Source organism: Scomber japonicus, chromosome 8, assembly GCF_027409825.1.
Source record: "Scomber japonicus isolate fScoJap1 chromosome 8, fScoJap1.pri, whole genome shotgun sequence".
Lineage (NCBI taxonomy): Eukaryota > Metazoa > Chordata > Actinopteri > Scombriformes > Scombridae > Scomber > Scomber japonicus.
The window spans coordinates 4,800,613-4,861,560 of NC_070585.1; the positions used below are offsets into that span (position 1 = coordinate 4,800,613).

Sequence of the window (60,948 nt, forward strand, 5' to 3'; positions counted from 1 at the left end):
CGCAACAAGCTCAACAGAGCAGATTGCATAAAACAGTCAGATAAAGACTCCATCTAGCTACGTAGCCTACTGACAGATGGGATAAGCACAAAAATCAAAGAAAATTACCAAATCAACCAAAATTGAGCAAGTTAACAAAACCGGGCCATTTAGTTGTGCTGCTACTACAGTAATTACTGTAGACTAAAGGCACTCGTTCGGGTTTGATTGGGCTGCCGTAATTACTGTATTAACAGTGCAACGTCATTTTAAAAGGCAGCTTTCTCTCCCAGAGCATGCTCCAGTCCGCTGCTGTAACGCTCCCGGTGTGAGTTGACGCCGGGCAGAGGACGGAGCTAAACCGTAGCACAGCTGTTCCGCGCCGCTGACGGACCCAGTGGAAATCCCCAGTAAGGGCGTATTCACACCTGCCTTGTTTGGTTCGGACCAAACCAAAAAAATCGCTGGTGCGGACCTTTTGGGCTGGTGTGAACACAAACCATTGAACTCTGGAGCGGACCAAACAGTCGGACCGAGACCCAGTCGGAGAGGTGGTCTCGGTTCGCTTCCAAACGGACCCTGGAACGGTTTGCTTGATATGTGAATGCGACCGTGCTCGGTCCGACCCAGTTATAAATAATCACATGCCTTTTTGGACGCAACAGGCTCTCGTAGCCGACCGCATTATGGGAAATAATTGTTTGATTAGCGCCTTAGCAACTCCAAACTTGATTAGCAAACCGGCAGCTGAAAATGAGTCGTGGCTCAACGTGGGGAGAAGAGGAGACGGAATGTTTACTGGATATTTGGGCAGACGCAAACATCAAAACTATGCTAGAAAGCACACATAAGAATGCCGATGCATTTCAAATATTCAGCAATAAGATGAGGGAGAAGGACTTCGACCGGTCCGCAGAACAATGTCGCTTGAAAGTAAAGAAACTCCGACAGAGCTACATGAAGGTGCGGGATGCCCTGCACAAAAGTGGTAGTTCTGCGGATGTTAAAAAGAAATGCAAGTGGTATGACAAACTAGACGAGATACTTGGGACAAGGCCAATCGTTTCACCGGTCGAAATCATCGAGAGCAATACACCCGAGACCTCTGCTGGCCAAAGGGCTCTATCCCCTTCAAGCAGCTTCTCTGGAGATGTCGATATTGAGGAAAATGGTGAGTGACATAGGCCCACATCAGTGCCTATAGTATGTATAATAATTATAACAGCTATTACTATTAACCATTTAAAGCACGCTGTTCCGTCTACGGAACGGGACGGATGTTAGGAGGTAGCCACAAGTTCTTCTGGATGTTTTAAACACCAACCCTTAAACATATATACTCATGCCGTACATCGTTGGAAAGCTTAGATTGTCCTGATTCATTCAAGACCACTGACGACTTATATGGTTGCTCACAGCCGTACTAGTATTAGCGATTAGCTCGGCTAGCCCCTGAGCTAAGTAAGAAAAGCTATAATGCCTACATACCTTCAAAGTCTTCCCTTTATCCACAACGATCATCTTATGACTCAGGACTTTCTGTACAGCTCGCCAAGTATCCATTCTTGTGAAATATGAAATCCGTTTCCATAAAACCGAAATACTTTCCTCAATATGTCCATGTATTTAGTCCAACACGTAACGTAATAACACAAATAACAAACCATATACGGTCCGTTTACGTCATTTCCTGACCTGCACGTCCATCTCAGAGTACACGTGACTAGATGTTTACGACCGTGAGCCTCTTCTGCTTCTGACGACACCACACACAAGCCAATCGGTGTTTAGGATTAGGCAGTACATGTCTCCAAAGCCAATGAGGACATGTGACCGACAACAATGACGACATGGCTTTGATTGACTGCTGTTCTAGCCTATGGAAATATTCGGTGAAATGAAGTTGATAACCTTTTAGCCAATAGTCAGAGGTTTCCAACGGTGTATGACACTAAGCTATTAAGTTTGGCTGTCCATAAACAAACTCCAAGCGGAACCGGCGTGCCGCCGGTGCGTAAAAGAGTTGAACCATATATCATTACGCACACAGCATTTTGGTACACGGTTGGTTCTTCTTCGACTTAACATATGACTTATACCAAAATAAACAGATAGATAGATAGATAGATAGATAGATATGGCCAAACAAAAAAATATGGTTTTATGTAATAATAATAATAATAATAATAATAATAATAGGGTGTCAGCTTTCATTAGAGACCAAGATTTTGATTGTAGGCAAAGGGGATGTGAAGTTATAGGTGTTTGATTGCGGTTATACAGCTTTGGTAACCAAGTGTCCATTTGGAGTCTCCAAAAAGGACCTGAGGAAAACGCATGGACATACCTGTTGAAAAATAATTCTGAAAAATTCATCTTTTGGTCTTTTGACTCCAAATTTGGACTGCATGAAGCCAAGACCTGTGGCTGTGGCCTCATTGTGTCTATATCCCGCTGAGAGGTCCCTGAATGTCTGTACACATGTCATTGTAAAGGCAAACCTATAGGCGAGTAAACAACCCCATCATTGTAACCTCTTTGTCAGTAAGTCGCAGAATCACACAGACACTTTTACAAGAATCCTGAGAGTGTTTCCTTTCCAGTGATATCAGACACATCTCTGAGTCTCAAACTATGTGGGATCTGTGCTGCTCACAACTTGGGCATGTCGTTTAGGCTAACAGCATAAAAAACAGGGGCGTGTGTTAAGTGGTTAACTATTATTATTATTATTATTATCATCAGTAGTAGTTTTTTATCGTTAATACTAGCCTACTTTTTGTTGGTGTGTTTTCCTGCCACCAGAAGTGGCTTGAACATGGCTCAAATTTAGGCTATACAGACCACAGCTGAGGCATTTTGTCTCTATTTTGAGTTAATTTTAACATTGTTTACTTTTATTTTTTTATTGACAGAGGGGGTGGGTGATCCAGAAACAAACAGCCTTGCAGATTCGTCTTTCACACAATCCGTAGAAACAGAGGACAGTGATGCTTCACCCATAGGTGCTGGGCTGAGTGGACAAAGGAGAGGGAAGCTGGCCATTCCTGGAGCTCAAGCTAGGAGCCATCTGGGAAGGAAGCGTAAGGCTGAAGCTGGTCTGTCTGATAGTGGGCTGCAGGCTTATATGGATCAGCAAAACCGGCAGCTACAGGATATATATAAAGCTGAACAAGATCGCCTAACATCTTTTGAGAACCTTGTGAGGTCAAATCAGATGGCAGACGACAGACGTTTTAATGCTATGCAGGCACAGCAACATGCACAAATGCAAATGTTTAGTCAGGTTCTAAGTAATGTGGTTAATATTTTCTCTTCTGGTCTGCCACAACACCCACCATCACAGCACCCACCTCCAACCCATTGGATGCCTACAGCTCCAATGAGGTCAACCCCAACCAGCACCTGGTCCGCTCCTCATCCCCCTAGGCCTCTACCACACCAGCCAATCATCGCACCACCACCCATGCAGCCACTCGCAACTGGAGAAGATGGTGAAGACACCTCTGACACACCTCCTGTGTCTCACATTCTAAACCAATTAAATGAGAGTCAGCATTTTTTTGACTTGTAAAGTCTATCTCATAATGTTTTTCTCCGTGTTAATTGCTTGGCTGACTGTTGGTTGGCTGGTTGTTCAGGTGGTTCTAACAACGTTTGCACTAGAAGAAAAGAAAATGTGAATATTTCAACCACTGCCTTTTCATTTCAATTACATTTTATTTTCTATAATGTTTTTATTTCATAATAAGGTTCTCCATACAGAACTCAGGGACAAGTTTACAACAATGTGGAGTTTACAACAAAATGTGTGTGTAGTTACAAACCAGGAAGATTTTTCCTGAGCAAAACAAGTGGTTTTAACAAAGTTTGCACAAGATTTTGCCTTTTTATTTCAATGACATTTCAGTTGTTTACACTTTAAAATAATGTCCTCTGTTCAGAACTCAGGAACTTTACTACAAAATGTATGTGTAGTTACAAACAGAGATTTGTTCTTGTGCTGTTTCTTGTGAAAACAAACATGCCTTAATTTTAGAACCTAATAAAGGTCTTTAAGCTCAACTCAAACTCAACTGCATCTACAACCTTGAAAAATATGTACATAGTGCATTTCTAATGTCATGTGCCTGCAGGTCTCTGGCATGCACAGGATTCCGACCTTCATCCACTCCATCCATTTCATCTTCGTTCTCCTCCACAATGTTTCCCTCCTCATTGTATTCCTCATTATGTGCTTCACAAAAGTTGTGTAACACACAACAGGCTGAGATGACTTTACTGACCATAGTGATGTGTGTTTCATTTTGTTTGAGGAGACATCTCCAGCGACCTTTGAGGCGCCCAAAGGCCCTCTCCACGGTCATTCTTGCCTGGCTAAGGCGGTATTTGAATTAATTTGTTCCTGAGTTGCTCTCGTCTCCAGGAATGGCTTCATAAGCCAGGGCAGTAAAGGGTAGGCTGCATCTCCTAAAATTACTAGAGGCACATCAACACCCTCAAATGTTTCGGTCAATTGTGGAAGCAATGCACCCCTCTGGCCCCGATCAAACAAAGAGGAAAGAGCAAAAACTCGAGCATCGTGCACTCGTCCTGGCTATCCAATATTAATATCCCAGAATTTCATTTTGTGGTCTACTACACCCTGTAGGATCACAGAATAGTGGCTTTTTCTGTTGAAGTAGTCCGCTGGTGTGTCTGGTGGAGCCTTGATGCAAATGTGTGTGCCATCAATGGCTCCAGCAACTTGGGGGAATCTCCATTTATCTCTAAAGGCCTGTACTGTAGCTCTACACTCTTCAGCAGAGGGTGTTTTTAGGTACAGTGGCTTCAAGATGGCATTTATGGCAGTTATAACTTCCTGGGAGATGAGACAGCATGTGGATGTACCAACACCAAAGAGGTGGGAGAGGGACCTGAAATCCACATTAGTCGCTAGCCTCCACAGACAAATTGCAACCCTCATCTCTACAGAGAGAGGCCTTCTGTACCTGGTGTTCTCACGGGTCAAATAGGGTCGGAGGATGCCGCAGAGATGATTAAAAGTAGCTTCACGCATCCTGAAGTTCTTTAACCACTTTATGTCATTCCAATGATTGTTAATTTTTGGCCACCAATCATGGGAGCGTCCACGATCAACCCAGATTCTCCTGATAAAAAAGGAAATAGGTTGTTAATACAGGTCCATCTCTCACCTTGGTATTGCTAGACTATATTCGTGTGCTGCCTCATCATCCATTCATTTATAACAGCCATAAATGCCATAATATTCCTAAAAGTAGCATCTGCTTAAAAGTTTAGAGCTTGGGGTTCAGAGATAGCCTACACGGAGATGCCCTCTAATTGCCTGAGCCATTGATGGCGCACACATTTGCATCAGGTAGCATAGCAACTCACCGCATCCGTCTTCTAGCCAAAATCATTGCGGTAAGCGTGCCATTCGTGCTAATGGCTCTCCTTCTCAGCATCGCAGCACTTCTCCGTCGATATTGCAACATACGGAACAGCACATCGTAGAACTGACGTTGCACCAGAAGCTGGTGTTGCTCCAAATGCGCCTGAAACGTTTGCAACTGAATGACACAAATTAACATCAGCACAACGAGTGCAGCGTGCTGCTGGACGTCCATGATTGTTTACTTTAACCAGCGCTTTCCCCCCTTTTTTCCCTTACCGCTTTACCCCGACCCCAGAGCTTTTTGTCCAATGATTGAACGATCTTTGCACACATGTGGGTTTGTTGACAAATTCTGGTCCACTTGCGAAAAGCGCAATGTGAACAGGAACCGCACCAAACCAAAAAAGAAACATTGTATTTTGGTCCGGACTAAATAAGCGGACCAAAGGACTTTCCTGGTGTGAATACGCCCTTAAACATAGAGAGGGTGTCTGCCCCCCAGACCAAATCTGGAAGATGGTTCCACAGGAGAGGAGCCTGATAGCTGAAGGCTTTGCCTCCTGTTCTACTTTTAGAGATACTAGGAACCACAAGTAGACCTGCATGCTGGGAGCGCAGTGTTCTAGTAGGTACATAAGGTTCTATAAGCTCTTTAAGATATGATGGAGCCTGACCATTGAGAGCTTTGAAAGTGAGGAGAAGGATTTTAAATTCTATTCTGAATTTTACAGGAAGCCAATGCAGTGAAGCCAAGATGGGAGTAATATGATCTCTCTTTGTAGTTTCTCTCAGAACACGAGCAGCTGCATTCTGGACCAGCTGGAGAGTCTTTAGAAACTTGTTAGGATAGCCTGATAATAATGAATTACAGTAGTTCAGCCTAGAAGTAACAAATGCATGGACTAGTTTTTCAGCATCATTTTGAGACAGGATATGTCTAATTTTTTTTTTTCAAATATAACTCCTAGGTTCCTTACAGTGGTGCTGGAGGCCAGAGTAATGCCATCCAGAGTAGTTATATCATATGATAATGAATTTCTAAGATGTTTAGGACCAAGCACAATAACTTAACAGTTTTTTCTGAGTTTAATAACAGGAAGTTACAGCTCATCCAGGCCTTTATGTCCTTAATGCATGTTTGTAGTTTAGTTAATTGGTTAATTTCATTTGGCTTTATTGATAGATATAATTGAGTATCATCTGCATAACAATGAAAATGTATTGAGTGTTTCAGGATAATGTTTCCTAAAGGAAGCATATATAAGGAGAATAGTATTGGTCCAAGCACTGAGCCTTGAGGAACCCCATGTCTAACTTTTGTTTGCATGGAGGATTTATCATGAACATTTACACGTGCCCGACTATTTTCATAAACGGACATTTCACCTGCTCCGTTTACAAAAAAAAAACTGCGTGCACACCAGTCTGTTTTCAGAAAAGTTTCTGTTTACACTAACCCGTGTATATATGCCTTCTCAGCTCCTCCACATAGTACAGCACTATTTGCAAATGCAATAAAATACAAAGGGATTGCACCAGCATACATGTGACTGCTATTCTGCATGCATCCATGATCACCATAGATTATAAACATAGATGTTGCATTTAACCCAGGAGCAGTTTCCGGCTCCCCAAATCTCTGTTTTTCTCTGTTTACATGCAAACGTGCAAACAGAGTTTTCCAAAATCTCCACTCTGGCCGGAGTTTTTAAAAAGCATCGTTTTCAGGGGAAAATTCTCTGTTTGCGTCTAAACGGAGGGTGCAAACGATGGTTAATGTCTCCATTTTTAAAAATAACCGGGTACGTATAAACAGGGCCTGAGTTTGATTTTAATGTTTTAAGTTTGTATCAGCGGTAGACACAGGACTGGGCACCAGGCAGCTGCACACTACACTTAGTTTCAAATAAAAAGGTCTAAATAACACCTGTCTGTCTGTGGTAGCAACTCTGCCACACTGTGCAGCTTCTATTGTTACTTCTGTGCCTCTGTCTTTATCTCTGTGCTCCTGCCTTATTTCTATTGTAAAGCACTATGTAACATTGTAAAGAAAAGTGCTTGATAAAACAGGTTATGTGTATGTCTATATGCAGTGTCATGTGTTTAGGTATCTCTGTAGTACATGGATGCATGGATTTTTTTAAATCTCCAGTTTAATAAATCTACTTTGTTTACTTGAGTTTTTTCCAGCTCAAGGCCTGTTCAGGTGCTAATGAGCATGTTTCATCACAGCTGCTACTGTTGGAGGTCCAAGACTGTACCAGACTGACACCCACATCCTTATATGTCATCATTTTTATTAGAGAACTGTCACCTTCTCAATCAAATTTGACCCCCCCCCCCCCACACACACACACACACACTTTAACTAAAGTTAAGTATGCACACTAAAGATAGGTTTAACTGTGATTTACACCACTGCACTCTACAAATTGTATGCTGAGAAAAGCCTGAGCCTTTAAGCCCAGTCAATTATATTCACCCAGATTTGGCTGTCAATCTCAAAGTGTTTACCAACAAGCTCATTATTCACCACCATCCTTCCTTTCACTCACTCATACACACTTATACACACACATGCATATGTATACACATACATACAGTACATACACATAACCAGTTCAGCCACCTGTTTTCATCCATGAACTGTATGATGCTCTTTTCCTTTTACATTTCTAACTTTTTTCCCATCAGTTTTTCTTTTAGTTTGAATTGATCATCATGACTCACCCTTTTTTTTACCTCTCACTTCATTCTCTATTGGCTGCTCTGTCCCTGCTGTTATTGTGACATAATTGGCCTTGTTCTGTTACAGTCTTCACAGTTCTTTAATTGTGCCTGTGTTTTTGGCGTCAAACACTTTTTCCTGTGATGTTTTTGCATTGCATTTTTATGAGCTCACTCTAATAGCCTGATTTACTAAGATCCCAAAAAAGCACGTCATTGCATGTACGGCCTAACAGATTGCACATTTGGTTAGTGTACATTTGCATTGTCCAGAGTGGAGACAGTGGTATTTAAATGAGGCTTAATGGTACAGTCAGCGATGTGGGGGAAACGAGGAGAAAAGTTGTTGATATTTTGGTGAAAACCCACTGTTAACCACTGTGCAAGCTGACCAACATGGCTGAAGCGTCTGCTCCGGGATGGTAAGTTAGCTTTAGTTTGATAGCAGCATTTATTTCTCTGATAGTACAGTAGCATGTGTTTTAGTAGTTAGTATGATAATAAGCCTGGTAGTATTTAACAAGGTGTTTACACCAAATATGATTAAAGCCAAAGTCAAAGCAGAGGAGTAGCTTAGTCTATGTATAAATTACATTAGCATCATTGCTAATGCTACTAGCTTCACACTAACTAACCTCTATTCTAACACCAGTGATACATGTCACGTTAGTAATGTTGTTTATTGACATAATTAAAAGATCTGAGAAGAAAGCTTCATACAGCAGCCTACTCTGACATTATTTATATTATTAATATCAGTTAGTTTCATCCTGTTACGTAAGAAGAGAAAAGAGCAGATAGACGGGAGGAGTAACTTCACACAGTGGAGTGTTATTCAGAGGGAAATAACATGATATATGTCTCCTGTAGTAAATAACATATTTATACCAAGTTTACAGGTAATATGTCTGATATTATTTATTTGTCATTACTATCATGGTGTAGCTCTGTTCCTGGTGGGGGAGGAAGAGGCAGAGGTCAGAGGTCAACCAGTTCAATGAGCCTGAAACCAGGAGAGTTACAGGTGAGCAGACACTGAAGGCTCACAGACTTACAGCTGAGTAAGTATGTTGCTTTGCTTGCTTGTATTATTTCATAAATCCAGATTACATCAGTGTAACAGGCTCATTTCAGAATTGCGGGTACATTTCACATGGAGAAAGAAAACAAAAATTGGGAATGTTTTTTTTTTCATTAAACTTTTTTATTTCATAGAACACCCTTTAAATTGAACTTTTCTAGTATTTGCTTTAATTTGAAAAACGATGTAGTTGCAGAAAATCTGTCTATCAAATTGTGTAAAATACATAAAGTCAACTAATGTCAAACAATTTAAAAGCCTGTTTTCCCTTAGAGAAATTGTGTCTCTAAATCCATTAAGTAAACTTTTGGTCAGATAAGATAAATACTTTCTTTTTTTTGTAAAAATATCAACACATTTAATTGAAATGTTGCCACAATGTTGTGCATTTTCTGTAAAAAATACCTGTGAAACACTTTGAAATTTCATTTAGGAAGAATATTAGTTAGGACACAGCTTCTAATACATTTGTTAATAATAAAACATATTTGATTATCATTTTTTAAAGCAAAACTTTAAACAGAGTTGACATTGATGTTAACAGAGTTGACGTGAATAACAGAGTTGACCACCCATAGTTAAAACCAAAAACAATAACATTTCTGTCTGACTCTGAAACGTGTTAAAAACATTCAAAAATGTAGAGACAATTATTTAATGCCAAGAAATACATATGAATTCTAGATATTTCATGGTTTTGAATTATAACTGCATTACTGTATCTGTCTCCTCCATTTCTAATCTGGAAAGTAAAATAGCTTTCAAAACATTTTTGACTGAACATCTGGCAAAGTCGGTGGCAGGTTGCCCTGAACATAGGCAAGAACACTAAACAGCTAAAGTGTCCCACTTATTAATCAAGAGCTAGAGAGCCTACATGTCCATGGCCTTTATGCTGAACATTCAGAAAGTGTGGCTCACATGCTTCACCCAAGCAGCTCCGTCACAATCTGTTCAATCACTGGTGATTTCTGCCCATATTTCCTTGTCTATTTCAACATGACGTCCTGTCACTTGGGTTGCTTGTGGAATGATTCTGAGGACATCATCAAAGGTTATGATCACGGTTAGGCCAGAAGAACCGATTGCTCCCCACTCTGTGCATGCATGTGACTTTTGCATGTGTCTCATTGACCTTGATAATGGTCCCAGGATAAAAATCATTATCATATTTGATGATGCACCACTGTCCAATTATATCTCTGCTTTCCCACTTGATTTCATCCGTTGTCTGTGCTTGTTGCTGTTCGGTGATGTCAGAAAATATGGGCTGAACATCAAGGTCAAATTCAAAGCTTTTTGTGCTGTGACATGAGCATTCAAGAATCTGCTTAGTTGAGCAAAGACAGCTGACATCTCTGTAAATGACTTTTCCTGGTCTGAGAGTTATCATCTGATGGAGGCGCATTGTTGAAGGAACCACTGGGAGTTGTTTTGGCATCTTCTGTACAGCTTTGTCCACAGCGTCCTCATCAATGTAGAAGAGCTTTATAGAGGTCTGGGCATTCAGTAGGCTTTTATACAATTGTTTGGCATTTGGAATGTCTTTTCCTTCACTGACCAATCTGTCTGCAGTTCTTTTTAAAACCCCACCCACCCCATCTGGAGCACCTTTGCCATGGGTTGCTTCAAAGAAGCTCCAAGTGCCTTTCTTGAAGCCCTTCTTGAACAACTCTGTGCTAAACTTGTAAAAGTTGCCTTTCTGGCAGTATTGGGTGCATGGTCCATCACTAAAAAAATGAACCAAGGTTACTGATGGATAGTGAGTTTTCACATGATCTAGCACAGGGGACAGGTGTGTCCATATGGCAGGGGGACTTTTGTCTTTTGATGCTGAGATGGTCGTGAAGCACAAATGTTTGTCCACTCCACCCACATGAAGGATTCCTGTATGCAGAGATGCTTGCTGCTGAGAGGATGCAAAGTGAACTGCCTGAATTTCTGCTGACAATTTGCAAGCATAATTTTCAGAAAAATCGATGTGTATCAAACACTCATGAGATTTCATACTCTTCTTGAGCTCACGGTAGTGGATGTATTGTGTCTTAATGTTGAACTGATGCCTTGTGACTCCCAGCTGGTCCTGCAACATACTAAGCATATCTCCAAGAGAACTCTCCATCTCCTTTTTCACAGTCATTCGGACTGGTGGTATTTCTTTTTGACTTTCTTTCTGGCTTTGTTTGTTGTTTTTCTTTCTTCTTTCTCCCAGTTCAGTTGTCCACTGAATAAATCTCACTGGGGTGTCAGTATCATAGTCACCACTGAGCTGATAGACATTGCCTCTGCATTTAGTGCATTCTCCGTACATACATTCTTTGCTTTCCAAGTCACAGCATATTGAGTTTGCAAGTCAGTTGTATGAAGAAGTTGGAGGGTATGAAGCCTCTTTACAAGGAAGAATAAGTTTTCATGAACTTTACAGAGACAGGTTTCTCCAGATATGGAAGGGTGGACAACCCAGAAAGGACGCATGGAACAGAAAAGTGTATATGACAGCTGACTTGAAGGATACTCAAGACGGAATTTGCGATTTCTTCTCCTATTTCTTTTCTTGGAGCCAATTGCTAAGGCAGACCAGTCTGGTGACATTATCAGTGGACAGTGCTGCTCTCTTCTTTTGCACGATGTGACCAGAGAGTGAGAACAGTCTTTCACACGGTACCGTCGTTGCAGGTGTAGCCAGATATTGCTGTGCCAGAGGTGCCAAGCTTGTGTAGGCCCCTGCATGTCCAGACCACCATTTCAATGGACAGTCCTCTATGGAGATGCTGGGCTCCCCTCTGTACCGATCCACAGTCATGTCAGATGCTGGGTCCCCTTCTTCATCTGAATCTGATGCAGCTAACAGGAGGTTCATCTTCTTTTTAGGCGGATCTGGCTCTGTTTCTCTGTGAGGCTCAGGCTGCTGGGCACTCTGTTCTTTAATCAACTTCCAGACTTCCTCCCTTTCAGATCTGGGAAGGCATTTCAGATCCTTAAATCTGGGGTCAAGGGCCGTTGCCACTTTCAACCACTGGACATTGGTGCTTTCTTTTCGCTTTGACAGGTCAGATGTGAAGGCCGCTTTAAACCGGAGCACATAGCCTGGATCATCGTCAGAAACCTCCATCACACGGAACAAATGGCACAGTGCAGGCAGGACCACGGAGCAGGATATGTACTGTTCTCCACCCAAAAGCTCAGTCAAATACCTGCCATGAAAAATAAAGTGCAATTAATTACCAGTTATAAAAGGGAGAAAAAGAAGGAAGTCCTGCACATTGTTAAGCTCCAGAGAAATAACATTTAAAAAATATTTTTTAGAGCCTAACAGTGTGTAGGGCCTTCCTCCTTTTCATCTTGCAGTGTTTTTTTAAATTCATTATAACCACCACAACTGTTGGAACTACCAACAGCAGCATCATTTACTTTTTGCAATAAATAACCAGAGATCAAAGAGTAATAAATCACATTTTCATTTTCAACAAAATAAATTCAAAATATTTGTTGTGATTTTTTTAAGTAGCTTACCTGCACGGTTCAAGAAGTGCTTCAAGTTTTTCTATCTTTTCCAGTTCAGCATTAGTCAGCATGGCTGGTGTGCTTCTTTGCTCATGGAGCTGAAGTGTAGCTCTGACCACATCCTTGTTTTTGAGAAGCCGGGTGATCATGCTGAGAGTGGAGTTCCACCTGGTGGAAACGACTTGGATGAGAGGCTCCTGTTGCCGTCCAGACTCCCGTTGTTGTTGTCGCAGTTCTGCTGCATTTACTGGACTGTGCTTAAAATGTCCGACCAGTTTGCGGCATTTAGCCAAGACATTCTCGACACCACTGTCACGGATTGACATTGTGATCGATCTTTGTAAACTGTGCGCAATGCATGACATGTGCTCGTATGGCAGGAGTCTTGCTGCTGCTGTCATATTCCGGGCACTATCAGTGCCAATTGTCGTTACCTTACCCGCAACATCCCACTGCTCCGCAACTTCAGAAAAATGTTGGGCACATGTGTCTACGAAGTGCCGTTCTTCTGTATGTCGAACCGTTAAAGGGGCTATATACGATATACAGCTTTATTAGCTTTCAGGAATTTTATTTTTGCTATGTAAACCACTTTCTTCTCATCATCTGAGCAGCTCACACCGGCTCCTCTGAGGAGGCAGACACTCTGCAGCTGCCTCAGCAGACATGATGCTGCTGCTGCTGCCCTTAACAAAACCAAAATCAAACTATCAGTTATGAAGAGAGCAGCAACAATTATAATATAACGTTATAATTTTATAAGGAACAAACTTAGCATTAGCTACCTTAGAGACAGTTGATGAACCAGACTCTGGCTACATTACACTAGCAACACACATCTTGGTCAATATTTTCACAATTGCACAAAAACCCAAATGCCTGTTTGCCAGCAGTGCTCATAAAACCCAACAGAAATGATCAATGTGAAGTTGTTAGCTTGGCTACTATGTTCAGCTTGTTAATTTTCAACTACTAGCAGTTAGCTAACGTTAGCATCGGAAAGCTAATAACTGTTACACTACTTTAGAAATACGTTACTAATACGTTACTCTCGCTTGTATTACTTACTTCGTTACTTGACGTCACAACGGTCCGTTGTGTCCTGCGTCAGCTGTTTCATCACAGATGGAAAGTGCTTCACTGAAAACAGGCAGGTAGAGGAGGAGGAGCGGATGGAGAGCGAGGGGGAGGCGAGCGGAAAGGGGGAGGTGTACCCCTTAGCTAGTTTCGTTTTGGTTGCACGCAGTCCAACCGAAGCTGCAACGTCTAGCGGTGAAATTCAAATCGCATTTAGCCCCTTTAACGCAAACGAGTGCAATTTCCAGTCAGTGTCTATATGGTGAGCAGTAACTCCAAGATAATTTTGGTTACTCACAGACGTCCAATGATCCCCGTTAATGCCACAGCATTTGCATTTAGCAGGAGGTCCATTCTAACTTCTTTCTCAGTTTCATAAAGCTCCTGTATGCGTGTAACAATTGTTCCCCGGGACGGTAAGGTATACGTCGGGTCAGAACATGCCAACCTGATAACATCCCTTAGACCTGGGTCTTCCACGATGTTTACTGGTCTGCAAGTCAATTGCCACCCATTTCACGATTGCTTTCGTTAACTTCTTCCACAGGTCTGCTGCGACTCCCACACTCCAAAATAGTCTGTTGGTGGAGCTCGCTTGGCTGGGCTACGCCGGTTGCACCTGGGTGTTTAGCTTGGATGTGGTAGCGTAAACTCCACGTACTCTGGTGGTAGTTAAACTCTGTTTGACACAGGTTGCATTTTACCCTTGACTTGTTAACTGAGGCGTCTGGAAGTTTTTTGAAGTTAAACAAGCCGTTCAAAAGTCCAGTAGCACTCTTTCTTTCCAGCACCGCGGTAGGTTTACTGCAGGAGGCCACTTCAAAGCATGACCTGAGCATGACACTGCCACAGCTAGGACAGCCGTCTACAGGTGGATAGAAGGGACAAAAAGGCTTGCGAAATTTAAAATGCGATTAAAAAAAATAAACGCGTTATGGACTGCATTAATGTAATCGCAATTAACGCGTTAACGCTGACAGCCCTAAATAAAACACAACGGAGTAAAAACTAGCAGGAGTTAGCTGTTCAGGTTGATTTTACACAACTACAGTGACCAGAGTTGAAGTTAATGATAGCATAGCATGTTGGCCTGCATATCACTCCAAATAATCTTATTGTGTTAGCAAACCTGTGTTTATATGTCTTCATGATTGTAAACACTTTGAAAGCAGTGAACAAACACCAGATACACAGCGAGCAACTACACAGCAGCTACGTTGTAGGTGACGTTAGCTCGACGCTAACGTTAGCTGTGAAGCTAACGTGCAGAGCGTCAAACAGCTGTAGTAACAACTCTGCTACTTTACAGCTAACATCACAACAACAACATGTCCTGACTAACTAGACAGTGAGCTGAATGTCAGCATGTAGCGTTACAGTTTATGTGAAGCAGTGCTGATGTTACTCACCTGTCCAACAGAGCAGCGTCCTCCTTCCTTCTATGGTCCCCCTCCGGGTCTCCGTCTGTCCCTCCGCCACACCACACTGATGTGTCCGCGGGTCCTTGTCTGGTCAAAGTCCTTCTTTTATATGTTATGTTCTTCTAACTACCTCCTTTCTTTGTCACCTCTCCTCCACTATGTTTGTGCCATAGACTGTATGGTTTGTACCAGACGTTTCTCGCTCTGACTGGAATTAGAGGTGCTGGTGCAAGAGGTAAATAAACAAATTGTTGAGTTACTGCAAACAAAATCGACAAAAAAAACACTATATGGAAGAATATATGTAAGAAAGTTCATACTGTTAAAACAAGGAAAAAACAAGAAGAACAACAGGTGAAATTAAGGGTGGAGAACAAAAGAAAAATGGTCTTTTAATAAAACCTTTGTAAACATAGGGCCGGTGGAAGAGCAACAGGTACAACTCACCTTCTGTGATGAGCAGCTGACTGGAATACTGGAGTTTGACTCATTAGAGCTGATTGCAGAGCAAGGTAAGAGCACAATCAAACAAACACACAGAAGATGTCATTTATTGAGCAAATAAAAGATGAAGTGCCTTCTGCTACTGTTTGCTGAACATAAGCTAGTTCACACAATTTCATTTCCAAAAAAAATATTTTTGTCTTTGTTATATGTGAAGATTCTTCAGATGTTCAGCCATCCCTACCACCACAATCTCCAAATCAGCCCAAATCAGCAGACACCCCTGCAGAGCCTCAAACGCAGCCAGTTTATGAGGACATTGATAAAGAGTCTGAACAGTCTGAAGCCCTTGTAGATGTTTTGCCATCTATCACACAGGAGGTGCAAGCTGTGTCCTCTTTGGCATGGGCCATCAGACGGGACACTGGGCCAAAGCTGCACACACCAAGCAGCTGATGAGCACTGTGTCTGGTCTGACAGTGGCCAAACATTCCCTGGTGAAAGGGAACAAAGACTGCGTACCAGCAGTGATGAGGTCTCTTCATCCAAGTGGACCACTAGCAGGCCGGGAAAGACCCACAGCGGAGCAGCCAGGGACTGGGGAGGGACACCTCTCCCACGTCCTGCCCATCCTGCTGCAGTACGCTGGAATGACTCAGACACAAGGAAATGCACAGTTGCAAGAAGTTTTGTCATGGCAGGTATTGTGTGACTCTTTGTGACAGCACTCAGGATGTCCAACAGCTCAAAAACGGCAATGATATGTTTAAATTATTTTTAACTATGTCATTCCAGAAATATTAAAACAGGTGGAACAACCCCATAAAAGCTGTCTTTTATGGGGTTTTTCCACCTGATCATAACTGATCATAAGCAGCTGTATGCCAGCTCTAATGAAACCAACGGGTGACATCACACATACTACCATGTTTATATAGAAGCTAGTCTATATAAGACCACAGAGAAGTCCACCACTTCACATTAGGGCCGCGGGTGATATGGAAAATATCTAATGTCACAATGTGTTTGACCCAATACCTCAATGTTGATATTGCAACATTATTGTAAGGATGACTATCAGTGCTTTCACACAGTATTTACACAGATTTCTGATCAATAATAATCAGTAACATGGATACAATATCTAAGCAGGCAAATAATAGAACAGTTTACTGTAGTGTAGCCTTTAAAACCAGGAGAAGACAACATCACAATATTATGATATCCAAAATCTAACACATTATCTAGTCTCATATCATGATATTGATATAATATCAATATATTGCCCGGCTCTACTTCACATCATCAGAGATGAGTGATGAAGACTGCATGGTGAGGCTGAAAGCACCAGGACAAGTGAACCTTGAGGTGAGATTTGTTTTGTCAACTGCAAGTCAAAAATGAGTCGGATTCATGTATTATGTTAGATAATAATAATGATGATATATTTATTTGGAAGTAATTGTATTTGCTTTGAGAAGTTCACAAAGTAAAAAGCCAAAAAACAATTTCATTCTTGCTTTAGAATGTTTGTCTCTGTTCAACATTATTAATATGTGTAGGTTGGATGATCAATTTTTGAGTGGAATGGCTTTCTATTAAATCAGACACTTTTCTGTATGTGTGTGTGCGTGTGTGTGTGTGTATTGTTGTTGTTGTTGTTGTGAGATATGTAAACAGCGGCTGTCAGCCTGTATGAGAATGAGCTATTTAATCTCGTGAAATGCACATACCTCTAATTCACACATCGGACCATGTGACCTCACACTGTCACAGCTCATTGTCTTCACCCGGTCGTGCACTTTTCACCAATACTCCACGATTAAAAGCATCTGATGTGTGTTCAGCCATATGGCCTTTGATTCTGAATCCCTGTGAAAAGGGTACAGGAAGTGAGCACAGACTGGGAACCGGGCCAAGCACAAGAAGGACTGTGGAACAGATGCAAAGCACTGTATCTGATTGGTTCTGGTCAAGCATACAAAGGAGCCTTAACTAGATTTAGCTGCTGCCTGGAAAATGCAAATGGTCAATTTTCTAGCGATTGCTCCCATTCTGCTGCTGAAGTAAAGGAGCGGATACATTGTGACAACATGTGACTACTGAGATCCCTAATCGGCCTTCAGGGCAGAGTCAGGTTAGTTCCATCTAGACTTGTACGCACACACACACACACACACACACACAGGATAGATACAGAAGAAGTGAGATGGAAGTAATGTATATAGATAGAAGGCAGTGTGTTCATGGTATCTTGAATCCATGTCATCTGTGCACTCAGACACTATGAATATGTGTTGAGCCATTACAACTTTACATACACATTGAACCTATTTTACATAATAATGTTAGTGGCTTTTATTCTTAGAATCATGAAGTGGTTGTAAAATTGCAGATATTGAAGATATGGCCAGGTTCACATGATAGACAGATGACACATAATTTAATGACCAATAAGAAGCTACAATAGGGGTAAACATATTTTCTCATAACTTACACCTTTATTTAAAACTGTAATCAAATTGAAAATAGAAACTGAGGATGTTGTTAAGGTTTGGATTTTGGTTTAAATATTAAAGGTCTCAAAGTAAGGATATTTCAGGGATTCTTGTTCTCTATTCAAGTATTTATTAGTTCACCCGAGGCCACATGAATGGATACATTTGAATCAAAGTCAGAATCAGGTTAACGGCATGTAGGTTTGTACGTACTGTAGCAGGAATGTGCCTTAGTGCTGTGGTGCATTACAATCAAAATATACAAGAGTCAATACAAGTAGTGAAAGAGGTGAGGGGAGCGCCAGTGGATGTGGGAGGATGAGGAGGATGTGATACAGGCTGGCAGTCACAGGGGGTGCACAAAGAGACACTGAGGCTGGGGTTAAGGGTGTAGGAGGGGGCATACCAAAGCATTGAACTAAACACGAGACACACTGGAGGATCACAGAACCTAAACTAGCAATAATATTAACTTAAAAGCAAAAGATTCAAAGGGAGTCAGAATTCATATATAACTGAGGTCATAACTGTTCTCACGTTTGGAAATTGGGAAGTTAGGGAAGAGAGACAAAACAATATGACTTGAATTCATGTGACCAACATGTTTGTCTGTGTGAGCTGCACTTCTATAGGAGCAGTTCTCTATCAGAGCTCACTGAGTGCAGAAGCTGTATCTCTTCTGCAGCTGGTCTGGCCGTGGCTGAGACTGAGCCGGACCTTTTGTACAAAATAAAAGTACTTCAAGTAATCATAATAATCGTAATATGTCAAATATATTCTAATCTGAAAAGAGCTGTTAGATTAATGAATCAACTAATAGATGGTACTATTTTAGGGGTTTTGTGTTGTTTGGTAGATGGTGGATGGATAGGATTTTATAGTGAAACGTTAAAGGATGTAGTTTCATTTTAAATAATGGTGTCAGTTCAACTGTATATTTCCATAGTGGACTGTGACTTTTTTTTTTCTATTTAAAAAAGTCTGTAAAACACAGACAGAGACAGACATACATACAGAGTCTCAAACACAGAGAAGCTGGAGACACAGCAGTATAACTGATCAGAGGTCATCTAATGCCTCATGACTTGAATATGTCACTGTTTTAATGCTCCCAGTGTAAAAAACAGAGGGGGGGGGGGGTCCTCTGTGGCAGAAAACAGCTGGCTGAAAATGGGCTTCAAGCATTTCTTCTGTGCATGTTTTCAGGAGCAATGTGAACTTTTAAATACTGTAGAGAGTGATGAGCCCAGGCGTCTGTGGAAATCAGGACAAATGCTGCTGATGACTGAACTGAGATATGAGATAGATTTGAGATATTTAGATTAATTTACACTTTACTATTTTATATTAAGCAGGGCCATACATTAAATGATGGTGAAGATCATCTTCTTCTTCAAATTCAGTGATGTACTTGGTTACTTTGTATGCTACTTTGCATTAGTGAGACTGTACCACTGGCCTTTTCACCTCTCTAGTAGGGGAGACATTCAAAAGATCCTTAGGTCACATGAACCTCCACATTAAAGGAGTTCTATGTCAGGATTTTTCTAAAAAGAAGAATAAAAAAAGAATAAGTAATCATTAGGGCTGTCAGCGTTAACGCGTTAATCGTGATCAGATTAATGCAATCCATAACGCGTTTAATTTAAATTTTGCAAGCCTTTTTGTCCCTTCTACTCACCCGTAGACAGCTCCTCTAGCTGTAGTGCTATGCTTTGAAGTGGCCTCCTGCAGTAAACCTACCGCGCTGATGGAAAGTAAGAGAGCTACTGGACTTTTGAACGGCTTGTTTAACTTTAAAACACTTCGAGACGGTTCAGTTGACAAGTCAAAAGTAAAATGCAACCTGTGTCAAACGGAGTTTAACTACCACCGGAGTACGTCGAGTTTGAGTTAGCACCTCCACGCTAAACACCCAGGTGCAGCCAAACGAGCCTCAGCTCCACCAAAGGACCATTTTGGAGAGTCACAGCAGAGCCGTGATCGATTCCCAGTTAAGTCACTCTGGTAAGACATGCTTTACATTATGGGCTTAAAACTGCCTTGAAATGTAAAAGAACAGGATTTTAAACATGCAAATCAAAACGCGACTAATCGTGATTAACTATGGAAATTCTGCGATTAATCTCGATTAAAAAAAATAATCGTTTGACAGTCCTAAAACAACCTCTCATTCATCACTAGAAGTGTCCTGTACTGTATTTATCTGCAGAGGACCTGTCCTCTGCCTGTACTGTCTTATTTTCTTATTATTTTTGCTGTTTGGGACACCATGCGAGGGGGGAGGGGGGGGGGGGGGCAGGACTCATAGTGTAGAGAACAAGTTACATTACTGTCTCTGTGTCTGTCCTCTCCTGTCTATGCTCTCTGTGTAGAGAGAGCTGCAGGTCTGTGTGTCTGTTTAACTGAAAGCAGCTGTGTGAGCTACACACACACACACACACACACACACACACACACACACACACACACACAAACAAACAGAGCAGAGAGACCTCAGCAGACAGGATCCTTGTTTGGAGGTGTGAGCGTGCTGTTTGTGTTTTAGAACTTAATCACAGTGAGGCAATCAGAAAATAACATTTTATTTTCTGATTCACAGTTTGGTTTCACAGAGTTGACCTAACATCTGGATACTCCCTGTTTTAGCCAAGTCTGAAATGAATGTGAATGAATTGGTCCAGTTGTTTAGTAAATGTGATAATATGTTGCTCAGGATACATTTCCCTGAAGAGTGCGCTAACTATGATACCTGTGCAATAAACAATAGATGAACAACTAAAACCCAGAGGTAAGACTGCTTCTGCACTGTGTGGCAACACTGCCATCTAATGACTATGGATAGTAAAATCTTTGAAGAAAGAAACTGTATAAACCATGAATTGTAAATGATAGTGTCAGAGGGCAGTTTTCTTAGCATGTCAATGTATCATGTGTACATTACTTTCATTGTGTAATCAACTGAGGGTTATCTAACTTTGTTCATCCTGAGCTCTGTCACAAATAATCTTACAGTTAATGTAGCCAGCATTTGATATAATCACTTTACAGTGTTATGATAGAAATAATGATTATTGGACCATAGTGTATGATTTATTTATTTTTTTGGCATAAAAACTTGAACTTGATCTTTAGCACAAAAAAGACAAGCCACCATCTTTCACTGAGAACAAAATAATTAATATTCATCAGAGGTTTGCTCAACACCCATAACTTTAGGAACTGATGAGCTCTTCTGATTGTTTCAAATAAAAATGTAATCTGGCTACATTAACTTCTTCCACCTGGGTTTGAGTAATTCAGTTGGCTGGATGAAAAAGTCTGAAAAAGAAACTAACTTACAACAGAAACACTCCATGCTTCTTGGTACAGAAATCTAACAGTTCCCTCAGTTCATTCTCTGTTACATTTTGTCTTCAGATCATCATATGAGCATTGACCTCAAAAGTGTGAGAGTCAAGTACATTGGTTTTAGTTTTGATCCTAGCCTCTCTTTTGATAAGCACATCAAAGAAATGGTGAATGGACTGTACTTATATAGAGCTTTTCTAGACTTTCAACCACTCAAAGCTCTTTTACACTACGTCACATTCAGCCACTGATAGCAGGTTCTACCAACCTGCTCATCAGGAGGAATCTAACATTCACACACACATTCATACACTGTTGGTACAGCCATCAGGGGCAATCTGAGGTTGAGTATCTTTCCCAAGGACACATCAACATGTAGACTGGAGGAGTTGGGAATAGTGGATGACTGCTCTACCTCCTGAGCCACAAACCCCAAATCATCACCTGAACAACACAGTTCAAATGATTGCTGTACAGACTGTAAATTCTGGGCTAATAACACTGAGCACAGGTTACACAGGGCTATTAGAGTAGCCAGTGAATCCACATAATAATTTTGAGTTTCACTAATATTATAGAGTAACCCTGCAGATGTTAAGGCTGCACCAAACCTTTTTGGGCATTTTAAAATGAATTTGAAAACCAAAACAAGTCATCAATATTTGTTTTGGAAAGATGGAACTCATTTTATTTTAAACAGTCGCCTCCTCTCAGAAGCCTGTCACCTGAGTGACTGTTCACAACCTCTCTGCTCTGCCTCTGTGTCCAGGTCACAGAACATGTAAACATATCCATGTTAGCAGCTTTTATTTGGAAGCTCTTGGCTCCATCTGATAAAGACAGTAGCGTGTAAAGTCAGACCTGAGTCTGTAGCAGTATGTTTCTGTTGTCTTTTTGACCACTTGTGTTGTCACAGTTGGAAATATTCCTGCTAATATTAGCTTAAAGTTTTATAAACTACAACTTAAAGACAAGATAAACGATAAGACAAAATAAAATGCGTTTCTATTAAGATGAAAGACATAGTTTCATAAAACTTATTTGTCTTATGAGCTTTTGATCAAATCTATCTATCTATTTATTAAAGACCATGTAAAGTGAATTCAGACATTTTCTTCTAAACACATTAAATAGGTAATAAACGTATTTCTAAAAAAGGTGTAAAAAGCATTTCAACCATTTAGATTTGAATTGTGGAGCTAAGCTTCACAAACTGTGTTTCAAGATTTCTGTGTTCAGGATTTAGTGGGCGGGTCTGAAAATCATAAACCCGCCCCTGCTGCTGTAGAGCGATAAATACATTCAGTTACTACTACTACTACAGTCTACAGTTAGCCAGTTAGCTGAATTAGCCGCCGAGTTAGCCACCAAGTTAGCAGCAGAAAGCTCTCAGACATAGCGTCCATGTTTCTGGTAGAGGTGGTGACTTTGATTGACAGGTGACACTTGGTAGGGGGCGGGGTTTCAGCAAACTCGGCGGGCACTCCCACAGCGTTTGGGAGCAGAGAAAGAGGCTGAGTTTTACACAACTTTGAAGCCTAATTTTATGTATTTGGCGATTTTTTTAATCATTCAAATTTGGCAGGGTGGTTAACAACACACTTTTCTGTGGTATGTCAAACTCAGTACACATATTTATTCTTACTTTACACGGAGTTTAAGTTTATTACTGCTTTTTGTGATGTTTGAGATCAAATGAGAACAAATAATGGTTATATTAGTTTGACCTTTGCTTTTTGTATGAATTGTTTCTACAGGGTACATCTGTCACCACCTTCCTTTGAAACTACAGACAGTTGAATTATTTTAATTCTAATATCACAATTTATTTATTTTTAAAACCCAAAAACATAAGTCCCAGTCAGCTGTAAAGAGTTTGATATTACAAGTAACAAAGACAGATGACAAAAGTTATTTCCTGTTGAGTTCTTTTATTTTTCATTATGTGAAATAGTCTTGCTCTTTCCTTATAAACATATAAACACCATGGAAGCATATCGTCATCCATGACACCTGTACAGTTGTCAATACACAAAAAAAATGGACTCTAGATTCAGTCCATTCAACCTTCATACAGAATGTTCACTTCATTATAGAGTGAACATCAGTTTTTAAATGAAGTTTTTCATCTTTCTCAACTCAAATCATTTCCATATTTGAGGAAAATCCACATCCTGAATCTAGATGAGACAACCCGCTGCTCTGTAGTCCTGCAGGGCAGAGCTCTGCATCACAGGAAGAAGCTAGAAGAAAAAGCAATCTGAAGGATCCAACCAGTAGCAAAGTTAAGTTCTGAAAATGAAATAAAAAATAAAAATAAAAATAAAAATAAAAATCAGGCAACATTAGACATTTTTGTCATAGTTCTCAACTTTGTGTACTACACAATAGAGTGTGTATGATTCATATGTATTTGTTTTGTATTGCTCTAATTTCTCCAGTTAAACATGTTTGACTGGAAGAACCTCTATGTCAAGATTGTTCTCAGCTGTCTCCTCATGATACATAGAAATGCATAGTGTAAGACAACACTGAGTACTTCTTTTATAATCCCCATGGAACAATGGGAATCAGAATACAGACTGAGTGGAGCCACCAGAAAAATAAAAACTAAGTCTGAAGCCTGAGAGAAAACACTTTGAATATTGAAAGGCCACTGTCCTGCTCCTCACTGTCCTGCTCCTCACTGTCCTGCCCCTCGCTGTCCTGCTCCTCGCTGTCCTGCTCCTAGCTGTCCTGCCCCTCACTGTCCTGCCCCTCACTGTCCTGCTCCTAGCTGTCCTACCCCTCACTGTCCTGCTCCTCACCCTTTTCAACTTGCCATGGATCAAAAGCAGAACAAAGGATAAGTGTCAAAAACAAAATAAAACTGCATTATCTGCATGATGTTTAGTGTATTTTTACTGTGAAACACACAAGCATCTGTTGTTGTGACCACCGTGACTGCAGACACAGTCCAGACTTCACAGCTTGAAATGGCCCTTTGCCACTGCTGTGGTTGTGTTATCACCCTTTTAATGTATGTGTTCACATTCAGTCTGTCAGTGTTGTGCACATGATCTCACTGTTTGTCCATTCTTAGATTTTAAGACACATCCAGTCAAACACATCACTTCTTTTAGCTCCTTTTAGTCAGTGGCAACAACAGCATCTTAACATGGCAACACCATGTATGACATGTGTTGTGATTTGCGTCCACGCCAGGTTGGTTGGCTGAGAGTGCAAGCTGCATGATTAAGTTGATGTGTCTCAGCAGTTTAGATGGACAGGAGTTAGCTCTAAAGTCTAGTTCCCTGATGGTAGAAGGCTAAAGTGAGACTCGTGAGGGGAAAACGATAAAAGGAGGACAGCTAAGAACAGATTTAAAAAGCCTGTTGTTTAACATTTCTGCTTCAGGGTGTGTGTGTATATTGGAGGTAGACAGACTGGCAGTGGGCAGATAAATGACTAGACCAATAATAAAGCATAGTCCTTCTCTGCGTCTGCTCTCAGTGATAGTGTGGTGTACAGACAACTGGGCACACACTGTTCATAGTGGCCTCAACAACAGGGAACCAAGCCTTTCTTTAGAGCAGAGATAGTCCTAATTACCGTCTTACAGGAAGAATTCTAAATTATTAGTGAATGTTTTTATTCACTAAATGAAAATACAGTAGGCTGAATTTCCCATGTGAGTCATAATGTTTGTTTAAACTTCCTATGTGTGAATTTACAGGATGCTAGGAGGCTCATACTTGCCTTCAGATTTAGCTGAAATAATAAGAAAATCATATATGTCCTGAACCTCATTCCAATGTTGTAAGTACACCAAAGATTCGTTCAATGTGTTTTATACAAAGTGCCCATTTTTTGTCTAATTCTTCTTTGCCCCCCCACCCCCCCCCCCTTTCTTCCCCAGTGACCTTCGACTGCACTTAATCCTTCTAGATCAAGCTAGTAAATATAGATTACTTGAAAGTATTTTTGCAAAGTGCCCTTTATTTGTCTAATTCTTCTTTGGCAGCAGCCCCCCCTCCCCAAATGCCCTTCAAATGTACTTATTTCTTCTAGATCAAGCTAGTGAAGTCTCTGAGTCTTCATATGCATATCAATGTATTAGAAATACAGCTCTGACCTGCAGCTTCCACAGTAAACACACTGAACATCCCTCAGTCTCTTTTCAAAATAAAAGTCAGTCTTTACAGTGAGGAGTTCAGGCACTAGGACCACTCTTTATGTGATGACAGAGGAAGGTCTTGTGGTGACTAGATGTAGTCATCATCCACAGGTTCTCCTGGTGTATCACAGTGATGGAGGAAGAGGACCACCACTCTCTGGAATACTCCTCTTTTGCTCTGTCGTTTCTCTGAGATCTCCTCCCCAATAGTCTCCATGCAGATGTCAGCTGACAGCTGGCCTTTACGTCGTGGAGCATAGATGGTGGCTAACACATGACACAACAGAGAGGAAAACATGAGGTACTGGTATGATCAGGCTGCGTGTGACTTTTACAGAGAACAACCTCTGTGCCTGCTGATAGAAGACATGCTGACTGCACTCACTGCTTTCATCGTCCTCAAAGTCATAGCGGGCGTAGCTGTTAGGATCGGCTGCTCTCAGAGTCCTCAGCCAGGGGAAGTCTGTTATCATGCTGTAGGGGGCACCATCCACCACTCCTGAAAATAACATGACATTACAGAAGATGGTCAGCTCTAAAGGGGCTGGTACAGTCAGCCAGATGTGCTGCTATAATGATGGAAGAACTCCCACCTAACAAATCGATGCAGTGTCTGATTAACAAGACTGTCTGAAACTGTGTCAGTATCGTCACATTTAAACTTTATGTCCAAACAGCTGTAAGCACTTCAGATTTCTGATGTGGTCAGACATCATGAGGTATTAAGCAGTTGTGATCCACCATAAAACAACCATAATCTCATGTGTCTCCACTCTGCCAGCTGGTTGGAAGGTTTATTTAAATGTACAGAGATCAGCCCTCATTCAGCTTGTTCTCTTTAGAACATAAAAGACCAGAACATTTTCCTTGACCCTTGCAACCATTCACAGTGGAAACAAACCAGCTGTACTAAGCTATGATGTAGTGTGAAGAAATCTGATTTCATTTGCAACTTATTTAAATTCAGCAAGTAACAAATTTAACTTGTTAAATAACTTGTTTATACAGTGATTAAAACAGAAGGCAATGTAATGTGCTTTAATTTGTGTAGGTTTGTATAAATATAGAAGGAAGTGTGTGGGTGATATAACCCTTTAAACATAGTGCCCACGTTCAGGAGTTCAAACCTAATTGGACACTTTCCTACTAAATGTTTGTTGGGGAGCTGTGTGTCATTTAAATGTTCAGGTCTAGGGAGGGGGCGGGGGGCAGGGGGGTCAAATAATTAGAAACTGGCAGGACAAATTACACTGTGCCAAAATCTGGGTGATTAAAGATAAACATGACTGGACAAGTCAGATCTCAATGTGATTGATGTGCATTCTCACAACATGCAAGAGCTTCAGGTGTTAAAGTCCAGTGAATGCTGGGAGAACATCATCAGAGCTGTTATAATGCACCTGCTCATTGACTGCAAAGGATTTTACACTAACTGTTACATATGATCATTTAGTTTGACATGTGCATCTGTTCAACAGTGTTTGAACCCCTAAACTTTGGTCTACAAAAATGTTTCATCTCCCACACAGCTCTTTATCTTTTATATTGCTGGAAACTGACTCAAATTAAAGCTGACACTTGGCACTTTAATGTAGTATCCATTATATTATTTAAAATGAAATGTGCTGAGGCACAGATCCTGAAGGACATTTGTTGGAGACGATTAATCTTCAGGCTGAGTAAAGACAGGAGATGATCTCTCTCTCTCTCTCTCTCTCTCTCTCTCTGATGTTTAGTTGTTTGATGTGCATGTCTACCTTCAGTGGTAAACTATACAGTCAATCTGTGGGGGTTTGTGTAGGTGTGACAGTGTATTACCCTCCAGTGTATAAATGTCCCGCCCCCAGGGATATTTGGGATACTTCTTCACATCCTCTTCTGTCCTGGTGGCCTCTGGGAAGAACTCATACTTGATTAACTCCCTGGTAGAGAGAGAGACACACACATTTAGATCAATTTATTGCTCATTAGAGACACATCGTATTCAGACTTCACACATTTTAACTTTAAATTTCATTTGATTGGTAGTTCTAGGTCTCTGACTGGTCATTCATTTTATTTCTCTGGAGTTTTCTCTCTATTTTGCTGTTTTTGTTTTCTATGAAAGTAACATGAGAGAACAACTGGCCAACTAAAGCTCAGTGTGCTCAACACAAACACGCTCACGCTACCTCTACACATCTGATGTGTGATCTAACTGTTAGACTGAGTGACCCAATTAGCAACTGTCTAACCACTGCTGCTGTCACCATGGTAACAACACCAATACCAATAAACGTTTCTGTTCAAAACGATCTCCTAAAAGCTAGTAGGCCACAGACTGCAGCTTGGGGGACTATGTGACAGAGATAAAAGAGGAACCTTTTAGATAACATTTGAAAGGAAGTGACACTGGAGCTGGATTATTCTGCTGTGACAGATACTACTCACTGGCTGATGTTGGCTATCGTGTCCATCCAGCTGCGAATGCGGACCTTGTTGCGTATATTTGGAGGGTTGCTGAACTCGTGCACTATAGCTATATGATAAGGGTAGGGGCCCTGGAAGAGCTGACGTTCCAACGCTACTGAGTCAATCTGCAGAGAGGACAGAGACAAGTAAAGAGACAATCAGCTATAAGTAGAACAATCTCATTAGTTTGAAAAGCATGAGGAACAGGTGTTTTTCTACCTTCCTTATGTATATACTAAGTTAATTTACAGCAGAAAACTGATCAAACTACAAGTGGCTAAAAATGTCAAGACTGATTGAAAACTACAATCAGTTACTCTGTTGGTGACTTCAACTCAAAGCTTCCAAAGTAAAAGCCTTAATAAATTCTCCTTGCTGGAGGATTTTTTAACTGTGAGCCACATACTGTATATTGGGTTTTAGGATACACATATCATGTACTGTCTCATGGCCAGTGCACAGTAGATAGTGATATGTGTTTTAGGTTAGTGTCCACTTTCTACAGAAACAGAGATGACATCACAGCTGACCAACCTGGTGCATTGGGCGCATGTAGATGATGCGGTTCCTCTCTGGAGGCATTCTCAGTATCTGATCCAGGACCTGTTCCATGTCCAGCTTCTTACACTGAGCGTAATCAAACCTGTTCACTATGGGAGCACTTTCAACTCGCAGCTGCTTCAAAACTCGACATCTGGTGGCTGCGGAAAGACAGAGGACACAAAGAACAGCTGATGACTGAATGCTTTCTGACTTAGTATAAAGACTGAACATAAACTACATTTATACAACTCAACATAAAGTTGTATAATAGACTACTTTCACACAGAATCCTGTACTGAAGCAGAGTATTGAACACATGTTCCACATTCAGTATTTTTACCAATCATGGATGATTATATATATATTTATCATGTGGATGTCAATGTGCCTCCCAATTATGTTCTGTACTATTATCATTGACAAAAAGATTCTCCAATAAAAGTGCTAAAAAATGTCCTGCATTGCTATAAATATTACAGACATGATAGCATTCATAGTGCACTTTGTATTGTGTGTCATTTGCCAGCTTGGTGCATCCAAGATCATCAAAAATGTTCATCCAAACTCTTTGCAGAAATGTGACCTTTTATAGTGTGCTTACCAATACACCATTTCCTGCAGTAAGACTGCTGGTACATCTTTAGTAATGTAAAAATAATGCAAAAAACAGAGAAACATCTGTATGAATCATCAAATACCAGCCTCCTTGTCTGTCTGTTACCATGAATGAACATCATCTTGGGGCAGTCTTTGAGGACCAGGTCAGTGATTCCACAGTTGGTCAGCGTGATGCCCACCAGGTTCTTACTCTTCAGAGATAACACCTGCAAAGGTAAATACATGTCAGTATCTTAAAACATATAGTACACTACTGGTGTGGCTTCTGTTTACAGCCCCTCACTTCCTGGTCCATGGAGGTAACAGTAACATTAGATGAGCAGAGAAATACCTCACTGTTCACTTACTGGTTATACAACAATAACAAATATCATTATCATTATTATAATTATAATAATAGTTTGGTTCTTTATGTGTTTCTCTACTGTGAATAAATAAACAGGAGTACAGAAGACCTCAAGTCTCTCTCTCTGAGCCCTTCCTGCAACACTATGGCGCCCTCCAGGGGACGAAGACCTCAATAATATTTTACTTGAAAACCACTCAGTAAAATACACAGAGTACTCACTTCTACCGTTGAGCTTTGAGTGAATTGATTACTGTCTATAAATGTGTGTGCGAGTGTGTGAGTGTGTACCTGTACATGGTCGTCCTCGGTGACCGGGTCCGATGTGCTGGTTGATTTGTCTGCCATACGTTTCCTCCTCACTGCTATTCGAGGCCTGGCTCTTGAGAGATCTACACGACATAAACAGCAACAACACAACCTTAAATAAAACAGTGAGGAACACACATTTAAACTTCAACTGCATCACATTTAGTCATCTCCTTGTTTATAAATGTACTGTTTATGGTTTTTAATGATTCAAAATAGGAATGAGAAAACCAGAAATGCTCCTGGTGGGCGTGTCCGTGTCTGTTTGATCAACAGTAGCTGAGCTCACACTCACATAGTAACAAACTTGTGTTGTTAGCAGTGATATAGGAATGTCTGCATGCTTTTTAATATACTACAGCAGAGTCATTTAACTGTCTGCATATGATGATGGTTCTGCTTTATGTAAATGTGGTGTAAAATGAAGCCATGTGTATGGAAACAAGTTCTCCATCCACACAGACAGAGAACTAACAGTGTTCCATTAAATTCACACAAAAAAACAGATGGTGCATCATAACCAAAAACTATCAACATTTATTTCCTTCCTTTTGATTTCTGATTTATTCTCTCAAAAGGAGAATACGAGTGATTTAAAGAGCTGATATGTAGCTGTAGATTCAAATTCAATTCCCTTTTAGTTGGACTTCTGCCAATAAACAGCTCAAGTAGAAGTGAAGTATCCCGACAGCTGCAGCCAACAGTGTTGGAACTAATGACTCAACATTTTTATCCCAGCAAAAAAGCTTTTATATGATAAAGAAAACAAACAACAACAAATAAATACACTATTCTTAGATATTCCAGTCATTGTAACACAGTGGTGTTGTTATAGTATTAAATATAGAGTAGATATGGCTCTGTTTAACATATCTTACCACAGTCCAAATAAGTCATATTAGAAATAGATTGAATAACTGACTGATCCTAAAACTGACCTAAGTTTTACCCTTAGGGCAATGTAAATGTTTCATTTCACTTCACTTCCAACTGCTCTTGTTTTTACTGACTTCGTTTTTGTTCATTTTAATTGCTTTGTAAATCCCAAAGTTTTTAATATGTTAGTATTTTCACTACAATGACGTGAAGGGATTTTTGTTTTTTTATTTGTTAACTTTTTCATCCTAGTATCTTATCTGTGTTTGTTAGCATCTAAGATGTGTTGTTTGTGCTTAGCTTGACTACACTATAAACCAGGTCTAAATGAAGCTTGAATGAATGAATTTGACACAAGCTGTTTGTAAATGTGGTCAGAAAGTAGAGGACAGACTGCTTTACAGTTACAGCTAATGTCTGCAGTAACTACTGGTATCAGTTTCACTTACTTTATATTAATTGGCAGGCCCTGATGAATAATACACATCAACACGATAGTACCCAACCTGGTTATCTCATTAGTATAACAGAATAGACAACACTGGCTCACGGTGATCACTTCCACTGCCTGTTAGAAGATGTCATTCTGCTCAACAATAGAAAAACAGCTGTCATAGCAGGTGAGCAGCTGCCAGTTTGTTGTTTCTGTTGAAATGATGTAATGCATCCAGCCTGCTCCTCCCTACTCTCTAACCTCTTCAACTCTACCACTCACCATATATTAAGAGTGACCTACAGAGTGTTGTGTGAAAGAAAACATCAGTTATGTCATTCATAAAGCTCCTGTTGAAACATTTTCAGTTTGTTCTGACACATATTCATGTCCATTCACTCCCCTCAGGTCAATCTGTGTCTTTGCATTGACTTTGTATGTTATTGCACTCCTTCTAGAATTCACTTCATATTCTATCTGAACACACACTGTCCTGACTAAACAAGCCAAATATGATCCTTGTCAGTGTTCACTATTTGAATATTCATCACATTTTATCTCTCAGCTGATTATGTGTGTAAATATTGTAAATGAATGATCATTATGATCGTTGTTAGTGGAACTAGGGCTGGGCGATATGGCCTTTTACTAATATCCCGATGTTTTTAGACCATGTCACGATACACGATATATATCTCGATATTTTGCCTTAGCCTTGAATTAACACTTTGACGCATACAGTCATGCCAGTATGATGATTCTACATTCAAACATTGTTCATACTGCATTAATATATGCTGATTTTAAACATTCATGCCAAAAGGGTGAAATCACAACTAAACAAATTTATCAAAACTGTATTTATTAAACAGTTATTAAGCAGTGGCACAAACATGTCTTTCAAAACAAATAAAGTGTCTTTTATGCATGATGTAACTATAATATGACATATCAAAATAACACTAAATTAAAGTGCACTTTTTGTACATAATGCCACTACAATATTTAAACAAATAAATAAAATAAAGTGCCTCATCATGTCACTAATAAATATTTCAAACAACACTAAATAAAAGTGCACATTTTGTGCATAATGCCACTAGGATATAAAGGTAGAGCTGTCTCTGCAAAATATCTGCGACTAGGTAGATTATATCTTGGATCAAGTGTGTTGATGATCTTTCTGAATCCAGGCTTTTAACCACACTCACTGGAGCCATGTCTATCTCTGTGTGGTGGGTTACTGCGGACGTTATCTCCTGCTGTTTTTGACTGTTTTAGTCGTATTGCTGTTCTGGAAAAAGAAGACGCCAGACTCAATTGCATCAGTGCTGGTTGCTTCGGCACTTTCTTCAATATGTCACTGGCCAGAGATGTGCTCTTGTGGAGTTTCAAGCACACATGGTGATATAACTTTGTTGTACTACCATCTTTTGTGGTGACGCTTTTATGGCATACTTTACATATTACGGTTATTTGTTCAACATCCTCCCTCTTGTACCCAAACCACCGCCAGATGATGGATCCTGAATTGTTTTTCTTGGGAATTAATTCTCCCTCCTCCATTTGTCATAGCACCTGCTGCTCCTGCTACAGGAGATCTCTGCTGCTACATGCTGCCGAGCATATGACATTGCTTGCACAACGGAATGTGATGTACGTAACTAGGTGCGCTTGTTTTATCTCTCTGTGTGGAGAGATGAGAGTGTGAGAAAAACCTGTAGTTCAATGCCTGCGACTAAAAACAAACTGTGTGTAAATTGAATGTATACTTGAATATTCACAATATAGTCATTTTCTACATCCCACAGAGAACAAGCCGCAATACATAGAGTATATTCGATATATCGCCCAGCCCTATAGGTGACACAAATTAGCTGTGTTGTGTGTGTGTGTGTGTGTGTGTGTGTGTGTGTGTGTGTGTGTGTACGTGCAGTGTTACCTGTCTCAGGTACCAGGGACACAGAGGACATACGGGTGCAAGATCGGGTCATAGGTCGCCTTGGAACAAACTCCTCTCCTCTAGCCTGACCCTGCTGAGAGCCTGTAAAGGCAGCAGAGGCATATCCAGCATGGGCAGACTGTCTCTCTTCCTGTCTCCTGGGAACATGATTTACAGCAGCACCTCTAGGATCCACACAGTCCACACCAACAGGACCAGAGCTCGGTCTCACCCCGGCTTCCTTTGTGCAGCTATCCCCAGCTTGTGTTCCAGAGGGTCCCTCAGTGCACTCATTAGTCCTGCCTGTTCCTGTGGCTCTGTCGGTAGTTGTGGGTGCTCTGTGGGTGGTGCTCCCCGCCATCACACTCTCACATCCACCTACTTGTCTGGATGTAGTTGTACCAGGTCCAACCCTGCCAACACACCCAGTCACTGGCCTCACTGCGGTCCTTGCTGCAGCCCCACCACCAGGCCCACCAGTTCCACCAGTCCCACCAGACCCACCAGTAGTCCCACCGCCCCGTCCTGTCCCGCTGTCAGGCCCCGGCCTTGCGCTGCTCTCTCCAGCCTCAGTTATAACTCCTTTACTGCTAGTCCTCCTGCTGTTCTCAACAGCAGCCTTCATGTCTGCCTTGATCTGTTCACTGGTCACCTGACAGCTCTTCTCGCAGCTGCTCTCTGACACCTGAGCCTTCATCTGATCAGCTGATAACGCCACTGACACAGCCACATTGTTGCTTCGACGGAGAGGAGTCTTTCCTTTGCCTGGAACAGTAACACACATGTATATTACACTGGTGAGGACAGTCTTTGATTTCATCTATTCCAGAATGTCCAGAAACAACTTCACTAAATAAATTTGACTTTGATTTTGTAAAATGTAAAAATAAATAAACCAAGCTCCTATTCTTTCCAAGATCTTTAAATTTAGCTTCATTCTATTCCAATTTTCAGTTGGGTGGGTGTGTGTGTGTGTGTGTGTGTGTGTGTGTGTGTGTGTGTGTGTGTGTGTGTGTGTGTGTGTGTGTGTGTGTGTGTACACTATGGACAGACCTGGATTTTTGGGGCTAATGCGGATACTGATATTACGGAATATAAATATCTATATATCACACTTTTTCCTCCAAATGTGGTTACCAAACACTTGGGACAAAGACATGTAATGGAGGCTGTGATATTTTTTAATATTTTTTTTTATAAAAAATCAGTTCACTGAAACAGTTAACTTCACTGGGAGTGTAATAAATGCATATATTGATATGCATATATTAAACTTGAATTAGGAAAAAGGATTAGGACACAAAATGCTGCCTATCTGCAAAAAAACCCAAAACAGCTCATATATGACAGGATAAACGCCAATACTGATATATCTGTGATGGGCCAATATCATCTGACTGATATATTGGTGGGGCTCTAGTGTGAGGTGCTATGGTAAGCACACTGTTCAGACAGCTGACTGTGTTCTGTGTTATGCAAACACCTTCTGTACAGGAAGCTGGCCGCTGAGAACAGGAAGCTGGCATCAGTCTTGAAACGAGGCCTTCCTCCTCCTCGCTGTCTGAGTCTGAGATGACCAGTGGGGGCTTAGGAAGAGGGGCACCAGCTGGTCTGCACTGCTGGACTAAACCACTGGGACCTGGAGGAGAAAAGGACATATCATCAGCACACATTGGAAATGAATAGAAGCTAATGTATAAAATGGGGGGGTGTGTGTTAATCTCTACACACCTGCCTGCTCCTCATCAGGGTGTTGCGGTGTTTCAGCAGGACGACTGGGTCCTGGAGCCACGTCAACTTTCTCCACTTTCACCTCCCCTCCTCCTCCTTTCAGATCTATCTGAGGCTCAGCTTCCATGTTTTCTTCCTCCAAGATCACCTCCTCCTCCTCTTCTTCCTCCTCCTCCTCCATCCCATTTACCTCCACTGGTGCTGTGAACCAAAACCAAACTTTTATTACTTCCTCACAATAAAAAGGGTCATGTGTCTGGCCCCATTTATTTGTCAGGACAGGATCTCTCAAATAATGCTGACTGATCTGAAAGCAGTGTGCTTAACAAACAGCTTTCAGACTGTTGGTAATGGCATTTGACTTTTAGGCAACAAAACAGAAGCATGTTTAATCTAAATTGCCATAATACATTGTTAATGAGTCCAACTCACTTTCATTGTACAGAGCACTAATAATCCTTAAAGTCAGTGTAAAGTAAGAATAAATATGTGTTCTGAGTTTGACATACCACAGAAAAGTGTGTTGTTAACCACCCTGCCAAATTTGAATGATAAAAAATAACACCAATATATGAAATTAGGCTTCAAAGTTGTGTAAAACTCAGCCTCTTTCTCTGCTCCCAAACGCTGTGGGAGTGCCCACCAAGTCCGCTGAAACCCCGCCCCCTACCAAGTGTCACCTGTCAATCAAAGTCACCACCTCTACCAGGACATGGACGCTATGTCTGAGAGCTTTCGGCTGCTAACTCAGCTGCTAGCTCGGCGGCTAACTCAGTTAACTGGCTAACTGTAGACTGTAGTAGTAGTAGTGTGTGCTGAATGTATTTATACCTCTACAGCAGCAGGGGCGGGTTTATGATTTTCAGACCCTCCCACTAAATCCTGAACACAGAAATCTTGAAACACAGTTTGTGAAGCCTAGCTCCACAATTCAAATCTAAATGGTTGAAATGCTTTTTACACCTTTTTTAGAAATACATTTATGACCTATTTAATGTGTTTAGAAGAAAATGTCTGAATTCACTTTACACAGTCTTTAAATGTGCTATGTTCTCCAGAACAAATGAAGCTGTGAAAACATGAAGGTTTGTAAATCCTTCAGGAGCTCACAGTGTATGATGGTGATGAACTGCTGTGTGATGCTCCACTGAAACTTGCCATTGTGCTCCTGTTGTTGCTGTGGTCTTTGGTTGTTGTTGTTGATGTTGTTTACAGGTGGAGGAGCAGGAGGCAGGTTGGCCTCATTATTGTTGTGGTGGTGGTTGTTGTTGTTGTCGTTGTCATTGTTGGAGTTCTGGTTGCTGACCAGTGCTGAGGACACACCGATACCAGTCCCTGCACTCAGGCCCACCCTGGCACAGCCCTGACACACACATACACACACACAGCACACACACACCAACTTATTTACCAAATCAGGTATCAGGCAGACACGAATGTTTGACATTTAATACAGTTTCTATTATTATTATTATTATTATTATTATTATTATTATTATTATTATTACTATTATTATTATCATCATCATCGTTTTCAGTGTTTCCCTATTATTAACATTTATTCAGACAAACATTTGGACCAGACGTCACTATCCACTCCAACCAGAGGCAGAGAAGGGTCCTGCCACAAAAAGCAGTGGAATCCATAATAATGCATCTGTGAAGTATGAATATTTTAGCATTTTTACTTTTTTGAGATATCAACTTTCAAACATTCCTCCCATAGACTTTCCATTTCCATTTTAATACTGTAAAAATAAAAGTTATTTTTTTAAAAATCTGAATTGTAGCAGCATTGTTCTGAAACATTTTGATATTTGAAAGTATGCAGAAGTAGTTAGTGACTGGAAAGCAAAGGCTTCCACCTCTCACACAAATCAATAATAAAGAACAAAGACCACACTATTGAACATTTGGTTAGTATTAAAGAAGTATTAAAGTATTAAAGAAATATTTAATTAAGTAGATTAAAAACACTCTGGTTGATACTTGATTATCTATTATCTAAAGCTTTATAGTACAACATCTAATCAGTGTAGTTAAAGTATAAATGATGAAGAGGAAGTGGGATTCAGAGCACATGACATATATTCTATAAAAAGGCTGTAGGTATGTGTAAGATATAAGTTGAAAGCTCTGTGTGTGTGTGTGTGTGTGTGTGTGTGTGTGTGTGTGTGTGTGTGTGTGTGTGTGTGTGTGTGTGTCGTATACCTTGGGTGGTTCTCTAAACATCTGGTCTAGACAGATGAACTCCAGACTGGGCAGTAACTCTATGAACTGGGAGAAGGATTCCAGTTTGATAGCATGACAGCGGACCAGAGTGAGATCAACAAGGCGGCTCCATCTGGACTGATCTGAGGACCAAAACATGGAACAATGTAACAACCTAACAGCTACACAGAGCATGATAGCACTTCAAAGAGTGAAGAATGAAAAGGGAAAGTGTAACTTGGTATCCAGTACAGCCTTCTATACAGAAAGTGAGCACGCCATAAAGATATGGACATTCATTTTTTGGGGCGCATGTGTGACTGAAGTTAAGCAAGAGGTGGTGAGGATTAAAGTGTGGAAAGTGAGTCAGGGGTATATTTTACCTGTGATCCAGTGATGAGGGTTGTGCAGGTGAGGACAGTTGTAGATGAGCAGGTACTTAATGTTGGTGAACACCTCGTTCACCACCTTTATGCCAATATCAGTGATGATGCCCGGGTTCTCAATGACATCTGCCAAACCGTATTTCACCAGCTCTGAATGACTCATCTTACCTGCAGTTAAATACACTTATATCACTTAGTATCATCCCAGCATTTGGAAATGTATTTATATAGTGGTTCAATCAGTCATTGATACCAAAATGGTCACCTTATGGTGCTAATGACTTCCTTTAAGAAAAGCCAATGCAAATTCAGTTATTTGGGATGCAATATTCACAACAAACTGCACCAGACTCTGGAGAGACAAAAGTGCTGAAAGTGATATGTAAGAGTAGAAACTAACATTGCAACAGGAACTCGTCCACGTATCCCAGATGAAGAGTCTCAAACTGAGGAAACTCTAGTTCAGCCATCTTGAGAGCTGAAAAGACTCCATCTTTAGTCAGTGAAGGCTGGATACGCAGCTCATGAAGCCTGTTAAACACACACACACACAAGTCATCTCATTAAATCTATGTATTTATGTCTGTTTGTATTAAGCCTTTGAAGTATTGTTTTACACATTTAGAAGAAAAAAAAAGTGCAAGAAAAGTCCAAATTGTACACTGTGTTAATTATTCTGATATAGCATACTGTATAAAGAACAACACAAAACTGAGTATTGGCCTTAGCAATGTCATATACTGAAAGTATCACTAGTCTGAATTTCTTACTTTGGATGTTCTTTATATACTTCCATACTGCATTCTACTTTAAAAACATAAGCTATACATTCTCTTAGCTAGTCAGAGGAGTTGATGATTGGCTCAGGACCTGCGAGCAGCAGTGATCACAAGGTAGCCCAGGTCCACCTCCAGAGCATTCTTACAGGCTCCAAACACAATGGTGTGAAGGTTACGAAATCCTCCTGGGAAGACAAAAGAGCAGCATTACAGAGAAGCAACACACCTTATTAACAATCAATCAGATAGGTAGGCCCTGGTTGCATTTACCAGTGTGAAATTGGTATTAAGAGGATGCAAATCATTTGCCATGACCACATAAACATTATGTCATTGTGAATAACAGACCAAAAAAACTGATAGACTGGGGAACACAATCATTTGCAGGGTGAAGAAAAAGGCCTTTATGACAACCATCCTAAAAATACAAGCAAAGAGCTTTTCAAGGCAACGAGGTGGAATATCCTCATCAGTCTCAATCAGTCACCTGATCTCATTCCCACTGAGCTGCATTAAGCTGCTGAAGACCAGACTAAAAGCACAGAGAGCCCCAACAAGATGAAAACAGCCCCAACACTTCAGCCAGTCATCGCAAAGGATTTTAGACTGGGATGATTTTGTTTGACTGCATCAATCAATACATGTTGGGCTGTTAAAAGCACTATATCTCCCACAGTTCTTTCTATATTTATATAAACCTACTTAAATCAAAGCTGACTTGGCATTTTAATGTAGTATCCATTCCTGTATTTCAGATAAAATGTGTTGAAGCACAGAACCTGAAGAACAATGTCTAATTATCCATATATTCTTTACAACTGGAATATTGTACTAAAACGCTTTCACTTAGGAAGATATCCATTTCATTTGACTAACTCAAGACCGTTTTATACAGAGATCCTGCATTTTAGCTGTAAAGAAGATTTGCCGCCCCTGTGTGTGCTTGTTGGATGCAGAGGCCTGCCATGTATTACTACAGTATTACTACAGTGTCAGCTCCCATCGATCTGGCTCTGTGATTACCACTGTAGTCAGCCCCTTCCCACTCAGTGTCTATACATTTTATACAGAAGAGTGAGGTGGAATAAGGGTGCAGCTTTCCCACCTTAAACAGACTGTGTAAAAGCCTGTTGCTGAAGCCTCATATATGCTTCAGATAAACTGCTACTACTTTTGACACAATGCTAACATTAAAAGTTCATTGCAAGTCATTTCCTGTGAAGGATCTGGTGTGTGTGCTGCAGGACTGGTGTGTGTGCTGCAGGACTGGTGTGTGTACTACAGGACTGGTGTGTGTGCTGCAGGACTGGTGTGTGTGTGTGTGTGCAGCAGGACTGGTGTGTGCGTGTGCATGTGTGCGTGTGTGTGTGTGTGTGTGTGCAGCAGGACTGGTGTGTGTGTGCTGCAGGACTGATATGCGTGTGTGCTGCAGGACTGGTGTGTGTGCAGCAGGACTGATGTGCGTACTGCAGGACTGATGTGCGTACTGCAGGACTGGTGTGCGTACTGCAGGACTGGTGTGCGTACTGCAGGACTGGTGTGTGTGTGCAGCAGGACTGGTGTGTGTGTGTGCTGCAGGACTGGTATCATTAACATAACAGCTTGGTGAACCAAGGTGAGTAAAAAGAGCAAAAAACAATCTCTTCAAAATTGTTAACATTGCAGGGAAGGTGAGTGGCATGTCACTAAATATATTTGACAGTGCTGCATACAGGAAGGCTAAACATACACACACACCCACTTTGAGCTCTTCTTATTTGGCATCGATTCAGTGCCCCAAGGCCACCCAGAAAATATACAAGAAGTCTTGTATTCCCTATATCCAGGTTACAAACACTCCTCTTCTCCTGTGCTTACGATTGAGATTTTTTAAAGCACTTTATATTTTAATCTTTCATTTGCACTATACATCCTTTTAATGACTGTAAAGCAAATCAAATCATTATTTTATGCTACAACCTTATATTCAATGCTCTATTCTTCCTATTTTTCTGCACTTGCACTGTTTTTATATCTTTATGACTATTAGTGGGGGTGGGGGTGGGGGGGGGGTTAATTGTATATTTTAATGTTTGGGTTTTATTTTTATTTCTCAAATTGCATGTTTTTATGTTTTTTGTTTCTTATTCTTACTGTTAAATGCTTGTTTTATGTAAAGCATATTGAGTTGCCATTGTGTATGAAATGTGCTATATAAATAAAGCTGCCTCAGATTTGCTCTCTGGTATAATGTATACCATAAAGTATAAACTCTTTGTACTACTGTCAATAAATGACTCTAACTAACAAGGAATTCATCTTAGCAATGTGTGAATTAAAACCAGCACTCAGGACTTTATATAAACACACGTTCTCCTCACCTGACCTCCAGCTGTCTTCTACCACATGTTGGATCAGCCCTCCCAGGAAGGGAACTCTCACCAGCTCCAGCTGTTCCAGGTTCCGGGCTGACGCTAAACCGGTGACCAGGGGAACGTATTTGAGGGAGTTGGTCGGCCCAGCGCAGTTCCGCATGACAAAGGTTCTGAGGCTCACGCACAGGAAGTCCTTAAATGGCTGTGGTTTGGTGAGACGGACCCACTTCAGGTAAAGGTGGCGCAGCATGGACACACAAGGAATCTCTGGGACGTTCACACCTGTAACAAACAAACACTGACATGTATCAATACAGCTGTGGTGAACAAACAAACTAGAGGTGAAACAATAACAGGCAACAAGGCAGGAATAGTCTTCCGGTGTGTTAGTGTAATGTGGAGACAGTAGCATGAAGTGTCCTACTCACCCACTAGATGCAGAGTCTGGATCTTTGCAGTGATGGGGATGGTCAGTTTGTTCTCAGCAGGAATGGGAAATGCCCCGTTACGGTTACGGAATTTTCCCAGTATGTGAACCTGGGGCATGTAGTTCCATATGGCTTCCACCAGCTCCAGATGGGATGTCTCCACACCCTGAGATAAGGTCAATTAACATTATCTGACAAAAAAAGCTTCAACTGAAAGGTCTATCTGACTAATTTAATTTAACTTTCCACCTCACTTGACTCCGAACCATAGCCTGCACAATATTGTTACAGTCACGGCTTGTTACCATGACAACATCAAACAAAATCACAGATTTCCCTCCATTTCCGTCAACTAGAACACTTGTTAACGTTGATGTGTGCACTCATTGTAGATAAGAAAAAGGTCAGAAAGGAAAAAAACGAAGAGAAAGTCCCGCTACTTTCAGCCTGAGTGGACAGATGAGTTCACGTTTGTGGAAAGAGCTGGGACTGCCTGTTTGTTATGTAACGACAAAATTGCGTCGATGAAACGATGCAATATTAAACGCCACTACGACACCCATCATGCATCATTTGCAGCAAAATATCCTGCGGGAGATAGTTGAAGCAAAGCCTGCCAAGAGCTTCTGAAAAAAGTACAGGTCAGCCAACATGTATTAAAAAACTGTTGAATAAAAGTAACTGTAAGTTAAATATCCAGACTTTTTTAACTGTCTTTATGTGGCTCTTCTGAGATTTAAAAAAAAAAAAAAAAAAAAGGTAAAAGTGGCTCTCCAGAAAAAAAAGATTCCCGACCCCTGATCTAGTCAGTATAAGCATCAACCTATGTAAACAAACCAAAAAGTATTTTCAGGAGGACATTTTACTGAATAAAACAGCAACAACCAATCAGTAGAATGACTTGGTATGGTTGTTGGTGATATAAGTGCATCTCTGACACTGCATACTGACCAGCAGACTAGGACAGAACTGTAGTGCCTCCAGGACTCCAGGTATACTGAAAGCCTCATAACCTCGAACTCTTCTCCTCTCCAGGTATCGAGGGTGGAGACCATACAGCTGCTCCAGATCTGGCATCTTCTTCAAAAGGAGCAGAAAGCTGCTGTCTGTGAAACCTAAACCACAAAACACAATCAGACCCTTCTTTCAAAAGCTCAAAAGGAAGGAAGAGTGTATGCCTCTTATCCAGACATATGTGTTTTGATGAGGTGTTTACAGAGGTTGAAATCTTGTTCCGAGCGTTTTTAGTTGTTTCTCCACAGTGTAGCTATGAGTGAAATTGAATGTGGACCATGTTTGGGACCTAAACCTCAGTCAGACATGACTCTTATGCTCCCTTTGTCTCTGGACAAACTGATTGCCCCGTCACTCTGAGGACCCCAGCAGAGTCACTGCCTATCTTTCACTCCAGTCTCTAGTTGTTTATCATGGTTCATATCATGGTCATGAGCTGTTCCACACAAGAATCAAACTCGGCATTTTTAAATACCAGCAACATCGTTACAGCCATACGGCTCAATTCTACCTTTGTGTGTGATAAAAGCCACATACAGCAGCAAGTACACCATCGCCTCCATGTCCTCCATTGTTTATGTGTTTGTGTCATGGCAGTTTCACACAGCCGTGCTATGACGCCCCCGCCCACGTTGAGTAGGTACTATAGTAATGGAAAAGGTCCTTCCTGGAACCAAACCGAGTCGAGCCGAGTAGTGCTACTGTATAGTGGAAAAGCTCCAATAGTTATGTGGTTGTTGGGAGTGCAGTAGGTGCACGGTGGTCTCTTACCTGAAGGCATATACTCCCACCAGCGACCTGCACACAGATCTACTACTTTGACCACTCGGAGGTACAGAGTCACAGCCTCTCGAAGCTTTCTAGACAGACACTCCATACACATTATGTCCTTCATAGGAAGGTACCTACAAAACAAAACATATTCAAACTTTCAAAACTTTGTGTACTAACGGCTCAGGTCATGTTGTCATACTTGTATTTATAAAGTCAGCTGTGGTGTTTACACTATAGTACTGTATTCCTCTGATATCTCTGGGTGTATGAGAGTATTTGAGCAATGTAGCACATTATGTGGGACTGTCAGCAAACTATAATGACAACAACAAACACATAAATACATAGAAGCCCACCCTGCCCAACAATAGTGTTAAGTCCACAGACAGTATACCTGAATATATGACAGAGGACTTCATGGGACAGCTCATTGATGTAGTCTTTGGGCTCCGTGGTTCTGGGGACCGCTTCCCCTTCCCCCCCGCCCACAAAAGGCTGGAGTTTAGAGGCCTTTCTCCTTGGACCCATTCCTTCCACCTTCACTGGTCAGGCTTCTACACGCACACTTCCTGCCTCCTACAGCCTGGAGGTTCTATTTCCCAAGAAGAAACCTGTTCTGAACACATCACAGATGAAGACAAGTTAATGGGAAACAGACACTTGTTCGCCTTATTTAATGTTTCCTACACTCCCCAAATGAGGGGTCAGAGTCAGCTGGTTTATAACTGAAGAGTGAATGTGTGAGATGAGCAAAGATACAATGAAGCCAGTGTTGGTGCAAATGTTTTTGAAATCAGATTTAAAGCTTTTTAAGACCTTTTAAAAAGGAGATTTAATATCCTTTTCACAGCTAAATAAATGCACATTACAGGGTATCTGCAAATTTTTAAAGACCTTTTAAATACCATTGCTGAGACATAACATGGGTTAAAAAACTTAATTTATACAGCACTGAAATAAAGTGCTGATGATTAGTTTCATTATAGCTCCAACTGCTGATTATTTTTTACTTCCATTTATAAGTTGATTGGTTGGTTTATTTAAAATAATCAAAAAATAATGATAAATAACATGAACTGAACAAATGTAATTACACTGATTAACTATGCCCCAGCTCAAATCTAATGCAATGCCTTAAATCCTACAATTCCACACATTTGAAGACATTTTTAGACCTTGAATATCAAAACCTGAATTTAAGACATTTTAAAGATCAGTGGGACCCTGCGGACCATCAGACACACACATCCCTTCATTAGAAGTGACTGGATGTTTTATACCAGGACAAATATCACAATCAGCTGTGATGAGTGGAGCAGTTCCCCTTGTTGTTGAAGAGACCCTCGGTCAGGTCGAGTAGATAGAACTATTCAAAGTCTTGGAGAAATTCTGCTTTGGTGACACATTCATTGATCTGATCAGGTCTCTGTACAGTCCTCCTAAAGCTTAGATCACCACCAGTGAGATAAGATGAATATACTGCAAACTGTACAGAGGAGTTTTAGTTTGAAATGAGATGAGACAAGTCAATCCTCTTCCATGATGTAGCAGTCTTTCACTAATGATATGAAACAACATTCCTTTCAATCAGATTCAAATCTTATCATGTAAACAGTAAGTCAAATTCACCATTAACTAGTCACTCTTTTAATGCCAGACTACTCCAAGCTTTCACAAGACTTTCTATTAAATGGGCGCGCAGGTGGTCGAGTGGTTAGCGCGCATGCCATATACGCAGCCGACCCCGGTTCGAATCCCGATCGGAGGTCCTTTGCTGCATGTCACCCCCCTCTCTCTCCCATGTTTCCTGTCGATCTACTGATTAATAAAGGCGTCTATGCCAACAAAATCTTAAAAAAAAAAAAAAAAAAAAAAGACTTTCTATTAAATCAGTCAGATTCAGCTTTATTGGCAAAGTATGTTTATACATACAAGGAATGTGACTGCTTTCTATTGGCTCTCAGTGTACTTATAAACTAGCATGTTCAGGAAGTCAAAAGACATTGGTTTTTAAATCAACACAGTGGGATTTAATGAACGTATAGAAAGAACACAGTGTCTATACAGGTCAAACCGTTACTGTAGAATGTAAAAAGATACAAGTAGTGCTGAGAACATATAAGTTCATTCATATCAATATACTAAGTAATTATTAGGGCTGTAATTAAATAACCTCCTGGCTGACTCAAATCATATAGCTAATTGATTAATCACACAGGAAATCAATGAAATTGTTAGATGTTACTCTGTTTCTCTGTTTAGTGTCTTCAGGTTAAGTCTTGTTGCTAACTTTGGAGCTAACCTTCACTTTTCCAGCAGTTATAAAAAAACAACAGACAAGACTTTTGTTTATCTTGAATTAACTGACATTGTAGTCTTACATTTACTGCCAGACTGACAACTTACTGCTAACATTTTCCTTTGTTCACATTCACTGTCACTCTACACTCACATATTACACTGTGTGTGTTCCTCAGCAGAGCTACTGATCTCTGAATGAATGGAGATATTTGAGTCTCTATTAGACTGGGTGAGTTCAAAGTTGTTAACTCAACAGGGGGGGAAATAATGGGTTAACCCAGGAAGACTATTGATGCAGCACTTTTCTCCTATTAATCAACAGATGATAATTTTGTTGGACGTGAGCGCATCAACCATCTAATAGACAGAGACTACAGCCCTAGTGATATACAGTATACATGTGTACCTCTGTGTATGTAATGTTCAGGGTGTGTGGAGTCTGTGCTGAGTTTCCCTGCTCATTTCACAACTGTGGAGGTGTACAGGTCCTGGATGGTGGACAGGTCAGCACCAATCATCTTTTCTGCAGACCTGCTTGTCCATTATAGTCTATTCCTGTTTAAGGGAGGGTCTGATGCTAACATGGTATTGAGTTGCACTTTGGGAATAGCAGGATTCAGAGTCTTTGGACAGAGTAGAAACATCTGGATATTCTAGTCTGTGTTGCTGAATAACAACTGAATGTTAACACAGAGGTGGGTACTATGTTACTGTGTAGGATCATTTGTGCTTTGTGTTCAAACAACACATAACAGAGGCATTTGAGATGTGTGATCATTTTAAGGAAAATGAATGCTATTTTTGGCAATCACTATATTCTAAATGTGTCTGAAGCATTGAAATAAGCAAGAAATAGAAAAAGAAAATCAATAACCTATAATGCCCACTGAAACTGCTGATACAGCACTGTGTGAGACATGCAGAGGACAGTTACATCAAGTCAGAACAACACTACACACACACACTGACAGCTGCTGACACACAGTTCCTCAAATCACATCAGTAATGATGAAAATACTGTGTGACAAACTAGATTTAATAATCAGCTAATGTTCAAACTTAGAATGCTAACTAAAAGTCAATGATTGCTACAGGGCACCTACTGTTTATTTCACTCACTTTCTTCCAGATGAAGTTACTTATGAATATCAAAGAGCTGAGATCATTGCAGTGAGGAGCTTAAAGCTTCAATAATGAGGTTTAGTAAAGGTCTGCTTCAGAAACTGTACAACAACCACAATTTTTAAGCTTTGCATTTTGACTGTCACCATCTTGGATTTTTTTGGAAGCAGAAGTGATCATATTTGGAGGATAGAGCAGACCCTAACACTAGCTGCTAGCTGCTAGGTAGGTGAGCATGATGCATTTACAGGCTATGGTAATGCTAAAGCTAATTTTTGCTAGCAAAAAACAGGCTGAAATATATTAAAACTGTGTTTTGTAAACAACTGAACATGTGTGACTCTTTACAGGTTCCAACCACATGATGAACAACACTGTGGAATGCTATCAAAATGTTACTATTCATTTTCATCAAGTGAAAACACAGTGACAGCTAGCACCATGGTTACGCTACCTAACCAATGCTGTAGTCATGGTAGCAACTTGCCTGTGATAACATCACCTGTCACTCAAAGAGGCCACACCCTCAGTTATACATAACTTTAAGCCTTAGTAAAATGGAAACAGGTGAGGTATATGTAGAGCTTGTCATAAAGGGGTAATGATCCACTAGGCTGTACACGTTCATTTCTTCTGTGAAGCTGGGCATTGTAACATGGGGGTCAGTGGGGATTAACTGGCTTCTGGAGCCTCAAGTGGCCGTTTGAGGACCATGTTGCCTTCATATTTAAGGCCGTATGTTGCTGCTTGATGTAGGTGGTGCAGGCTTACAACTTTAAAACTACAGTACAGGAGAGGATTCAATATCTATATCTATATGAATACAACAACCATGCTTCTACTCACACATGAATCTGTCCTCTTCACTGTCAGATTGGAGACATGTTTGAACCAAAAAAAAAATGCTGCAGGCTGGTGAGGAGGAAGAGATGGAGAGCAGAGTGAGAGGCAGGAAAAAGACAAAACAGTAAGACAAGAGGGAGGAGATCAGGATGTGAGAGAAACACAAGTGAATGAGTGAGAGTGAGGGATGAAGAGCAGAGTGAGAAAGATGAGACAGAAGAAAGAACAGATGCAGACTAACAAACTCCTGCATCCGTTTCAGCTGAATCTATTGGGTTGTTGTTTATCTGTTTATATACATTACAGAACAATAAAACACACATTTTCTTTTAGCATTTACCTGCAGAGAAAGCCAGTAGGCCTATATGATCATGGGGAACACATGGTGATGGGTGGCTGCAGTTATCACAGCAGCACACAATCCAAACACAACACAAAGGCTAACTGTTGGATGGAGGTGTTGTGTCTTCAGCTAATGCTACATACCATACTCTGCAGACAAGCTAACGTTAAGTCTAATGTGTGCAAGACAAAGCCTGAAAGAAAAGCACCTAGCTAATAGCAGGACACTGGGTTAAATACATGTTATGCTGTAGCTCTGAACTAACAAACACTCACAGCCTTACCCAACATCCTCGCGTTATCACTATATAACTGACAAACAGCACGTTACTAACATGTGACAGTTAAACGTTAAATGACACAGTGAGAACTAACACGAAGTGAAGCAGCACCATTGTAGCATACTGCTCACTCTCGTTATCATGCTATTACGTTCAAGCCAGTGGCAATGCTAGCTCAGTTAGCATAGCCGCAGCTAACACTGTACACACAGAAACCAAAGCACACACATAACAATACAACAAGCACATCAACTAAGTGAGCGTTGCCTTTAACATTGCTGAGAACCTACCAGTGTGTTTCTATCGGAGCCGCTGTGATGTTGCTCTCCAGCCATCCTGTGAGAACAGAAGAGATGCTTCCACACAAAGCAACGCTCTGTCTGTGCTCCAAACTACTCAACTTAACAGACTACAACCAACACTTCCTTCTCCTGCTCTTTCCTCTGCTTCTTTGGTGTATTACGGCACTTGGCATCCTTTGAGTTGCATCACTGCCTCCTACTGGTCATATCAGTCACTATAGTCCAGCCATCTTCAACTCATTCCACAAAGGGCCATGTGGCTGCAGGTTTTCATTCCAACCAAGCAGGAGCACACCTGGCTCAATTCATTTAATCAGCTGAACTCACTCTTCAGTCAGCTGATTGGTGTGCATGTGTGCTCCTGCTTGGTTGGAATGAAAACCTGCAGCCACATGGCCCTTTGTGGAATGAGTTGAAGATGGCTGCTATAGTCTCTCACGCCATTAGTCTTCAAACTATCACAGTGTCCACACATTCAATCCAATCATTCTTCTTCTCGTCTCAGATGTCCGAAATGAAATCATGACGCTCCACTGTCCTCCTCTCTACACTGATCACAGTGGTCAGTTGGGTATCTTCCATTAATGAATAGTGTGCTGTTCAGACTGCTGTGACCAATGCTTAACCTGCTAATAATTACTTGTCTTTTCTGTTACTTCCACTATTCATTTCCTCCTTCTTTATTCAGTATTATATATAAGTATCTTCATTTTGCCTTATTATTTCCCTCCACACTAAGCTTTTCCCCTCTGATTTTGACTGTTCAACATTAATATACACTGCTTGTCTCTTCACTGCCTCCTTTGTCTACCTTTTCATTTCCCAGAATCCCTGAATCAGCTGGTACCCACATGAAGTTCATGTCTTTACTCTGACTGGATAACTTTAAATTAAATCAGTAACCTTGATTATTATTGCCTGCTCCTGATGTGATGTTTGACAGTGCATGTACTGAATCACTACAGTGCAGTATTTTGTTTGTGTTCACTTGTTCCACTCACTCCAATGTTAAATAATTGCAATTATCATATGTTCTCTAACTGATCCCAACCTGGTAAAACTGGGAGTCACCACAGCTGACCCTGTTGCGTCTGATGATGGATCTTTTGACCCATCTGTAAAAAGCTGAACATAATGTACATAATCAGCATACCTTCTGCTCCTATATATGTCCTATATATAACTCCTGAACTAGGTCTGCTGGTTTGTTTCTATTCTTAATGTTCAATGATTCCATGTCTGCACAATCACTTTGCACCATCCAGCTTGGTCTCACAGGCCACACCACAGTTACAGAATCCAATTTCGTTCACTTTCATTTGTTTTGCCCACCCACCCAAAATCTGTTCCATGTCTTTTTTCCCTTCTCCACTCTTGGTATATGATCCTCTTTATGTCCCCTTAGATTAATTCAGTAGTATCCATTATCTGCTTCAACAGATACACAGTGACATTTCTTCTGCCTCCATCTGAAGCACACACACTGTCTTAGATGTCAAGTGTGTTTTTGCATCATTTCAACTTGCTACTAGTGTTTTTGTTCTGTTTCATTCCTTTGAAACCAACAATAAATCAAGTAAGATCTGCATATTTTGAATAAATAAAGTTTGATATTTCACTCTGACCTGTCTATTGAGACAATTCAGATGAAATTCACTGTAAAAACATCAATGCAGTCCATAACACTCTTCCTTTTTCTACCTATGTAATATTGCACAAATCCAGCACATCTTGTCTCAAAATGATGCAGAAAAACTAGTCCATGCATCTGTTACGTCTAGGCTGGATTATTATAATTGATTATTATCAGGCTGCTCTAACAAGTCTCTAAAGACTCACCAGCTGATCCAGAATGCAGCTGCTCGTGTTCTGACAAAAACTAGAAAGAGAGATCATATTACTCGTATTTTAGCTTCACTGCATTGGCTTCCTGTAAAATCCAGAACATAATTTAAAATCCTTCTCCTCACTTTCAAAGCTCTTAATGGTCAGACTCCATCATATCTTATAGCTCAGATATATTATGTACCTACCAGAACACTACTCTCAGAATGCAGGCCTCCTGTGGAACCATCTTCCAGATTTGGTCCGGGGGACAGACACCCTCTCTATGTTTAAGAGTAGGCTAAAATCTTTACTTTTTGATAAAGCTTATAGTTAGGCCCGACCAGGCTTGTCCTGGACCAGTCTCTAGTTATGATGTTAGCACAGTACATTGTGTTCCTCTCTCCTCTTCACCCTCTCCACCTGTACACCTTAATGTACCATTAATGCATGTTGTTAACTCAGCTTCTTGTGCTGTTACATCTCACAGGTTCCTGCACATCATGATCAGGACAGCCTGGTGAATGATTACAAGCTTTAGTGTGTTGTGTTTGTGGACTCCATGCTGCTGTGGTCCTGCTTGACATCCACACCCGCTATCATTATTATTATTAGTCATATTTCTATTCTTATTATTATTGTTATTGTCTATTCTAAATCTATTTCTTGGGCTACATTATTACTAACATATGCAATGTGGGGGCATTGAATGTTGATCTGGATGTCGCTCTCTCCTCTCAACCCCAACCGGTCGAGGCAGATGGCCGCCCACTCTGAGTCTGGTTCTGCCTGAGGTTTCTTCCTGTTAAAAGGGAGTTTTTTCTTGCCACTGTCACCAAGTGCTTGCTCATGTGGGAATGTTGGGTCTCTTTAAATTAAAACCTGAAGAGTTCGGTTTAGAACCTGCTCTATGTGTAAAGTGCCTTGAGATAACTTTGTTGTGATTTGTCATACAAATAAAGATTGGTTGATTGATTGACTGAGGGAAGGATTTGTCTGGTTTATGGAAGTGCGGATGCCATGGATCATTTTGGGACAACATTGTTAGTTTATATGTTGAAGTTGTTACATTCCAGCAGGTGGCGGGATGCCAACAGCTGTTAAACAAAACAAAACAGAAGAAGAAGTAGAAGCGGAGGAAGAAGGAGAAGAAGACGACGACGAATCGTGATTGGCTGAGATGTGACCAATAGTAAGCTTACAAGAGGTTCCTGTACTGTGTAGTCTGCAGTGTAGCACAATGTTTAGGAAACTTTTTATTTTGCTGTTTCTCATCATTATTTTTCACCATGACCCCGCTGACGCACAGAAGAAGAAAGAGGTAACACACCTTTGATAACAGAACGCTGACAAAGTTCATAAAGTTTGGCTGAAATTGTTTGCGACGTTTCTAAAGTTTCCTACCGTCCGTGTCAGTCATGAGTAGCTAAGTGAAGCTAATAGGAAGCAGAAATGAGCTAACGCCAGGTTGTGTGTGACAGTAAGTTTCAACCATTGACAATGTAATGTTCACTCACAGAGACGTTTAAGTGGCCGCTTTAAATATACAACATTTCTTAACGTGTTGTAACCAGTGGTTGAAGTTTTGAACTAGCTGTTATGAAACTGAAGTGTAAAATCAGCGAGTGGATGATTTGAATTTGTTATCAGGACACATTCACTGCTCAGTTAACGTCAGTTTACTAAACTCAGCTAAAAGGCATAAAATGTCCTAGAACTAAAAAACCCAAACAAACAAACAAAAAAAGTTTTTAAAACGGGTTTCCACTGTTTCAGTAAAAAGCACGTTTCACATTTACTTCCTGAAACTGCATTCCTCTCACCCCTTGGGCTTATTTTTACTTATTACACTTTTATAGATGAATTTATAGATCAAACAAATCATTACGACTAGTAGATTGAGTAAAGACAGTGATCCTCTGTTTGGAGTCAGCCAATGGGCGTAGCCTCTAAATCACGGATAGACTAATTACAACCTGAGGGACAAAATCTGCTCCTCCAGCAAAAAGATTTGCCCCTTGATGAAAGCTGAGGATAGTCAAAATAAACACAAGCTGTGTGAACAGTGTACTGTTAAACAGAAGTCTAATAAACCAAAATCTAATACATCGGAAATTACATTTTATTGTGAATTCTAATGAAACGGGGTGAGCCTTTTGGACCAGAACAGATCAGTTGAGAAATGGTGCGTTTATAACATTCAGTTAACAATATAATAATCATTGGCTCATTATTAAATCTTCCTGCTGACCCCTGCTCTAAATGCTACCCCACCCCAGTATTTTAACTACAGTATTACAGTAGTACACATGCATTACATGACAGCAGTCAGCAGTTATTCCAGTGACAAAGAGTTAAACCTTTAATAGTAACAATGTCAGACCACTGTGCATCATAAATATCACTTCTTATCAGCAATCATACTTTCCCCACTCAGCAGGATCGCAGACAAGTAAACTACTTCTACATTCCTGTATGTAGTGTGTTTCTACATTGTTCTTATGTGTATGGTTGAATAGTTTAGTGACTTTATGTTATGTATGTATGCACACGCTCACAAACTTTCCTGGAGTTGAAATATATTTTATTTCTTCATCTCATCTTATTTAGTGTATATGTTATGCAGCTATATGTAAACGGCTCCAGGCTTTGTGTTTTAGCAGCTGTCATCATGTGTCCTCTGTAGACTCTGCTCTCAGAGAAGATGACTCAGATGATGGAATGGGCCTCCAAGCGCTCCGTCATCAGGATGAATGGAGATAAGTTCCGTCGCTTTGTCAAAGCTCCTCCCAGAAACTACTCTGTGGTCATCATGTTCACAGCCCTGCAACCACAGAGGCAGTGTGGAGTTTGTAGGTAAGTTAACTGACCTCCAGACAGTAGCAATCTAAAATGCTGGCTCAGAGGAAAAGTGAGCTTTTACAAACACTTACAGGAGCTACCAGTGAGGGGTGAATAAATAAATCCAAACACAAAGTGTTCCTGTGTATTTCTGTAGTTTTTTGTCAGATGACGTCACAATAATAAAGTAAAGATGTTATTAGTACAGTGCAGCAGCTTGACAATGACTCCTGTGTCCTTAGTGACTGTGGCCGTTTTAAACCACAGTGTGTGCGACCACAGTGTGTGTAACCACAGTGTGTGTGACCACAGGCAGCCACAGCAAAGTTAGTGACTTCGTGTAGCTGCACAGTGACAGGTGGAGGCTGGATGTTTGTGTTGATCACTTATTTTAAACGTTGACGTAGCCGATCACACAGCACACCTGTCAGTAACCTGCATATATGTTCATTTAGTCAGTAAATGTTACTGTATGATAGTGATGTAGTCTCTCTGTGTCAGTCCTCACCAGATGTTGAACATCATACAGACCTAAAAGAGGACAAATAAGTTGTTTTGTGTTGTTGAGGTTAAACTGAAGGCAACCTAGGAAACACTGCTGTGGACACAAGTTGTTTTCAATGTAGACAGAAGCTAATTCTAATCTCTGTATTTCAATGTATTTTTTTTTCAGACAAGCTGATGAAGAGTTCCAGGTGCTGGCTAACTCTTGGCGTTATTCATCTGCCTTCACTAACAAAGTCTTCTTTGCATCAGTTGATTTTGATGAAGGATCAGATGTCTTCCAGATGGTGAGTTCTGTCTTTTGTTTTCTAAAACTTTTCCAATAACACGTAAAAACCAAAAATAGACAGTGATCAGCTGACCAGTAGGACACACAGCTTGGGCTCCATCTTTTTCTGTACACATAAAACTCACATGACTCAACTCTGCTGTGAAATATGACTTAATTGACACTTGAAAGCTTAAAGACTTGGGTTGGGCATTGAAAACTGGTTCCAAATTAGAACCAGTTCCAAAATTTTGATTCCAAACGAATCTTTCCTAAACATGACGTAACTAATGTAACTAATCACAAAGGTCTTTAGATGACAGTGAGAGTCAGTGTGATTCAATCTCTATGAGGAGTTTGTGGTAAAAACAGAGTCAAATCTAAATGGCTAAATTTCCTGTTGGATTCCAAGGGCCTTTCTGTATGTTGGGACATGGTTACAATAAGTTCTTGACACCTTTCAGTACTCTGGGCCTAATAATTTCTCATAAGATGAAGACATGAGTGTGAAATAATGAATTGATAGCAGGTGTCAGTGAAGGATGCAAGCAGCTTTTGTTGAGCCACTGTATGCTGCACACAATGTTAGAGACAAACATCCATGTTTTATCTTCTTTATGCACAGCTATTCAAAGCTTTGAGTCACAAAAGTGAAAATAAACAAGTGAGATCTAATAAAATATTTGAAAGGATTCAGATTAGTTAAAAAGATAAAAACTGAACCACAGCCTTGCACACATTGAATGTTTGACTTTTTTGTATGTGTCTGTTGTTTTTCTTTTTTTGCAGCTAAATATGAATTCTGCTCCGACCTTCCTCCACTTCCCATCCAAAGGGAAACTTCGTAAGTCTGATACGTACGAGCTTCAGGTCCGAGGCTTTGCAGCTGAGCAGCTGGCTAGATGGGTGGCAGACAGGACTGATGTGCAGGTGAGTGTCACATCATTAAAACATAGTCACACTGATCGAGAAGTCTTTTAGCTATTATGTCATAAAGCAGTACATGTGGACTCTTAATCTGAAGAATCCCACTCAAACAGCAATGTAATCATCAGAGACTGCAGTCATGTTAACGTCTGTCTTCTTTTTCAGATCCGGGTCATTCGTCCTCCAAACTACGCAGGGCCTCTTCTTCTGGGCTTCCTCTTGGCTGTGATTGGTGGACTGGCATATTTGAGAAGACACAATTTGGAGTTCCTCTTTAACAACAATGTCTGGGCCTTCTCTGCACTGGTAACTATACACACACACACACACACACACACACACATTATAATTATCTAGATAAGATCAATGACTCTTGCTTTTTCCTCCTGCTCTGCTGTGTTTCAGTGTTTCGTCCTGATCATGACTTCAGGCCAGATGTGGAACCACATCAGGGGACCACCTTATGCACACAAAAACCCCAGCACTGGACAAGTTGTAAGACATATATTTACAATATATGATGTAAAGTAATTATAAGGTCCGCCCTCCTGAATTTTACACTTCCAATAAATCCAGTTTATATTGTGTATGTTGGGTATGTACTTGTTTCTAACTGTGTGTGTGTGTGTGTGTGTGTGTGTGTGTGTGTGTGTGTGTGTGTGTGTGTGTCTGTGTCTGTGTCTGTGTCTGTGTGTGTGTGTGTGTGTGTGTGTGTGTGTTTTCAGAGTTACATCCACGGCAGCAGTCAGGCTCAGTTTGTGGCAGAGACACACATCGTCCTACTGTTCAGTATCCTTCAGCTGCATGCATACTCACACTTTGACAGTCAGCACACACTAAACTGAACACTGAGTTGTAAGATGCAGAGTTGGAGAACTCTATTTAGAATGTGGAGCCCTACCAGAATACTTTAAAATGGCTTCTTTATCTTACTCTAGCCCTTTATGCAGCACCTTCAATTCATTCTTTGTCTGGAACTAGCCATTTTAGCTCCTGCGTCGTTAACTCCCCACTCTGTTCTGATTGGTCAGTTCTCAGAAGCTTCTTATGTTGAAGCTGAAAATCCAATCTTCACACAGAGAAGCAACAAAATGTATGAAATGAACAGATGTTTCTAGGAATGCATTAGGAGCCCATGGTCTCAAAGGAAATGATCACAGGAGGTTGAAACCCTGACTTCTGACTTGCAGGGAGTATTTCTATACGTTCACATCAAGTTTTGTAACTTTGACCATGTTTACCATCCTAAATAAGAACACAATGTAAAAAACCAAACCACAAAAGGCATAGTGTGTCCCCTTCAAGGAATATTATTTGACATTTTGCATTCATTAAATAGGGTAAAGTACACAGGGGAAACATATGTTGTTGGTTTTTTTGTTTTTTTAAATGAGTGTGGCCGCATATTCGAATATTTCAGGGACTATCTTTATTGAATGTTGAGCCTAGATACTATGTATGTAAAATATATGTCTAAATGTTGACTCAGTTTTAACTTGGATACCTTCTTAGCTGTCAACCATGAAACTTGTACTTGGTGATCTAAAATAGTGTTTTAGCTGTTAAATTGTAATGTTAATGCTTAAAATGAGGCACTTTGTTCACACTGACAAATGGATTACATACTGTGCAAACCTTAACCTTGCTGTCAGATGCTGCTGTTACCATGGGAATAGTGCTGCTGTGTGAGGCTGCTACCTCTGACATGGACATTGGAAAGAGGAAGAGTATGCACACACACTGATTCTTTCTATTGTCCTTAGCTTTTTGTATACACACAAAAACAGTTCAAAATGTTCAGACCTCACTAAGAACACACATAGTCCTCACTCTTCAGTTCAGCTGAAGCTAACAGGATGCTTCAGCAGTGCGAGTTAGTTAGGAATCAGGAGTGCAGTGTGGTGGACCAAGCTTGCTTAAATCCAGTATGGAACACACCAGTTGGAAGTGAGGGGTTGATGTGTGTGTGACCTCAGGGTAAGTGCAGGAAATGCTCTGTAGAAGGTTACATGGTAGTGGGTCTTGTGCACATGATTGTAATGTACATAAAAAGACCACACATACCTGAATAATGTCATGAATGTTAATGTTACAGATTAAGAGAAACAGACAGGTTTTTATTCCTACTGTGTTGTTTTAAAATGAACTTGAAGACGTCGTCCTGTCTTCAGAGCTTCTGTTTTATTGAGCTGCTGTTAATGTCAATTCAACATTTTCTTCCATATTCATCCTTCCAGCTGCTCATGAAACATCTGTCCCTTCACTGCCACCTTTAGAGTGTGTAAAATGTACAGGAAGACTTCACTTTTATACATATAGTATACATACATATAGTCTATAAACTTCATGTAAGGAATTTCATTTTTTGGTAAAAAAAAAAAGAAGAAATTCCTTACATTAACTGAGTAACAGGCCAACACTCTTCCATGTGTCACACAGTTGTGACAAGGCAACGTTGTAAATAGGTGAACCGTGACCTCGAGGGGAGTGTTACACCATAAAATATGTTCTTCATTACAAATAGGAAAACAAGTCAAAGGTTCCATTTAGAGTACATACGGGTCATTTTGACCCATGTTGGGTATTTTCATAGTGATCAAAATGTTTTTTGCTGTATGCAAAAATAAAATAGAATAATGTTGAATATTTATATTTATGATTTTAAACAACTTCATGGAGTAATAAAATGCATCATATGCAAAGATATATAGATATAGATACATGATGTGCATCAGAGGGTTAATGCACTGATATGTGTGTGTGTGTGTGTGTGTGTGTGTGTGTGTGTGTGTGTGTGTGTGTGTGTGTCAGTCATGTGTGTTGCAGGTATTGGTCTGGTGATGCTGTTTTTCAGCTGGCTGCTATCCATCTTCAGAGCAAAGTACCATGGATACCCATACAGGTTTATATCTGTTCTCATCTTTTACCATGCTTCATTGGGTAACACAATGCCTGGTTCCCATTGGCTAAAAGTCATGTTGTGTGTGTTGCAGCTTCCTGATGGGTTAGAGCTTCACAGCATCCTGCAGCTTCACAGCAAGTATTACATTGAGCAGCAGATGTTCCCAGGAAGGGCTGTCAACATGTAGAGTGCTCTCCATGGCAGCAATACCACATTACTGTTAAGCCATGATTTGTCTCTGATCCTTTGAGCCAAAAGTGTGTAAATACACATACACACACTGTGCCTTTGCAAAGACTCAACAAGCAAATTACCAACAGGAGAGCCCTCATCACTCGGTGCATTCTAAACTGTGTTGTGTCAAAAACTGAAAAAAAAATCTGACTCTCTGAAATGTATTGATTTGTCCTAGTTATACATACAAATCTCAGTCTGTAACTTATTTTTCAAACTTTTGGGACCATAAACAGGTCATGGACTCAGACTTGTTTGTTTAGTTGTGTGTGTGTGTGTGTGTGTGCGTGTGGCTGATCTTGAACCAGGATAAGTAGCAGGAGCGGATGTTTCAGGCTTTCTGATAGTAGATAGATTTGGTAACATCTTATTTTACAGAGCCTGTAATATTCTCATCCTGTCTTAAGATGTTTTCTGCAATACATTTTGATACTTAATCTTTTTTTACTGAGATATCATAAACAGTAAGAACCCACTCATTTATTCAAGTTTGAAGTTGCAGTTCACCTACATTTAATCACCACTAGTGAATCATATCATTAGAAACGTTGTCTTCCTGTTGAATTGTATACTTGGTTGTAATTTTACCAGCACATGGAAAGGCAATTTTTACATTTTTTGCATTTTCAGCTGCCCTGCTGTGCTCTCACTAAATGGCTCTAGACTAAATGATGCTAGAAATAAATGGTCAAATGTACCAATCAACCCATGAATTGGCATCAAATTCCACCATTCTGTTCCGCACCCCTCATTAGTATTTACACCTATATATCAGTTGATTTCTTACACAGTATCTACAGGTCTGGATATGCTAAATGAGATTCATACTGTTTTGTTTTCTGTCAGCTCATGACTGGCTTGGCTTGTGGAAACTCTGCAACACAGTAAAGGAGGAAAAGATTAGGGAGTGGTAGTATTTTACATTTACATAGAGTAACACAAGCAGCTTAGAGTCAGTGAGGCTGTAGGAACAACTACATTTCTGTAGACTTCAACTTCAACAACTTCTGATTTCTGTTGCAGTTGTGAGTAACTGTAAATGGAGCTGTACTCCATCTCTCCTAGCAACCTGTACAATGTGTACATCTGCTGTCAACACACACTGCAACATGCCTTTCCAGCTCCTGACGGAAAAATAACATTTCTGACATTTCCTCCAACAGTTTTAGTTTTTCCTGTAAATGACAAAAAAAACATTTTAGTCCCATCAACAACACAGGACCTCAAGATCTGCTAATGAAGCAGGACTGCTTGATATGGCTGCATTTCTATAGTGCTTTCATCTAAAACTAATATATATAAATGTTAATTTTCTTTAAGGTTCGGGTCAATTCACAATTTTAATAGTTTTTTGTTTGGCTGGAAAATGCAGGATTGAAACTTTTTTAAAGACAGTTGAATAAGAAGTGAGAATAATAAAAGACCTGAACAAGTAGCCAGTCTTTCATTATTGTGTATAACATACAGGTCATCACACAGCTGCTGACTGTTAGCCTGAGCACAGCTATCCAGTCTGTTTACTCATTTTGATCCATCACTTCAGTGTCTTTCTAAAGGACACAAACATGTGAACAGGAGAATCTGGAGTTCAAACCCAGTGACACCATGAAGGCCTCATCATGTCTGTTGATATTGTTTGCTTAATTGTCCATTAGTGGTGCATACTCCAACAAATGTTCAGTTAAATCAGCACAAACTAGTGGAGACACAGTTAGACCAGAGCTGTTGGTGGACTGGGAATATTCAGGTTTCTATAGGTGTGTTTTGCTCCCCTTCACAGCCACAAAGGCTCATGGGAAGTGGAGTTTTTAGAATGTGTCATTATTAATGTGTTATTAGTACCAAAGGTACAGAGAACAAGATTTCATAGAAATACAAACCAGAGTGACTAATGGTCATAACATAACCCTATAAATGTTGTTTAATGCTAACACTGAGGTCATCATAGCATTTATTATAACAATTTTGGAAAATGTAATACACTTGTGTCCATCAGTGGAGGAAAATGTATTTTATATGAATTACAGGTTTAGTGGTTGCAGAAAAAACCTAAGCGAACTACTGAACAGCCCTGCTAATTTACCAATAGTGCTGTTCAAACAGGTTGGACAGGTGCTGATTTAACTGTGTCCTGTGTTTGGAGGATGTTAGATCGTATTGTGTTATACAGAGAGATGCTTCTGATGTTTATTTGATGTGAACAACTGAATTCTGTAATTATTTTATACCCTTACTTTAGTAAAAAGGTGAGAGACAAAGAAGGTTAATAAGTTAATAAATAAGTTATTAAAGCAGAGAGCCGTCACTCACAGCAGTATGAGGTAGTGTTGTTCAGACAAGTAGAGGCAGTAGTAGTGGGAACAGCATCACCATCTCTCTATTCTCCATTCATTTTCAGCAGCTCAAGTGTTTCTTCTAAACTGTCAAATGAGAAATAACCATTAGTTTTTTCAGTCAAATCTCCTCTACTATGATTGAAGTCATGTTAGGATTAATCAATTTATTTTTGTTCTTTCCTGCTGTTTAAAATGGAATAATGAGTGTCCCTTATTTAAAAAGTGAGGATGACCTTAACCCAGAACAATGAGAGAGAGAGGTGAGATTTAGTAGACTTCATCAGAAGTGTGAAGAAAAGCTTAACGTGTCCCATCACTTGAAAATGAGTTGCAGAATTGAGATTAAGCTAACTTTGAAATCAGTGACTCAGGTCTTCTTCTTTAACATTGTTTGTTTCTTGTCATGTAAAATGAAGTGCTTTAAATGTCTGGTTGTCTTATCGGTATCAATGTTAGATCTGATTAATTCTGATAAAGTGCCTTAACTGCCTCTCAGTGTGTCTCTTCTTCTTTCTTTCTGTTTAGTCTGAGAAAGTTTGTTTTGAGACAACATTAAATGTCATTATCATCAGTAGCAATAAATATCTATTATGTCAAATTCCATTATGAAGGTTGAATAACGTTCACATGTCCACCATTCTGTGGCAGCTAGCACAAACAGCGGTGGAATGAACCTTTAAACTAGAAGTACTTAGGCATAAAGTCATATTTGAGTGGAATGAACCTTTAAACTATTAGTAGTTAGATATAAAGTCATATTTGAGTGGTATGAACCTTTTAAGTGGCGGTCCTGAAACTGCAGCCTCTGATATTACAGGAACATACTGTTGGTTGCCTAGGCAACTCACCGGAGGTGCCCCTGCTAGCTGTCTCTATTGACCCTTGCTGATTGTATCTTGGCGCCGAAAAGGGGGGGTAAAGGAGACGGATTCTAGGGGCCCATGATTGAGGGGGGCCCAGAGAGGCCCCTAATGATGATGAAATTATAATACAGAAAAAATGATGACACTAAGTTATTAACTAACATATAATCACACATGTTTTATTTTCAATGTCCTGGTAACAATAACTTTATTTGTTTTAGAAACAT

At 40.4% G+C, this 60,948-nt stretch overlaps 2 protein-coding genes across 3 annotated transcripts; one reads left to right on the forward strand and one right to left on the reverse strand.

The window, feature by feature from the left end:
- Positions 1-25,692: 25,692 nt before the first annotated feature.
- Positions 25,693-48,097, reverse strand: fbxo38 (F-box protein 38). The gene is made up of 21 exons (XM_053323240.1): positions 48,011-48,097; positions 43,226-43,442; positions 42,829-42,962; positions 41,995-42,158; positions 41,044-41,209; positions 40,622-40,897; positions 38,353-38,446; positions 37,883-38,013; positions 37,480-37,650; positions 37,097-37,239; positions 36,044-36,248; positions 34,886-35,080; positions 34,638-34,793; positions 33,155-33,919; positions 29,886-29,986; positions 29,352-29,454; positions 28,622-28,788; positions 28,067-28,212; positions 27,455-27,558; positions 26,022-26,135; positions 25,693-25,903 (listed from the first exon to the last, which is right to left on the reverse strand). The coding sequence occupies exons 2-21, from the start codon at positions 43,357-43,359 to the stop codon at positions 25,725-25,727; spliced, it is 3,648 nt and encodes a 1,215-aa protein (XP_053179215.1). The 5' UTR covers positions 43,360-43,442; positions 48,011-48,097; the 3' UTR covers positions 25,693-25,724.
- LOC128362497 (magnesium transporter protein 1) lies at positions 45,571-60,053 on the forward strand. Of its 2 annotated transcripts, XM_053323238.1 has the most exons (10): positions 51,046-51,167; positions 52,533-52,702; positions 53,361-53,478; positions 54,249-54,389; positions 54,552-54,692; positions 54,792-54,881; positions 55,112-55,175; positions 56,039-56,113; positions 57,198-57,288; positions 57,380-60,053. In XM_053323238.1, exons 1-10 carry the CDS (start codon positions 51,087-51,089, stop codon positions 57,393-57,395), a joined length of 987 nt encoding a protein of 328 aa, XP_053179213.1. In that variant the 5' UTR covers positions 51,046-51,086; the 3' UTR covers positions 57,396-60,053. The 2 variants fall into 2 exon arrangements, with proteins under 2 accessions (XP_053179214.1, XP_053179213.1); XM_053323239.1 differs by lacking the exons at positions 51,046-51,167; positions 52,533-52,702 and adding an exon at positions 45,571-45,575 and having other exon boundaries at positions 53,359-53,478.
- The last annotated feature ends 895 nt before the right edge of the window (positions 60,054-60,948 follow it).

Excerpts from the sequence above, each read along its gene's own strand:
- fbxo38 (XM_053323240.1), bottom strand. The coding sequence starts at position 43,359 with ATGGGTCCAAGGAGAAAGGCCTCTAAACTCCAGCCTTTTGTGGGCGGG. Across the intron at positions 40,898-41,043 it reads CCAGACTCTGCATCTAGTGG|GTGTGAACGTCCCAGAGATT; the intron begins GTGAGTAGGACA and ends TGTTTGTTACAG. Across the intron at positions 25,904-26,021 it reads CTTTGAGGACGATGAAAGCA|CCACCATCTATGCTCCACGA; the intron begins GTGAGTGCAGTC and ends GTCATGTGTTAG.
- LOC128362497 (XM_053323238.1), top strand. The coding sequence starts at position 51,087 with ATGTTTAGGAAACTTTTTATTTTGCTGTTTCTCATCATTATTTTTCAC. Across the intron at positions 54,390-54,551 it reads CAGACAGGACTGATGTGCAG|ATCCGGGTCATTCGTCCTCC; the intron begins GTGAGTGTCACA and ends CTTCTTTTTCAG. Across the intron at positions 54,693-54,791 it reads TCTGGGCCTTCTCTGCACTG|TGTTTCGTCCTGATCATGAC; the intron begins GTAACTATACAC and ends GCTGTGTTTCAG.